Below are 72,089 nucleotides of genomic sequence, written 5' to 3'. Positions count from 1 at the left end.
TGCAAGGTCCTGGGTCATGGTAGAGGATCCCATCGATGGGGGCTTGTGATGCAAAGTCTGGCATCGAGGATGCCTTGCGCAGTCAGGACAATGTGTTGATTCTGTGAAGCTGTGAAACTGCGATGCAGAGTCCGTTGTCGTCGTTGAGGCTGCCATAGACGAAGGTTGCGAGAGCCTGCGCAGAGGATGTGTCCCATAGCAGTGATTCTGATGAGGCTTGCAATGAGATGCAGGTCTTTGCTACAAGGAAGCATGCGCAGAGAAGATGCTTTTGTTCTGCTGAAACCACAGAGGCTGGCTGAACGCCTTAGGCCCACTTTTATGGGTCTAGGTCTGGGGTGGAACCACTTGGCAGGGTAGATTCACAGATGGTAGAGTCCAGGTGCTGGGTCAGGATTATTGGAGCATTCTGTTCATGAGGGTCAAATCAGTAGGCCAGCCAGCTAGCACTTTAAGTCACTGTGGGGTCCTGGGTTAAACAGATTCAGGTCCAGTTCTTCTCACCCAGGCAAGAGGGCAGGAAGCAGCAGGGCAGCACAGCAGGGCAGCAGTTCCTTTAGAGCAGCAGTCCAGCAGAGTGGCAATCCTTTCGGTGGCACAGCAGTCCTTCCTGGCAGAGTATCCACAGGTCCAGAAGTGTACTGAAGTGTTGGTGTCTGAGGTCCAATAGTTATACCCAGTTGTGCCTTTGAAGTGGGGTGAAGCTTCTAAAGGTTTGCCCCGGCATCCTGCCTTCACTATCCTGGCTCCAGACTAACTACAGGGGGAATGCAGCCCTTTGTGGGGAGGCAGGACAGAGCCTATTCAAGTGCAAGTAGAGCTGCCTGTGATGGCCCATCCAGGCGCACCTAAGCTTCGTATTGTGTGTGGCTGTCTAGGAGGAATATACAAAGCCCAACTCAGTCACATGACCCAGAGACAGACATTAGGCACTAAATGCCTATGGCAGGAAAATGCCAACTAATTTAACTGTCTTTTACTATCAGGACATGTGAGACTTTAAAGCACATGTCCAACTTTTTAAATATACTGCCCCCTGCCCTCTGGGCTGTCCAGGGACAACCCTTGGGATGACTTGTATGCATTAAAAAGGAAGGTTCGGGCCTGGCAAATAGTTTATTTTGCCAGATCACTATGGGCAATTTAAAACTTCACACAAAGACTGCAATGGCAGACCTGAGACATGTTTAAAGGGTTACCTAAGTGGGTGGCACAATCAGTGCTGAAGGCCCACTAGTAGTATTTAATGTACAGGCTCAGGGCACAGGTAGTGCCACTTTACTATGGACTTCCAGTAAATTAAATATGCCAACTGGGTATAAGCCAGTTCTACCATCTCTTAAGGAGGGAGCACAAGCATTTGAACACTGGTTAGAAGTGGTAAATTGCATAGAGTACTAAGGCCCAAAACATTAATTTAGCAAAAATAGGAGGAGGAAGGCAAAAACTCTGAGAATTATTAACCCTGCCGAAAGGGCCAATTTCAGTCCAACAGAAGGGTTTGCTTCCAGTACAAAATACTATGCCTACAGTAACTTTAAAGTCTTCCTACTTTGTATGTGTGCTGTATAGTGCACCCATGGAATGCCCACTTGGCACTAAGTAAATCCACTGCTTTTAAGTGATTTTTCAAAGCAAACCAAGTTTTGCTCTCAAAAGAAAATTGCATTTAATTTGTTTCACTTTTGTAATGCAAATACGGTGCAAAATCTTAATAAATATACCCCTCAGAGTGTTAACATTCTGTATTCATGACAAATAGGAGGTACATCTGAACATCTAGTTGCTAGAAGCAGAGCTTCAGAATTCAAAGCATTTCCTACTTTGGAAACGGCAGTAAATTAAGTGTTTCGTTGTTCAAAAGAACTTATGGTTAGTTTACTATAAAGCTAAAATAGGACACATTTTCTTTAAATTCTTCAATATTTTCCTCATGTATTTCAGAAAAATGTCTAGCATTTTGAATAAAACCGGTACTCGCAATGCCAGCAGCAGTTTGTTGATTGATTCCCAAATGTTCTACTGTAGCTTCACCACAGAGTTCTAATAAACAACTAGTTTGCTAATATTCTGTATGAAGGTGAGGCCTCCTGAACACCACTGTGTTGGATTTGGAGCTCTTTAATCTAAACCCATTCCTGTGGAGCATGCTGAGATAAATGAGCTTTAACGTGTTAAGGTAGATATAGCACCAGAGGTTTGAAATAAACAAGGTGACATAGATTTTTTGTCACCTGAGGCCTAATATTTAAAAGGGTCCAAAACAGTTAAAGAGAGAGAGAGATCCCTACATCATTCCAGCATCTGTTTGCTCAAGCTATCCATTGTCTCTATCACTTAATGCCCCCTAATTTGAAAATAGTAGCATTTTGGTAGATACCAAAGTTTTTATAAAATCTTCTAGTTAAATGTATGTTTTTTAGAGATGCAGGAAACTAATTACAGACAGATCTTATATTTGAAATTAAAATATGTATGCTCTAATGGGTAGCAAGACCATTAAAAGGAGTTGCTATTTATTTTCTTTTTACTTTCTCCACTTCCTCTTGTCAGTAGTTGCTTCTCCATCCATGAATATGCACTGGTCCCAAATAATTGTTATTGTATGTAAGGATAAAACACAAAATAGAAATATATATTGCTCTGCATAACTTATAAAGAACTGCTTTCAAGATACGTAATTGAAAAAACATATTCAAAAATATGTAACGTAAAATATACAGAACACAGAAACTGCTATTTTAAAACACAGTAAAAACTGTGAACTACAGTCTTCAGATTCGGAACAATTTACAAAAAATAAAAGCAATGCATTTAGGGACTCATGTAAAGCTATCTTCTCCAGCAGCATAGCTCCCAGTGCAGGCACATTCTGTGAGTTTTGGTGGAAATTCACGTTCTATGCTACAACTCTGTGATGTTCACAGGCCGCTATCATTGGAAGAAGGCGTAGTGATATGTAGAGGGCAACTGCAATGAGGTTTGTCTCAGGCACTAGCTATGAATCTCCTGGGAAGATATTGATTGGCTAGTAGCTAATCAAAATGGAGCATTTTGGTAGTGTACAACTGTCTAATTTACAAAGTTTGGTAAATCCTATGAGTAAGCGGGCATGGAGTATATTTAATTAATAATGGTGTAACAAAAGATTTTTTATTTTATTTGTGAGGCACTGTAGGTCACAACTGGCATGATCAAATTGGCTGGTTAAGTTTACTGTGACTACCACTGGATTATTCCCTCAAGCATACCATGGGGAGGTTGGATGAGGAATAAGCATTCATTAGAGTGTTGGTCTCTCCATGATATCTGTCAATGTTCATCTGCTTAACTTGATTGTGTTGGATGTTTTGTTGATGATAAATGTTATTCCATTTCTTGACCAGGCCTTTTATATAGCAGTTTTACAGGCAACAGTTACTTTGCCTGTCTGATGATTTACCTCTCCTTTGTATTCAGGAATGCTGGAGTTATTTTTATTTTTTAAATCTAGTGAGACAACTTTTAAATAAGTGATAGTGTTAACTTCAGTTACATATGTGGAGACACCTTTGCCACGATCATTTTATCTAAAATTAACATGGATGTGATTTATAATTTTTTTCACATTTATTCAAGTGTTTAATTGCCATTCTGGATACAAATCATCAACACATCCTCTTTGTGAGACTTCCCTTTAACTATCACAAGCGTTACAAAGCAAGTAATGGAACGTGTTTTTCAACAAAAGCCTTATTCACTGTAAAACCATCTAAGCCATACGCATTGCCAGCTGTCGAACTTTTTTATGAAAAAAACAGTATGTCAGGTATAACTTCAATTTCTGAAACAGATGTATTCAAGCCATTTAACGTAGAAGGCTCAATAAATGCAAAAGCCTAAACAAAAGCATTTTTTTCTTTTTGTCTTGTCTGGGCCTCACCAATACTGTGAGCTTCATTGTTGTGTTCCCTTTATCTTATTTTTTTGTGCTGATATTTATGTAAACCTGTGATATTTGTATTTTAATATCTTCCTCTGTGTATGCATTACAATAGTCCTTGTTGATTTTATTTTGCATTTTTGACATCAACAACACTTCTGCTTGAAATATAAACATTTCACCATTTATAGTTGACCAAGTTTTTTTGTTGTGTTCAGTAATTTTACTATGGTTTTAGTTTCTGTGATTATAAGGGTCACAACTACAATATGGATAATTATCTAGATATTTCAGAATTGTAGGTGTCAGACCCCATTCAGGATGCCACGTTGCAGGCAGGGCTACTGGTCCACAACCATGTGGGATGAGGGCTTTTACCACTGCTATCCCAGTGTCCACCATACCATCGTTTTTCCCACTGGAGCAAGTAATCCCTTTCCGTACTTGACTCTAAGTAGTAGCTAGAGCGAGGAGTCACATGTTTCTCTGGGAGATTAGTGTGGGGGTTACCAAGGCTTAATAATCAATGCCGTCCACAAGAAGTGCAAAAAGATCAATGTCCAAACCAGGGCTTCTATTTTTAAGGAAAGGATAAGTACTTCATTACACAGAAATCATAGATTTTCACTTTACACTCAATAATGTACGAATACCCAATTCCCAGGTATGAGTCTGTGTGCTCTACGGTCTTCTGCCCTCTAGGACTCCACCTGTATTTAGTGTCTCCCCTCTTCCACTGCGTTCCCCTTTTCTAGGTTTAGAGATTGAAGTAGGTCTATGGGTGCAACTCATGCTCCCCCCCAACAGGTTTGTATTAGCACACAGGATCTCGGGCCGGGCCCAGGCCCATTCAGTCCCTCCCCAAGATTGTAGCTGCAGTGCTGGGCTACAATCGACCCTCCCATTTCAGTGGGATCTCACCAGTTCAAGGGTACTTCCAGGTGGCACGCAGCAGTCTTTTGTAGGGCTACACAGCCACCCACAGTGCAGCACGTTGCTCAAAGGGTCGTGTCAGGAGTAGAGATTTCTGTAGCAGGCCCTCTTCAGGGAAGCGGACTGCAGATTATGATTCACTCCAGCCCTTCAGTGTGGCTCTTGACTCGCGGTGCGGCTCACTCGATACTCCGATGAGTACTGGTTGCTTATTTTTTAGAGTGACAGCCACACACTGGCAGATGATGATTTGTATTGAGGCAATGACCATGAATCTTCACAAGACACTCCAAGATCACCTCTTGGGGCACTTAAACTCCAGGACTGGTCCCAACCCTACGGCACATTTGGCAGTGATGGCAGTCTTTAAGAATCGAACACTCCTGTCTTATTTCATATGCTATTAAACATGTTCTCACATTTTACCTTTGAAAAACAAAACAATGTTTAACAATGTAAGGGAATTGGTGTACACGATCTGGAATGGTTGCATGAATGTCTAAGGGCATAGTTTATGAACCATAATTTTCCATTGCAACCTGTCAAAAGCCTTAAGAGAAGCAGCAAAGTAGGAAAGATTTACAGTCACATATGTAGTTTATTTAGAGTGAAAGGGGGTTATGTAACTAGAGGAGGGATCTTCTTGTAAAAGTTCCAATCAATTCAATAATATACTTTCTTCAAGAGAATATCCACTATTTTTAAGCAAATAGCCTTATTATATTTTCTAAACCTAAGCATTCTATCCCTCTTGTTTTATTTTTAGCTATTTCATAAAAAAGAGAGCAGTCGATCCCAGAGGGAAAGGTCCCATCATATGTATTCTGCAGGATTCATCATATTTATTTTTATAACCAAAAAGTAAGATGGGGCGTGCTTAGCTTTGATTTTTATATATACCTTCAAATTCACTTCAATAAATAGTGATACACTTTAGAATAGAATCACAGTACAAATGAATATATTTTTTCTACAATGTATTGTTAAAAAATACTCACTGATGACACACAATTCACATTTACTATATCATTGTCCAACTGTCTGCATTCATTCATTCAACAGTTGGAAGATATATTAGGCCCAATTCTCAAAATTTGGATCACAATTTACTCTTGTACGTTTGGAGTACATTTTTACTATTTTTCAATTCACAAAGATCTTCAGGAGTACTTCACGAAGCTGAGACTTGCATAGTTAAACAAGTTTTTTGTGAATTTCCATTGTATTGATCGCAAATGTGCTCGCTATCTTTTTGCTTGGGAAAATGTTTTCCACGATGGTCAATCTCCATCCCCTGTGGGAGTTCTATACTTACTTCAAATGTGGAAGTGGCTTTACTCCTTCCCTTTAAAGGAGTGAGTCGCAGGCATTTTCATGGTCGGAATGGACTAAGAAAACGTTTGTGCATACAGAAAAACTCAAATTTGTTAATGTGCACAAACATATCAGGTAACACCTCTACAGAAAGTTGACTTCCTGCCAAAGAAGCAGACTTATTCTTACACTGCATTACACTGAAATAGTGTAAATTAAGCATGAGTAAATCGATTCACAAGCATAATTTGACATTTTATGAAAAAGACCATGAATTTTCCCATGTTGCTGTGATATGTATGTGATATGTATGTTTGTAAGGTACACTTATCGATGCAACAATCTCTGTGAATCTGGTCCATAAACTTTAATAATATAGTTAAAGTTGACTTTCACACACAGGTGTCCTAAGACAAAGAACAGAACTGATGTTTTTCACAGTGCGCAGTGTGAGAATTTCAGCCAGGGACACCACCTTCCCAGGCAAACAATTCTCCTATTCGTTATAAGACAGTAGGTCATGGTTGTTTATATCAACCTACAAAAATATTGTATCCATCACATCGCCCACTATTATATAATCAAATATACATTTAATATTCTTAATACCACATCTACTTACATTATACTTACCCTGTGATGTAGTGTATGTGTTATTTTTGTTATGCAATATGATGTATGTGATATAGTGAGCAGTAACTTACTGACTCTGTTAGCCATTCTGGCATCCTTTAGCAGACTAAGGGCCAGATGTACGGCGAGTGGCAAATTGCGTCACATTGCAACTTGCAATTTGCGACTCGCAATTTGCAACTCACAAAAGTCTCAGACACTGTTAGTGATTCCCAGTGGTGTCGCAAATTGCATTACTCATTAATATTCATGAGGCAAGCACAATTTGCGACCCTATTGGAAATGGCTAACACTTCCAGGGATGGTGGGCTGTTGGGGTCAGCAGACCACCATGTCTGTGACTGCTTTTTCAATAAAGCAGTTATTTTTTAAAATACAGTCCGTTTTCCTTAAAGGAAAACAGGATGCATCTAAAAAAGAAAAATGAAAATTTTTTGTTTAATTTTTTACGGGCAGGCAGTGGTCCACTGCCTGCTCTTAAAAAATATTTTCGCGAGTGATTTGCTGCTGCAAATGCGGTTGCAAAACAACAGTTCATGGCAACGAGACTCACTATTAGGAAGGGACGCCCCTTCCTAATAGCGAGAGTCGCAAACGCTATTTTGCGAGTCAGTAACTTGCAAAATAGAGTTTGTACATGGCAGGACCCTTTTTTGCGGTTGCAAACGGGCCGATCACCCGTTTGCAAGCTCAAAAAAGGGTCATACATCTGGCACTTAAGATTTCTGATGTGGTGGAGAGTAAAAAGCTTTGGATGTTGACACCAGAGGAATCTCAATCAATAAATAATAGGCCAAAAATTACTTAATGAAAGTCAGTGGAAGTTTTTCTTGTGTGCTTTGTTGTGGTCACATTTTCCAGGTCTACCATATTGTGCTTACGTGATTGATATCTTGGCACAAGGACATCGTTTCAGCTAAATGACTATTATACTTGTCATTTTCAATTTTTAATTAAGGAGGAATGGATTCCTCACATATAATGGATTTATATCAAGCTCTGTACAAGCCTGTAGTACCAAGAATCAGAGGCAACAATGAAGAGTTGCTGTTAGGTTCTAGCAGTGTAGAATTGTACATCAAGTCTGAGGCTCTTCACCTGGCACATTAGAAAAGCCAGGTAGATATTAAAGAGAATGGCTGGCCTGTTGCAGACTGGTGTCCATGTATTTCTTGTATGAGTGTCTCCCCCACCCATCCATTACTGAGAAGATTTTAAAGAATATGTAAATAAGTTTAATGGTTTCCTTAATAAAAATGATTGTAATGCAGAGGGCTGTACTTCATCATAGATGAACCTGGATATACGGTTATTTAAAAATCACACAGTTTATCTGTAAAGTGAGATAAGTCAGCGTCCAAAGGGTATGGGATTGAAAGGATAGATCAGTGCAATTAATTAGCACAAAAATGAAAATTTTGAAAGTATGAACAATACATACTGTGGGGTGAGGAATCTCTGTGGTATAACTTTTAAATACAGCCTTTTGCTTCAGAAACAAAAATTACACAGCACTCGGATGCTCTTGTATTGTTCAGTGAACAAAGTATTTAGTTTGAGAATTGTGAAAACATAGGGCCTGATTAAGAGTCTGGTGGTCAGACTCGCCAAGGGTGTGGCGGTGGTGTTTCCAGTCACCATTGCACCGGCTGTTCAACCATCCTACTAGGACTTTGGCGATTAGACCATCATTTTACTGCCACAACCACCAGGCAACTGCATTCCCTGGCAGGCATGCAGCGGTTTGCGGGCCACAATATGCTTGGTGATGCCCTGAGGGACCGCCAAGCATATTACGACTTTCCTCACCGCCAGCGGTGTCATGGAGGTTCCTTCTCTATATAACATGTGCATTCAGGGGGGGCACATGTTGTACCCCCCTGTAGTTTTGCCCTCTCAGTTCCTGCATGGGAAGGAATGCACAACATGGTGCATTCCTTCCTGTGCAGGAACGTGCAATGGCGGTCCAATGAAGCTGCTGTTTAAGGCTCACAAGACCACAAAATTACTTGTAATCTGGTGAGCGGGTGGTAGCGACTCTTGGAGGTGTGGGAGTGTGGCAGTGGCATGCCACCTGCTCCCACACCCCCAAAAGTCCTAAATAGGCCAATAGTGATAAAACAATCCCATGAAGGTAACAAGTTCCTCTTATTGCCTTTTTGCTTTTTTTTTTTTTTTTTATTTTTTTTTTTTTATTGAACAGGCTGGTGAGAAAAACGTACAATAATACATATGTTTGTTCACAAAGGGGGAGGAAAAAGAAGGTATAAGAAAGTATAAAAAAATAAAAAATAAAAAAAAAGTCCAGACAAATAAGCAAGATTAAACTCAGAGAAAGAGCAACACTATTCCATGAATTCACCCCAATTCTTTTCAAATTTCATCAAGGAGCGGGTCCCCCTAAGATTAGCTAATGAAGCCTCCATTGAGTAGATCTCGATTACTAATGTCCACCAATCCCACACCGATGGTGGATCAGGGCAGATCCAAGCTCTGGCAAGAGTTAGTTTAGCACAAGACATGAGGATTGAAGCCAGAGCATCCTGAGAGAGAGGGGTGGGATTGATATCTAATAAGACAAAGGAGGCAGAAAGTAAGGGGAGCTGGATTGACCTAATTTCAAGAACTTTACGGATGTCTGACCAGTAATCCTTAAGAGTGGGACAAGAGAACAACATATGTACCAAATCAACTGCGTGGGCCGAACATTTAGGGCATTTGGTATGGTCGTTCGTAGCGTTGTTGGGGGACCACCTGGAGATGATTTCTGGTGTATAATATAGCTTGCAAGTCGTTCTAAATTGCTGTAGCCTCAGGCTGGAAGAGTGAACACTGCTGTTAATATTAGATAGGGAACGTTCTATATCTTTCGAAGTGACATTTGTGTCTAAGACCCTGCTCCATTTGGCGGCTAATTTAGAGCAATCATTTTGTTTGAAGTTGGTTAGAAAGCTATAAGTATTACTTATTGCTGATTTAATTGTTGAGGAGTAGAAGTGGGTCCAGATATCGGAGTCTGTAGTCTCGGATATTCGTTTTTTGTTCACCAGGTAGTCGTGTATCTGTCTATGCTTATATCTCATAGATTCCGAGAGGCCATAAAGCAGTTTAAGTGTATTAAAGTCCAGAAAGCCTTGCGTGCCATATAGGTCCCCTAGGAGCCTAATGCCCCGTCTTGACCAGCTTTGAGCACTATGTTCATTGAAAATTTCCGGAAGACCCGGGTTCCCCCACAACAATAGTTTTGAGTGGTAAAAAGTAGTTTTACAAAAAATAAGTATGTTAGCCCATATCTTTGCAATGTCTCTTGCGGTCTTGAATTTTACTCTTTTAAAGTAGTTGGGGTCGTTCACTCGTAATAAGAACAGGTTAGCGTCTTGCTTTAGCATAAAGGAGGAAAAAAAGATGTTCCACCTTGGTTTAATAACGAACGAAAGCGGAAAACAAAAGCAGACCAAAAATATAATTTAAAATCGGGAAAATTAAGCCCTCCCACGTTTATGTTGTTTTTCAAAGAATTCAGTGACCTCCTCGCTTTTTTATAGCCCCATATAAAGCTACTAAATGCGCCGTCTAGTTGTTTAAAAAACAGGTTGTTTAGGGCCAACGGAATAGAGCGAAATAAGTACATGAATTTGGGTAATACCTTCATCTTGATTAAGTTGATTCTGCCGAATCAATAAATCAATAAATCTCCTAAATGAGGTTGATTTAAAGTGAGTGGACAAAAGAGCAGCCACTGTCATTGAAGTTTTATCAATGCCTCAGTGGGAAAAGCATATTCTAGGTGTTATTTGGCATGAAAACAGTCAATGCCCTAATAAAGATATAAGGTACTTATTTGGACTTGGGAGCTTTCATACATGGAATATAGTGTGCCGTATCTAGCTATACTGAACTAAGGAGATCCATACTTTAGCTAAAGCATTTTATAACCTTTTTAGCACCTCTGCCTCAGGAGTGCAATTATGGCCGTCTGCTTGGAAGCTTCATATGGAACTCACACAAAGGTCATGACTAGGGGAGGAGGATCATTTGGGAATATTGTTTGGATATTTGTAATTGAAAAATGTATTTCATACTTCGGTCTTTCCATGAGGTCTTGCCAAAACATTAGAATTCATGGTCTAGTGAGACATACTGAGATAGGGAGAAGATGTTGGGTTTCTGTAAGGGTGGTCTGGGCTAGTGTAATTGGTTCTGGGTAGAGTTAGAACAGGCAGATGAGTACATAAAAACTAGTGCTCTCCCCTCCCATCCCGGTGTTTGGAACACAAAGCACACAGGTTCACTGGGAGATGTTCAATGACACTAGGCACCGAAACTGCATCACTTGAAGGTAAAAGGGGGGTGACATGACTGTGAAGGGGTTATGGGTTGGGGCAGGATAACTCATCAATGATACTCTAACCTCCCATGTTGCTTTACCTACTTGCGCTTCTGAATTTTGCTGCAACATTTAAAAAACAAAAATGAACCACCCTGTCAGGTACCATTAAGGCTTAATTATAGACCTGGTGATGACTGGAAGGATTGACTGTACCCATGGCTTGAATTTATGTACCAAAATGTTTTCCTGAACTGCAAATGTTCTAGGGGCTTTGGGAATCTGGGTTTAGGACCCATGACACACAACACAACTTTGAAGGTCTTATGCGCTGTAAACATCCACTGTGTGAATCACTGTCTGCACCTCACTCAGATGTGGATGTCAAGCACCTGCCTGACACCTAACCTGACCGAAAATGAATTCCTCCTATTCACCATCATCAATCAGCAACAATGAGTTGAACCCTGACTGGATGACATTTACCTGGACAGATTCAATCCCAAACTAATGACCAACACTAAGTCACTCAGATTCACATTGACCTCATCCTCAAGGAACACATCACCATTACCAAAATGACTAGCTATCTACCTCTCTCTACAAAATAAATTGAAAATGTTCCCCCTGAAACTGACTTCAGAACTGCTGTTCTAGCCCTTGTATGCTCGCTCATGTACAACAACAGCGCCATTTTCTTTGGCCTTCCAGACTCCACTCTGGCTCCCCTTAAGGGCATCCACCACAACACAGTTCACCTCATCAAGGGCCCGAAGAAATATGAACAAATCACGACCAGCACTCCTGTGTATCAGGCTGCCAAGCTCATCATTTTTGGATGTTGCTGACACACTTGCAGCTAATAGACTAGAGATAAAGGAGCTCAAGAAAGAAAGTAACTAGACAACAGACATTTTCCATCTACATCCCAGAATCTAGAACAACGTCTTTGTAAGCATTAGAACTGTCCCTAACTCTTCTCAGTTTATCACAAAACTGAAGGGAGACACTACTTCAAAGATGTACATTATGTCTGCCTCATACAGAGGCTTTTTTCCTTTTCCATTGGGTGTATTTCATTTGCATTTTCATGGACTTCTCGTTTTTTTCAATCTGACTCCTGTTAATCCGGAAAAACGTTTTGCTCTGGGCACCACCACACAAGTAATCACTCACCTCTACAGAAATTGGCAGTCATTTCAGCATCAGAAGCAACCGAGGAAGGTTGTCATTCAACATGGTCTGCTATTTCTTTTATGCATTTGGAGGCTCCACCGGAGCAAATGTTGTTCTATTACACAACATGACAAATAAGTGATAGGATGACCAATCAACAGTTGCCAGCTTCACCAATCATCTCATCCCTCCACACCAATAATCTCAGCAATCTCCTCACCACACAAATTTAGCAAAGGTCAAGATCTGGACAAGAAGGATTGCACAATCCAGTCATTTAGAGCCACACCATTAATATTGCTGGGGGACCAAAGCAACCCAGCAACCAAGGGTTTAACGCCCTTTCTGACTGTCACCACAGACTTGTAAATTTGTTGTCTTACCTAATGTTTGAGGGTGGTTTTAAGCAATGTAGCCAGAAGCTTGATGCAATAGGTGCATTAAGATTTCATGCTTTGCAAAGAGTATCAGTGCATTTAATCACTGGCAAAGAAACTCTCAGATATTACTGGGCTAACCATACTCGGAATTGGAACAGAAGGCTATTGTCTTGGAGGAGATGTCTGCACTAGCCAAAAACTATTTCAGTATGCACAATTGAGACATTGGATTGTTCATGGTGAGATCAAACTGGAAAAAAGGAACCTTGCCTTAAAAGAAATCATTTGGATACATGTTAATTGACCACCAAATTTGACAAAAAAATCTTTGATGACTCCTGGAGTAACATGGTCTGAAACAGGGAGCGCCTCACTCTGTTACCAGCATACAGAAAACATATACTATCTTTTTTATGTATACAATGCAATAGCACTCAGTTTACTCTTGGATGATAACCTAAATGCCTAACCACTTGTTTGGGGGACTTTTAACAACCAGGAACCAAGCTGTGAGTATCCTGTTAGAATTCTGACATTCTGAAAGGATATTCTCAGCCTTACCAAGGAATGTAGCCGGAACCTTGTCTACGTGTTCTTAGTTGCATCATGTATCCCATATTTTACCCAATTGTTCCCTCCCTCCCCATCGCTTTGTACACCACCCTTATTACTGTAAAGCGCTCTGATACCCTCACGGGACTGGTTCGCGCTCTATAAAACTATAAAATAAATAAATAAGTAAATAAATCACATGGATCCATCTACCATGTGAAGCTAGGGTTGCTAGCTGACAATGACATACTATATATTCCAAATAGACTCCCATTGTACATTTAACCTCTTTGGGGTGCAGCGCTAGACTGGAGGAGTGCGCCAGTCTAAAAACGCCAAATTAATCACATACAAAACAGCGCTCACTCAGGAGATGTGTAAGATAAAGTGCTTTATTCCGTTACAAGCTGCTGATATCTTTTGGCCACAAAGGCCTTGATCATGTAATATATGTTTTACATAGTGGCGGGCACCACTGTATAAACATAGTTAGGACCATGGTTCCATGAACAATGGATTTTTTGGTCTCCAATAACTTTGTCATCGTTTGATAAATCTTCATTAAACTTTACAAAAAAAGGTTCATCCACCTCAGCTCTTTCCAGGAAAGTTTCTCGGTAATCTGTCAAGTGAGAGCCAAGAAAAAGGAGGGGTCCCAAAATGCATTTTCCCCAAACAAATTCCCATTGGAATTTTTAACAGTGGTACAGCCAAAATGGCTGAATGGAAATGCACTGCATTTGACAAAAAGATAGATCTTTACCCAGAAAAAGTGCTTTTTTTCTGATTTAGTATAAAAACGTTCAGTATTTTTTTAGATGTTTTTGGAAAGTCATCCTTTTTGCACTGGTCACCCCCATTTTTTGACTAATGCTGGTGGTTACTGACTCTGAAAGTGCCCTGGGCTCTTCTAACCAGGGTCAGTGCTCTGTCCTCTAAAGGTATATGGTAATTGGTATAATTCTAATTGGCAAAACAACCTACCTGTAAGTTCCTTATATATGGTATGGCATGTAGGTTTAGAGACTTCAGTGGACTTAATGCACTTAAGTGCACTGGCGTAGCTGGGGGGGGGGTGATTGGGGCGGATTGCCCCAGGCGGCACCAGTTTTGGGTGTGGCGGCCGCCCCCCTCCCCCATTCATACCTGCAGCCGTCACGGCCACAAGAATCGGCAGCACAACCCCCCCCGCTCTGAGATCAGGCCACTGCTAGTGGCAAATCCAGGGACCGCCATAGGCAGCCTAAGGTCTAGCTACACCACTGCTTAAGTGTGCACTGCTGTGGTGTCTGGTGTCAATTTAAAGCCAGGTCTGCCCTACAGTCCAGTTTTTAAATAAAACTCTGCCCAAATTCGACGTTGGAATTAAATGTACTTCCAAAGTACAAAACTATTACTTACAAGTCACCCCTAAGGTCTGGTATTGGTACCCTAAGTGTGGGGTGCATAGTTATAAAAAGCAGGGACAATATGAAAGATGTTTTATATGCCCTGGTGTTAAATCCGAAATCTAGGGTTCTTTAATATAAAATCCTTTATTGAGTGCAGCCCAGTACCACAGGACCCAACACTGGCAGGTCCGTTGGAAAGCTCTCTCATTGCATAAACTCGAGAACCTGTTTAGTAACAACAGAACAAGAACTGCATTTGAACATAAACATATATACACACAGTAATAGCATATGTAAATACAACACATCTCCTCCTTTAAATAAACAACAAAAAAACAACATCATAACCAAGAGAGTCAAATATAGTCATTGAGCTTTACAGGAGGACGACCAATCCTACCTTCCCTCTTAACTCTAGGTCCCACAGATTCAGTTCCAATTGACCCATCAGTATTAGACCCTGACACCTCATCTTCAATGTCACTACCTTTGCAGGCCACACTTGTAGGAACGCTCTGACACAAATCATCAGAAACATTAATAGTTGGCCTGTTCATTTTCAAGCACACTTTGATTTCTTTCCATCTGTCTCAATTCATCCCATTTTGTAATCTCACTTCTGTACTTGACCACTCTCCTCACATTCCATACTCTTCCGTCATGAGTGAAAAATAGTGTTCTTATTATTTCTCACAACTTTCAAAGGACAACCAAATTTGGAATCACCATTCACTTTAAAACCTGTTTTGAGAATTCTCACCTAATTTCCCACTTCAAACGTTGGTTCTCTTACCGCTAGATAAACAAGAAAAAAACAACATCGTAACCAAGAGAGTCAAATATAGTTATTGGGCCTTACAGGAGGTTGACCAATCCTACCTTCCCTCTTAACTCTAGATGCCACAGATTCAGTAACAATTAACCCATCAGTATTAGATCCTGACACTTGTAGGAACACTCTCACACAAATCATTGGAAACAATAATACTTGACCCCTTTATTCTAAGCACACTTTGATTTCTCTCCATCTGTGGAGTCCTGCTTCCACCTTACCCATGGAATGGGAGGTTTACCCTTGGTCTGGATAAATTAGGAAGGGGGGTCAAATTGCATTTTCACACTAATTTTCAGTCAATGAGCAAATTCCTTTTACAATAAATGCTAAATGCTTATCTTGGTCTCCCACGTGCTGCTCACTATAATAGCCAAAGCATATTCACAGTGCCAGTCATTCCTTTTCCTACTGCAATATAGCCTAAAGTCACCATGTTGACGCTACACACTCCTACGCTTCTGTGTGTTACGACAATTGTCTTCACAACGCCGACTGCACGCTCCCGCATTGTTGAATAGGAGTGGATTACATGCAGCGACGTGGAACTCAATTGGTTTCCTGCATATGATACACTGATGTGCACTGATGAGTGTCATGAGCTTGTGCGTATTTTGCCGATCTAACTCGGGTCCTCAAAGGCAAACCCTCAGGCCTACATGGGCAGCAGTGTAACCATTAAACATGATATGTTGGTAGGAGAAATCAGCTCCCAGGTCCCCAGACGGTAGCCCAGGAAGAGGGACTGAGGGGTCAAGAGGGCACGCTCAATAAGAAAAACACCAAGGAAAACAAAAACAAGCTCGATTGTGCAGGGCAACAGCGTCACTGCATTCTCACTGCATTGTTCTCCGCAGATTCGGAAGGCCTAGTGGGAAGCCAGGCGAGCGTGTTCAAAGCCCGGAATGCCAGAGGGGTGATCCCCAGCTCATCTCCTCAACAGCTGCTTGGGCAGCTCAACCGGGCATCGGCCGTGTCGAGATGGATCCGCAATCGGCAGAGAATTCAGTTTTGCATTGGACGTGCAGGAAAGAAGGACACACAGCGGGGAGGTAAGAAACAGAGCCCATGTCCAGAGGGTAGGTGACGCCCAAGGGGGAAACCACTGCCAATCTCCTCTACAGCTACCCGGGCAGCTCCACCGGGCAATGGCCATGTTTCTAGCACTCCGTTGTCGGAGGACCAAAAGGCTCCTCAGAAGTTGTTGAAGTTGTCAAGTAGATTCGATCAAAGGAATAGGAGAAATGGTGGACCACAGTCACTAGATCCTTAGGGGTGCAGAAGGTCCTGATTCCATTGGAAAGAGCCTAAAAGGCAATCTCTACCCGGGGAGCTCCCGGCCGGAGCTCCTCACCTGTTGGCCATCTTGGGACCACAGTCTGATGGGAGGAGATTTGCCTCATGGAGAAACTAGGGAGAGCTAGGGGCCGGGGAGATAAGCTGGACTTCAAAGGCAAGAGAACAGATGTCAAAGGACCCAGGCCAGCCCCCACTTCCTTGATCCCATGCCAGGTGAGAGTCCCTCTTATTAGTTTAGGAGAGGGGGTGGAAGGGGAATGCAGTCAAATGTTACCTTTGGGTTGGGTTACAAAGACACGCACACGGCGGAGAGATTTTCTCCATTTTGATTTTTGGAGAACAGCGCATTCTGGGTCAGAAATATGCCACACTTCGCAGAAAGTTGTCATGGCAGAGGGAGGTAATTTTACCCCTATTGGTTAGGGTGTCCCCCTCTCTTGCCAGCCCAGAATGGAGGATAAATATGGGAGAGCTGCAGAAGCTCCCCAGAATACTGCCTGGATCAACAGAAGAAGAAGGATTGCCCTGGTGAACCCTTGAACTGCACCACAAAAGGCTAGCACTCAGAAGGGTTGCACCTGCTGCACTTGCAAGCCTCAGTGAAAGAAAGGACTGTGCCTGTCTCAAAGGAAAAGGAGTGAACTCGCTGATCAGCAACAGGTACAACAGATCTGGAAGAAGTCATCTGCAAAACCAAAGTGAGGAATACCCCAGCTGACCAGGTGCAACTGTATTTTTCCCGGACTGTGCAGGTACATTGCGGGAAATTGAGCTCTAGCCACCAAATGGCAATCCAAAGTGTCTCAACCCTTGGCTGGTGCTACAGGACCCTTATTTTCCCTAAAGGAATAAACAAGAAGCAAGATCAATGTCGAGAGTCAAGCCGTCATTGCCCACTCACGAATCAGCCTGACCATGATGATTTGTCGTGCTGAAACCTCCAGAGCTCTTCACCGTTGTGGACAAAGCTCCAAGAAAAAGAGTAAGATGACTAAGTCCGAAGGTAAACCTTTGACCGGGACCTAGTATTCATGCTATCCGACCCATGCTTCATCCCGGTCGGCCTAAAGCGTGGGCTTTATTTATACCATGGTAGTTGTGTGTTGCCCCAAAGAGGGGCACCACTAACTATTTATAAATGTGTTGTGGTGGGCTACAGAGACTACCGCAGCTCCCAGAAATGTATTTAAAAAACTGTAAGTCTCCTGGGTCATTGAATGCATGACCCCAAAACAGCTTATCATTTTTAAAGCACTCCAAGCTAAAGCTGTTTGTACTTCAGCGGGAGTGTAGGTACTGCTTGAGTTTGGCCCTATGGCTGCATTTTTTGAACTGAAGATTGTTAAAGAAGACCCAAACACTTTTATGGTTATTGGGAATAAAAAGTCTTGATTTCAAACATTATGGTGAAAATTATTTCGGGGGGATTGCCATTTGTGTACTAATGAGGAAAGCATTGTATTAATATCATTGATAGATTATTGTAGTGACATTTTGACCAAGCCAATAGGTCTGCATTAAATATGTTGGTATGAGGACTGATCTCTTGATAAAGCAAATAGGCCTGCCTTTTAAATTTTGGTGTTGTGATCATTTGAGAAAGTCACTGGGTGTGACTTACTTAAAGTGACAACCCTTTCTATTGTTACTTTACACTTTAAAAAAAACCTCTGAAATTTAATTAAAAAAACAAAGGTTAAAGAGACGTTATAGTTGGGTGTATAAAAAAAAACATCACAAATTCGCTGAAGAAACTAAAGCTTAAATTGGCGTTTTAGTTAGATGAAAATGTCAGTTAAAATGTCCATTTTAAATTATAAAAACCACTGAAATACACCTGTTATAGTTAACTGAAGAAACTATGGGCCAGAAGTACGACCGTTTTTGCATGCGCAAACGGGTTTGCGAACCCGTTTGAGCATGCAAAAACAGCATGGGTTATGTACAAAGCCTATTTAGCGAGTCGCAATTTATTAGAATAGGTTTTGAGACCTGCTATTAGGAAGTGGCATTCCCTTCCTAATAGCAAGCGCAAGCGCCCATGTATGCATGTTTTGTGACCGCAATTGCGGTCGCAGAACACTGGCAAATTACCACCCTCTTCAAGAGAGTGGTAATGCACTCGCAAAAGGGAAAGGGTCACAAGACGACCCCTTCCCCCTTGCAAATGCAGGGGAAAATATTTTTTAAGGGCAGGCAGTGGTCACAGGGACCACTTCCTGCCCTTAAAAAATTAAACGAAAACGTTTCATTTTTCCTTTTTTAAATGCATCCCGTTTTCCTTTAAGGAAAACGGAATGCATTAAAGAACAAAAACTGCTTCATTTAAAAACAGTCCCAGACATGGTGGTCTGCTGAGCCCAGCAGGCCACCATACCTGGGAGGGCCTGCCATTTCCAATGGGGTTGCAAATTGCAAGAGGCTCATTAATATTCATGAGCCTCTCAATTTGCGACCCCATTGGAAATCGCAAACAGTGTGATACACTCTGTTGTACATCCAAAATAGCGGCTCGCACATTGCGAGTCGCAAAAAACTCGCAATTTGCGAAGCGCTATTTTAAGCGTCGTACATCTGGCTCTATATCTTGTGCCCTTGCCATGTCCGTGTATTCATCAATGATTTAATTTCAGAAGTCATAGTGATGTTATCAATGATGTCTTAGAAAATGTTATGAGTGATGTAATATGTGAGGACATCAGCAGTGCATGGCTAGGACGTTAGTTGGAATTACTTCAGTTAACTATAACTGGTAAATTTCAGTGGTTTTTAGAGTTTTACATGTAACATTTTAATTGACATTTTCACCTAACTGTAACATCACTTTAAACCTTTGTTTTTTCAGTGGAAGAAAATATATATATGTTGATTACATATCTATACACACACACACATACATGTATGACTCACACAGGATATATTTCCTATGTATACTTCTGAATGAATCAATAGTAATATCTTAGTTTTTTTAAATTTCTTTCAGTAACATATATTCACAACAAACAGGAGATCTCCTATATGTGTGGGTACCATGGAGACGTTAGATCTATGAGCATCCCCATTGTTAATCTTTTGCTTGGTCTATTCTGCAGATCAGAAATTCGTTTAGAGTGCTTGACTTCCTATATATACACAAAAGAGTATTTTTGGAATAGCACATTATTGTACAGGATATTTTATCAAGATACCTGTTTGTCTCCCAAGCAGCTGATCAGTCATTCATTACTGTTTGATAAACGCAATCAAAAGTCTTTCATCTTGATTCTTTTGCATCCTTGTTTTTTATTTTGCTTCCTAGACATCCTATAAAAATGCATTTATTCACAATTCTGTATTGTCATGCCATTACAAGATTTACCAATTAGGTTCTGATGATAACCTCTTGCTTTAAAGTGATTTGCCTGGCTCTCAGTTTGCTGTAAATAATTTTCATTTGTGGAGCATTTACCCCTCATCATGTTTTCTGCAAAGGATGATGCATTTTAGCTCTAAGATACATTTATGTCTCTTTTCAGCACACTTTAATGCGCGAACATTAATCGGCTGCACGCAAAGCTTAGAAAACTGATTACCTTCCTTTCAAGGTCCATTCCATTTTCAGTGTCAGATCATATTCAGTCCCAATTTTCATAAATTGTAATGTTTCAATGTTAAAGCCAGGGGGTGCTTGCATCTCGCCTGTATTTTTGATCAGTGTGCATCTACAGATTAACACTATACATTGCTGTAAGAGGGTAAATATTGCCTGTTGTAGATTTTTATCTTGGATTTGAATGTTAAGCATGAAGCATGGGTATAAAAGACCACGGGCCATATGTAGGTAAAACGTGTTTTGCGATTCTCTAATTGCAATTTTTAGGGAATCGCAATTAGAGAATTGCAAAACGGAATGTAGGTAGGATTAGCAAAATATTTTGCGATTCCCACCTATTCCTTATTTGCAAATCCCAAATTGAGAATCGCAAATAAGGAATACCTTGCCATTCATTCCTATGGGCTAGAAGGCCCATAGGAATGAATAGGAAGACATTCTCAATTTGCGATTCTCAATTAGAGAATCGCAAATTGAGAATGCAATTTCAAGGTTGCAAGGGTGTCAATAGGACACCCTTTTGCACCCCTGAAATAAACATGTGTGCACATGTGGCGCACATACATACGCTAAGGGCATGTATGTGCGCCACATGGCACTTTGAAAAATGCTAAAAAGTGCTTTTTTCAAGGAAATCGTGAATTACCACCAACCTGAGGTTGGTGGTAATATGCGATTCCTTAAGCCAAAATTGCACAACTTGGGTGCTTCCTACATTGCATTTAAGGAATCGCAATTTGGGATTCCTTAAATGCATTAGGAAAATAAGGAATCGCAAATTTTGCGATTCCTTATTTTGCGTGTGGGTTTTTGTGTGCTACATAGCACACTGCCCAAATTGCGATCGCAAACGGCGAAATTCGGCAAATTTCAGCATTTGCGATCGCAATTTGGCTTCCTACATATGGCCCCACATCATGTAGTTTGCTGCACATCATTGCACTGAGTTTGTGCGACTTTCTGCCTCTCTATGAGTGAGGGTAGACTGGGCATACAGGACTCAGGCCAAATCCTTTGTTGGCTGTATGACAGTAGGATATTTTCAGGGCTTTCTTGGCTAAGTACTTTCAGTCTTAAAAGCAGCCCTGAAGCACTGGAAAATTGCATTATAAGCACTTACATGCTTTGATTCTGCAGCGAAACAGATGCCCCTAGGTACAATGCTAAATTATAATGCACAGGACTATTTCATGTCTTTCTAATTAGAACCACCTTCAGAATGCACAAAGTATAGTTTTTAAAAATAATTTTAAAAAAATAGTTACAGTAACATCTGCTCTTTTGCTCCTTATTCTAAAATATTTATTGGGGGAGAATACAGCTTCAAACCATCTCGGGGAACATCACTTGCTAGCTACACTTACTCTCTCACTGTAATATATATCCCATATCCCAGCTCTTGTTTTCTTGTTTTTAATTGATTTTTAGGTCTGTTAACAACCTGTGTGGCGGTACAGACCCATTCAGGCAATCTCAACATCTCCAAATGAGACCTGAGCTTTACCTCCTTCCAGATTGGGTGCTCCAGGTCATTGCAAAACAGACACTCTACAGGAATGGAAGGCTCGCAGCTACTATTAGGTAACCTGAGACCCCCCTCACTCAAATGGGACCAGAGACACCAGTAGATGACTGTCTCATTTGTCTGCAATTATGACTTGGTGGAATGCATTAAGGAGGACCTGCTCTGAGGTCACTAGCTGACACCTTACTGTAGTTATGCTGGCCCCTGTGTCCTTCACAGTCTCCACCAGATGCCCATTGATGGTGATCCTGTACTTAGAAGTATCTGCAGGTATATAGGCTTTTGACACCATCTTCATATCCCCCAGGAACACTAAGGTCACCTCTGTCTGCTCTCCAAATCTAACTGTGGCCACCTTCTCCCCAAGCACTACACTCAACAAGTCAGGTGTTGGCCCACTATTGCAGAGCTGTGTCCTCCTGGGATATTTGGTGTTTCCCTTGGAGTGCCCATATTGGTAATTCACAGTACATTGATGGACAAACTTCCCTGTCTGTTTATCAAAAAATCCCTTCTTCTTTGGTTCAGATTGGGACTGTTTATAACTGTTCTCTTGGTTATTATGGTGTGGGTCTTTTGAGAACTCCTTACTTTTACATTTTTCTCCCCCCTCTTTCTTCTGGTGGGACCTCTGACCACCCTTTGGGCGTCCCCCGCAGAGTCCTTTTTGGTCACTCTAGTGCTGACCCAGAGGTTTTCTCCTCAGCAAGCTTCCTACGGTCTGTCAGCCGTGTAAAGAAATATTGAGCATGTGCTTCCAGAGGTTCAAGTTGTACAGTCCATTGTAATCATAACATTTTCTGACCCTCACCCAGCCATTCAGGGCTAGACTAGTCCAGGAAATCCACCCACGACTAATTGGGGAGTTTGTGGCTATCCCTGAACCTCTGGTGATACTTTTCAGAGGTCAGCCCAAATTTGGCTAGAAGGACGGCCTTTATGAGGGTGTACCTACTTTGGTCCTCTCCATCTAGTGTCAGAAGAGTGTCACTCCTCACTGGAAGCATATGTTTCCACAGACCACCCACACCCAAGTGCTGCTCTGGTAATTTGTGTTTTCTCAGGGTCACCAAATAATCTGAAAACCATTTATCAATGTCATCCCCCACCACATATATAGGTACCATGCCTTTGGGGATACAGACCTTCTTGTCTCCTTCAGACACAGAGGGTATGCTGCCACCAATGTTGGAGGAATCTGCCTGCTTGGCTTTCAGTTCCAGCTCCTTAAGGTTCCTCTCATGGGCCAGTTTGTTTTCCAGAGCCAACTTCCTCTCCTCTATTTTGAGTTGGGTCATCTGTACCCTGAACTCCCTCTCTGCCTGCCTGTCCTCCAGCTTCTCTGGTGACAGAGTATTTGAGAGGCACTGCTTCTTGCTCATGAAGGGAGTTCTAAGTCAGGAGTTGGCTCATCCTCCTCTACTGAAGGCTGTGTTTCAGGGATGATGTCCAGGTTTTGATTCTGTTCATACATATCATCCTCATTATCCTGCTCCTCTGTGGCTGTCATTAACTGGTGTACCTGTGTCAAGGCCATCAGAGCTTTCTGCAGCTCCAACGTTTTTTTTTCTTCTCTATTTGTAGTCCCCTTTCCTTGCAGAACTGTTTAAATCAGTTAGGATTAGCTTTCCAGGTTGGCCAGCTCCCACTCCATTCCTGCAGGCATGGTTTCAGACAGTCCAGTAGCAGTAAAACTGAGGGTAGAATTGCTTGGAGAAAACAAAAATAGGCCAATCAGGGAGAATTTAATACCTCTAAAACAAGAATGTAATACCTCTAAATGGTCTTAAATTATTTATATGGGGTGGTAGTGCAACGCAAAATTAGTGTATGCCACTGCACAAACACAAGTCCAGATCCTTACTGCTGAACACAAGAGTAAGAACTGGTGTTACTGGTGGGGGGGGGGAACCCTACTCAAGCAGCAACCACAATTCTTGTCATGGTAAAGTCACAAGCAACCCTAAATTAACCTGTGCTCAACCCTTGGGTAGTTCGGCACAGACCAGCCAGACTTAATTCAGGGGCAGTGTGTAAAATATTTGTTCAACACTTCAAACAGTAACACACTAAAAACACACCATAAAAGGATCTCACACCAGATTAAAAACATAGAGTAATTTCTAATAAATAAAACAAGACTAAAATGACAAACATCCAATTACTAGAACCGTAGTTATGTAGGTTTTATTATTTCAGATAAGAGCGCCAAAAAAAGCGCCAACTGTGGGTATCTGGTCACCGGATGAGGACAAAGTAACAAGTTCATGCCGACTACGATGGAGTGCGGGATGGCTCCAAGGACCCAGTTAGGCCCACTGAACAAAGTATATTAGGTTTTGGTTGCGGAGCGTAGCAAGGTTTCACAGCAAAGATGCGTGGCGCAGCGAGGCGATGCGTCGGTTCCTAGGTGCTTCGGAGCTTCAATGAGCAGTCCTGCATCGTTGTTGTGGATCCCATCACTGAGAGCTTGCAATGCGAAGACCGGTGTTGGGCTGTATCGCGCAGTTGAGGCGATGCATCAGTTCAGAGGATCTGCGAGGCTGGGATGCAAGAACCTGCGTTGTTGTTGAGACTACGGTTGATAAAGGATTCGAGGGCCTGCATGGGGAAAACTTCGCACAGGTGGTAGCTCTGATGCAGGTGTGGGTTTCATTTGCACCTATAGACCTCTTGCAACAGAGGCGATGTATCAGTTCTGTTCAGGTTTGCACCGCAATACAGAGGAAATGCATCGGTTCTGCTGGTTCCACAGATGGTCTGATAAAGTACCTTCAGGTCCACTTCCAAAGGTCCAGGACTGGGGGGCACCCTTTGGTATGGCAGGACTCACAGATGGCAGAGTCCAGATGCTGAGTTCATGGCTTTTGGAGGCTTCTGTCCCTGCTGCTCTAGACAGGAGGCCAGCCAGCTAGCCCTTGGAGTCACTTTAGGGTCCTGGGTTCAAGAGATGCAGGTCCAGTCTGCCTCACCCAGGCAAGAGGTGTCAGGATCTCACCTGATCTTTCTGCAGGAGCAAGAGGAGGAAGCAAAGGTAAGTTCCAACTTTCCCAGAAAACAAGAGAGCCCAACACTCTCAAATCTACTCCTGTCCAACGGAGAAGAGGGGAAGGGACAGATAAACAAACACAGATTCAGATGACGGCTGCTTCGTACATACCATCACTACTCCAGGCGCCTTAAAAGTCATATACCTAGAATATTAACAAATTAATATACTAACACATCCTAACGTATCAAAAAACAATCCAATATTGCCTATGATTTTTGCAATATGTGCCTGACTATTCCCCTCTCTCATCTATGCTGTGTAGAGAGTAATATTTGGTGGAACCTTTTATGAACAGGAATTGAGACTTCAGGAATGTACCCTAGGAATATAAAAACAGTCAAATTGTGCTTTACAAGATATTTTAGGTATAGATCATCAGCCTACCTCCTATTCATCAGTCCCCTACGTCTTGGTATATAGTTATAAAAGGTAAGCAGTATATTATACAGACACCCATGCAATAACCATTAAGAAGTAACTGGAACAACAAATAATATTAGTAAGTGCATTACATCATGCTTACCAACCTAGTTAAATGCCATGGTTTTCTAAGGTATAAAGTAATTAAGGTCCCACCTAAATCTGTGTCCTTCATTTTTCATTTGCCTGTTAATAATGTTCTCTTTTTTATACATGTAATTATAATGTCTCTTATTTTTCTTTTCTTTTGCAGATATATTCCAAAAGCAACTTGGTTGGCAGAAAATAGTTGATTGCCTCTGGATTCACCAAAGGTACACAACATAAGTATTTAAAACTGCAGCATGCGTCACGTTACCGAAAGATTGGTATCTCACTCCTCGTAATTCTATCTATGCTGGTTATGTGGACTGTTATGCTCTGGATGAATGCCTCCGCTGACTGCGCCACCAAAAGCCCGGAAAGCCGAACATGCCAGGATTCTGACTCGATGCCAAACAGGGTGAGGACGTTGAACAAAGTGCTGCTGAGGAGAATGGGGGGCTAGTGAGGACGTCAAGACGGAGGGAAAACGCAACGCTCAGGTGAGTTTGCAGCAGGATGTTGCAGCCAACGGAAACTAGAATGACAAGCAATATGCCTGTGGCGTAACATGTAGCTTTATAGGCTTTGTGCTCTACCTCCATCATGCAAAAAGAACTATTGATGGACAGAATGCAGAACAATGTCATACATTCACCCCAGTACAGAGATCTGGGCCTAAATCCATCGTTTTTTTGCTTGCCATGCCATTCCAGTTTAGACCCAGCCATATGCAAATCAGTCTTGACCCTGTGCCCAATGAGAACAAATGCAAAAACAACAGTTGATGGACAGAATGCAGAACAATGTCATACATTCACCCCGGTACAGAGATCTGGACCTAAATCCATTGTTTTTATTGCTCACTATGCCGTTCCAGTTTGGACCCAGCCATATGCAAATCAGTCTTGACCCTGTGCCCAATGGGAACAGTCCAGCCCGAACTGCCAAGCCAGATCCTCCCTGGACTGGAAACAAGCATCCTAGGACCGGTTTTGGGGTTTCACCCCTCTTCAGCCAGGATAGCTTGATTCCAGTGGCATGCAGAGCACGGGACTCACGTCTGAACATACCCGTCTCACTCGGCGTGACAAATGCAAAAAGAACTATTGATGGACAGAATGCAGAACAATGTCATACATTCACCCCGGTACAGAGATCTGGGCCTAAATCGATCGGTTTTTTGCTCACCATGCCATTCCAGTTTGGACCCAGCCATTTGCAAATCAGTCTTGACCCTGTGCCCAATGGGAACAGTCCAGCCCGAAGTGCCAAGCCAGGTCCTCCCTGGACTGAAAACAAGCATCCTAGGACCGGTTTCGGGGTTTCACCCCTCTTCAGCCAGGATAGCTTTATTACAGTGACATGGAGAGCACGGGACTCACGTCTGAGCATACCCGTCTCACTCGGGGTGACAAATGCAAAAAGAACTATTGATGGACAGAATGCAGAACAATGTCATACATTCACCCCAGTACAGAGATCTGGGCCTAAATCCATTATTTTTTTGCTCGCCATGCCATTCCAGTTTGGACCCAGCCATATGCAAATCAGTGTTGACCCTGTGCCCAATGGGAACAGTCCAGCCCGAACTGCCAAGCCAGGTCCTCCCTGGACTGGAAACAAGCATCCTAGGACCGGTTTCGGGGTTTCACCCCTCTTCAGCCAGGATAGCTTTGATTCCAGTGGCATGGAGAGCATGGGACTCACGTCTGAGCATACCCGTCTCACTCAGGGTGACAAATGCAAAAAGAACTATTGATGGACAGAATGCAGAACAATGTCATACATTCACCCCAGTATAGAGATCTGGGCCTAAATCCATTGTTTTTTTGCTCGCCATGCCATTCCAGTTTGGATCCAGCCATATGCAAATCAGTCTTGACCCTGTGCCCAATGGGAACAGTCCAGCCCGAACTGCCAAGCCAGGTCCTCCCTGGACTGGAATCAAGCATCCTAGGACCGGTTTCGGGGTTTCACCCCTCTTCAGCCAGGATAGTTTATTGTTCTCTCAAAGAGTCCTGAACTTGGCTAATTTTTAGAGAGAAGCTATCCATGGGGGAAAGAGTCATATAAGTCTCTGAGGGGATATATCTGTATCTACAAATCCCTCACCAGAGTCCACTTTTAATTAGGGTCTCTCATGGACATAAAAGGAAAATGCTGACGCCTTTCCAATCCCTATTAAACTTTAGAGATTATCATCAAGGCTGAACCACGGAATAATCTGATTATTAGGAACAGAGGGGGTGAAACCGTTCTGCCTTCCCGTGTGTCTGTTTAGCGCGACCTTCGTGCTTCTAGCTGTGAACCTTCTGAACAAGACTGTGTCCCAGTTTATGTTTTCCTTGCCAAGTCTGTGTATACTGTTGGTTGGAACTAGGTGAGTCATGAAGAACCCGTGTTCGTTGTTAAAATTGATGATTCATTTTCAAAAGCTTGTGATGTCGAAATTCAGCTGCTGGTTTAAATTGCAATTTAAAGCCCAACTTACCATGAAAGATGATTTTTCGTTACAATTCCAAAAACACCAAACATGAACTGCTTACCTGCTCCCATTTGGAAATACAGCTTATTAAATATAATAAGGTAACTCCAAATTCATCTTTAGGAGAGGTAAGCCTTGTAGTAGTCAAAAATGAATTTAAGTGTTGTTCACTACCAGGACATGTAAAACCTAAAAGTAATCGGCCAACTTTTTAAATGTATTACCCCATGCCCTTTGGGCTGTCCAGGGCCTACCCTAGGGGTGACATATGTATTAAAAAGGAAGGTTTGGGCCTGGTAATAGGTTCATTTTGGCATGTTGAAATTACATTTTAAAAATGAACACTCAGGCTGCAGTGGCAGGCTTGAGACATGTTTGAAAGGGCTTCTTGTGGGGTGGCATCCCCAGTGATTCAGGCCCCCTAGCAGCATTTAATGTGCAGGCCCTGTGTACATGTAGTACCACTTTACAAGGGGCTTATAAGTAAATGAAATATGCAATTAGGTATGAGCCAATGTTGTCATGTTTTAAGGAGTGAGCATATGCACTTTAGCACCTGTGCTAAAGTGCACAGAGTCATAAGATCAGCAAACAAAATGGAGGATGGAGGCAAAAGGATTGGAGGAAGACTTCCCTAAGGTTGACAATTCTAGCAGTTTTACTATAAACTTGAACAATACACTATTACTACTACAACTACTACTACTACTACTAATACTACCACACCCACTTCAGTCTTAACCACATTGGAGTAAATTGTTGGACTCTAACTGGATCTCACTTATGAATCCCACTTCTACGTAACTAGAATGTGAAAGTGTTGGGCTCTGTAAAGACCTTTGTTACTATTCCATCTCCAACCTTAGCCACTGTGGTGATAGAGTTTGACTGTGGAGGAGTAAGATTGTACTTTTCTTACTCCATCCATAGGTATGTTGAGCAAGGGTTGGACCTTGGTGGGGTCAGCTTTAATATTCATGCTACAGTCCAAAATACAAATGAAAAGTGTTGGATACCGAATGACCAGATTTACTATCTCCACGCCAACTTTAACCACAGACTGGAAACGTTGACTTCAAAAGGATCAGATTTATTAGTCCCAATCCAACCTTAGCTAAGTTGGAGAAAGTGGTTGGAACTATGCAGGAGTCAGACTTACTATTCCAACTCAAACATTACTTAATTAGGGAACTGTTAGACTCTGGAGGGATCTGATTTACTATTTCCACTCTAACCTAAACCACATTGGGGAAAGTATAGGACTCTAAAGGGGTCAGGTTTGCTATTCTCACTCCACCTTTAGATATGTTGGAGAATGTGTTGGACTCTAGAGGGATAAGATTTATTATTTCCACTTCAATTATAACCAGATTAAGGACCGTTTTTGAATCCAAAGAGGTCAGAATTACTATTACCACTCCAGCCTTAATTACACTAAGGAAAGTGTTGGACTTTTAAGGGGTCAGAATTACTATTTCAAATCTAACCTTAACCACTTTGATGAAGCTGTTGGATTTTTAAGGGGTCAGAAGTACCTTGGCCACTCCTCAATTAGCTATATTGGAGACAGTGATAGACTGTGGAGGGATTTACTATTCCCACTTTACCTTTACCACTTTGTGGAAGTGTTGGACTCTAAAGGGGTATAATTTATAGTATTTCCACTCCAACATTAACTACTTTTGTGAATGTGTTGGACACTGAAAGCATGAAGTTTACAGTCATGGCTGCTCCCAGAAGCAGTATTGGGGCGGGGAGGGGGAGAAAGGGGCGGAGGAAAAAAGAAAGATCACTTACCTGCCAGCCGGCTGCCTCCTCTCTTCCATCCTCTCCATCCTCTTCCTGGCTTCTTTTCGAACAGGAAGCAGGATAGGGTCCCCTAAGCAAATCAAAATGCTGCAATGCAGCATTATGATTGTTCTGTGCGCCGTGGTTTGGCGCTCAGATGGGAAATGTGAGCCTGGGCATGTTCTCCACCCAGGCTGTAATGCAGCCCGGGTGGAGAACACTCAAAGTGCCCATGAATGTTTGGCAAACCTCAAGAGGCCCGACCAAACATTCATGTGCACTTAGGAGGGTGTCACCACTCCTCCACCCTGTGCAGCCTAGCCCCGCCCCACAAAACTGCCCCAGCACAGAAAAATTAAATTATAGTAAAATTGCGTTATTATAATTTTCTTTTTTCTTTTTTGCCATGCTGAAAAAGGCAGTGGGGCGACGCTCCTCTGCCTTAGCGGAGGAGCCGCCCCTGGAAGTTTACTATTCCTACTTCAACCTAACCTACATTGGGGTTAATGTTTGACTCTGAAGGGGCCAGATTTACTTTTCCCACTACAGCTTTAGCTAATTTGGAGAAAGTGTTGGAGTACGGAGGAGTCAGATTTATTATTCTCATTTCCACCTTAGTTGCATTGGGGAACATGTTTTCTCTGGAGCTGCCTAATTTACTATATCTACATCAACTATTACACCCCCAAGCATAACAACATTTTAAAATATTAAACAAACAGTATATCATTTTTACATTGAATTGAACATGAATTTTAAATATTGTACTTTGATATCAAACAATATTATTATTAATACTGTAAACATAAATATTCCCTTTTAAAAATGAGACTTAAATACTTTTAAAATATATTGATCACATAATTAACATAAAAACAAACAATTAAGAACTAGAAAACAATAACAAATTGCAAACATATTTACTTTAAAACAATTCCCTTCCTAATCCTTATTCAAAGCCAATAACGTATCCATACAATGTTACAAAAGACGTGTATAATAATTCAGCTATTATACAAATTAGTTATTTAAAATATTGCTTAACAGAAAACATACACAAAAATATTATTTATAAGTAATCAGTTAACTAATAAATATATTATTTATTTAAACAATTAACAATATTCAATAACACATCAAAAACGTATACATTTAAAAATACTTGCCACCCAATTCCTCTATAAATCCTCCAACCCAGCTACAAAATAATGTAAAATGAATTGTATCAATTTATAAAAGTACTATAATATAATTTTTTTAAAGGATTTAGTAATTAATTATTGAACACATTGCATAACAATAATATATATATATATTTCTCCAAAACCTCTCTACAACGGAAAGGTATGACCCGCACTCCTTACGGTGAATAAAAGATTTTATTTCGATGCTGGCGTTTCCTAATATATTTCGGTCACATTGACCTTCTTCAGAGGGGGGGCCAAGGCATCACGAGGCTGAACAACACACCCAAATTACAATTGCTGCTTTTTACAGTGTTTGCCCCCTGGTGGGTGCCTCGATAGGCAGGAATCAAGCATGCTGGGTCATGTAGTGCACTGACAGTCTCACAATTATTACCCTTAAGTGGGCGATGCCTTCTGTATTCCGGTTACTGTAATCCCCACGCAGTCAAATTTTCATACTGCTGGGATCCAAGCCAAAGTCCAATCCTTGGTGGCTGCCAACCGCCCTTGTGCTTCCGCCAACCAAAGAACAGGGTCCGATTTTAAGAACTAGAAAACAATAACAAATTGCAAACATTTACTAAAAAACAATTCCCTTCCTAATCCTTATTCAAAGCCAATAACGTATCCATACAATGTTACAAAAGACATGTATATGATAATTCAGCTATTATACAAATTAGTTATAAACCAATCCAATTTTAAATATTGCTTGATAGAAAACATACACAAAATATTATTTATAAGTAATCAGTTAACTAATAAATATATTATTTATTTAACCCCTTGAGTGCCCCGCCCTTTCCACGCCCTGTGCCGGGCGTTTCATTAGCGGGCGGGGCTCATGACGAGATAGTCTCGTCATGGGCACAGCGCAACCGCGGCCCATGACGAGACCATCTCGTCATGGGCACTCAAGAGGTTAAGCAATTAACAATATTCAATAACACATCAAAAACATATACATTTAAAAATACTTGCCACCCAACCCAGCTACCCATCCAACCCAGCTACAAAATAATGTAAAATGAATTGTATCAATTAATAAAAGTACTATAATATATTTTTTTAAAGGATTAAGTAATTAATTATTGAACACATTGCATAACAATAATCTAAGCAATGAGCAATTAAGATGCAATATATATATATATACATATACGTCTCACCATGTGTATCTCGTACACAAAGGCACTCCTCCCCAAAAACGACACAGCATATCCAAAGTTCCTTCACACGATTTTAATGTGCTTCAAGCCAAAAGTTTTACCCAACGCGTTTCGACGAACATATCGTCTTGGTCACGGGTAAGTATCTGTTTGATTTCAACAGTTAAATACATTAACACAAAAGAAAAAGAAAAAAGGCATCGGCACTGTGCGCAAGTCTGGCGTGCAATAACATAAAAAGGGGACTACAGTTTGTATCTGTGTCTGGTTGAGACTTTGGCGGCCATCTTTGAATGGTAAAATACTTGTGATGTTACCTTTGAAATTCAATCTCAATAAAGTTATACAATTAACAAAAAACACTACCGAGAACAAAAATTGTTAATTCACATTTCTGCAAACATATCAGTGTGAGCAATGTACCAATAATAAACAGGTTTGCTTAATCCTCTATTTTCTTTTTATATCTCATTCACACACTATAAATTCATTGAACCTTGTTCTCAAATTACCTTAACATCGTATTATAGGTCTAGACCCTGTTTGTGCACCGCCGCATTTGTGTCCCGGAGGACTGAGGAAGTGGACAGTTTATTAATCTGATTTCCGGTAGACCGCGGTACTTGGAGAAATTTGAAACGGACTGCTGGGTGAATACCGCTGTCTTGGGAACTTAGCACGACGAATCTCGTGAACTACTGGGACAGGTCCCGCTGGAACTACCGGAGGTGCCGTGAACTTGGTACAACACACCCAAGCCCCCAGTAAGTTACTTATGATTTTTGATTGAGAAGTTATTTTGGATTTCGGTTTCCCCTTGCTAAAGTTTGTCTGTTTTCAAATATTCGATTGGATGTCATCTCCAGCTTAGTGGTACCGCTGCGTTCCCTGCTCCATCTCTGTATGTATGATACATTGAGAACAGCGGCTGGTAGTCTTTCCAAATAATGCGTAAATAATTGAAGAGTGCTTTCTGCAGAATGGTAGCGGAAGAACAGGCTTAAGCCATTTTTGCATTGTTACAAGCCATAACGAGTGTAATGGATCAAGATACAGATTCAAGGAGGAGACTCAGAGCAAAGACTATGTTTGTTAAAACGGCTGCACAATCACAAGCCGGTGAACTGGCAGCAGCGCCCCTGTCCTTACAGCATAAATACCAAAAATTGGAGAAATTAATAAGAAAAGAAATCTCAAAATGGTGGGAGGCAATCACACTGGAGAAGTACCAAGAAGAGAAAAGAGTCCCAAGAGGACTTCGAATCTTGATTGCGCCATCGTACGAAGACCCGGATTCTGAACTTGCTGAGGAATGGGCAGAAAACCTGATGGACTGTTCTAATCGCATGCTTTCTATTTTAATTAAGTATGCTTGGAAGGAGAGAGCTTTGTTGCTCAAAACAATTTCAGAATTAAAAGAAGAAATACAAAAAGAGGATACGACTGAGAACTTTACCACCAAGTTGGAGGAAATTAACAAAAGAACAGAGAAATATGAGGAGGAGATCATCGCAAAGAAAGAAAGGAAATTTTTGCGTGACAAGATTGATTATCAATCAGGCAGAATATTCACGTTTAGTCATAAGTATGACCACATGAATCGCAAAGGACTTCAAGGAAGTATAGACACTATTCCAACAGGAGGTGAAGTTGAAAGTGATGTGGTGGAAAGTGATGTGTCGGATGAGGGCACCCCACAACCAACGACCATCCCGAGTAAATCGGCAAATTTTTGGGAGGAGTTTCGTCTAATGAATTTGACGTCAAATCAACAAAATTGGCAAATCGACAGAGGCCGAGGAAGGGGACGAGGACGAGGCTTCACAGGACGCGGCAGAGGAAGAGGCAAAACTTCGCCATCCACAAGCAAACCAGGAGGGGTGGATGGCGGAAAAGCAACGATAACCCCAATGGGAGTGGAAACACGGGGACAAAAAAGACGAGGAAAATGAATGACTGCAGGAATGTGGTAAATCTTTCCCTACGATTACTGAACGCTGCTGAACTGGAGGTTTTACAATATGGTCTTTCCTTCTGCCCTTCCTCTAACTTTTCCTACTCCCAAGAGAGAATTGATTTATTTTATTTTACTCGCAAATTACGTTTACACAAATGGCATAAATTGAAAGTTAAAAATGTTGTAGCTCACAGCACACATCCTACATGTTTGCCGGTTATTGAAACCATTAATGAAGTTAACACTCTAATTGCTCTGAAAGAATTGGATTATGAGAATGTTGAAGTAGGAGCGATTAGTGCACAATCATTGGGCTACAAAACTGATCTTAACTGTCCAAACCATTTTAAACCAAAATCTGTTTTTAATCCAACATTGCCGCCCTGTGGCATTGATATCTTTGAAACCTTGGTAATCAATGACCTCAAGAATCTGGCAAAAAAGAAGAAATGGTTGGGGGACAATCTAACTAAGGATCATAGACTAGCAATTAAGTCCTTACAATCAGACAGAAGTATTGTGATACGCCAGTCAGATAAGGGCGGGAACGTTGTTATTCTGAATTTGCATGAGTATATACAAGAAGGGTTGAGACAGGTGAATGATCATGATTGCTACGAGCAAGTATCAATCAGTGCCATAGATGAATCCAATGTCACATTTCACAACATGCTTAAAGAATGGCATTCGAAGGGAATCCTAGAATGGGATGAATATTCTTTTCTTCTGAACCTTAATCCCAAAATACCCATTCTTTATTTATTACCTAAATTACATAAAAATCCTATCTCCCCTCCTGGGAGACCCATTGTCTCTTCAATAGGTTGTCTAACAGAGAACACTTCCAAATATATTGATTTTTTCTTGCGTCCATATGTTCAGACTATGCCATCATACTTACAAGACAGCAAAGACTTCCTAAACAAAATCAAAGAGGTCAGATGGGAGGACAGCTTCCTGCTAATGTCCTTGGATGTTTGCAGTCTATACACCTCTATCCTACATGTTGATGGTGTAGAGGCGTGCAAACAATTCTTGGATACCAGATCTGTGTCATTTTTGGAACATAATGAGATGGTTTTAAATATGATGAAATTTTGTCTGGAGAATAATTTTTTTATCTTTAATGATAAATTTTACAGACAAAAACAAGGGACAGCCATGGGCACCTGTTTTGCTCCCAGCTTTGCTAATCTTTTTATGGGCTGCTGGGAGCAGCAGGTGTCCAGAACGAATGAGTTATACCGCAGCCATGTGAAAATATGGCTGCGGTATATTGATGATTTATTTATCATCTGGGATGGCTCTCATGAACTAGCTGAGAATTGTATTGCCAGTCTGAATAAGAATACTAAGAATCTGAAGTTGGAGGGAACAATCAGCAGCCAGAAAATCCAATTTTTGGACTTGGAAATTGAAGCTGTAAATAATAAGCTATGTTCACGACTGTATCGTAAGATCACTGCAGGCAATACCTTATTACACGCAGAAAGTAACCATCCTAAAAATCTGATTCGCAGCATTCGGTATGGGGAATTCCTCCGGGCTCGGAGGAATTGCAGTACGGATGCTGATTTAAAAAATGAAAGCGACTGCATGACAAAAAGATTTGTTGAGAGAGGCTATAAATTAAATGTGATTCTAGATGCCCTCTCAAAGGCAGATCAGTTCACACAATCTGAACTATTGAAACCAAAGAATAAAGTGCAGGTGAATGATGTTCAGGCTGTGAGATTCATCTCGACCTTTAACTCTAGCTCTCATGATGTAAGAAGATGTCTAAATAGACATTGGGGGATTTTGAAAACTGAACCTACATTAGAGGATATCATAGGAGATGCCGCAATTGTCACCTACAGAAAAGCTAATTCTCTAAAAGACAAACTATGTAGTAATGAGGTACCTGGTAAAAGAGGATCTTATATGGACATTCAAGGTTTTTTTACATGCATGTCGTGTAAGGCATGCAAACCCAGTACCAATGTTAAAACAGTGTATTTTCCAGTTTCTGACAGCAATAGACGCATTGAGAAACACTTGACATGCTTGTCAGATTATTGTGTCTATGTGTTGACATGCCCTTGTCCCAAGAAATATGTGGGCAGCACTATGTTTGCTGCTAAGAAACGCATCTTGGAGCATATGAGGGCAATCCAAAACAAGGATAAATTGTCCCCCATTGCCAGGCACTTTGAGGAGTTCCACAAAAGTAACCGCAATCTTTTAAGATTTTTTGTCTTAGACCGAATCTTGCCCTCTATGAGAGGTGGCGATAGAATTCGCAAATTACGTCAACTGGAGTCTAGGTACATTATGGAACTCGATACTAAGATCCCAGCAGGTTTAAATTCGGAAGAAGAATTGTCTTGGCATTTGGGTGACTGAGCTTTACATAATTTGGTTATAAAATTGAAAGCTTTTTCAGAACTGGGATGAATGTCTTGATTGCCATTTTTCCATCTTGAAACTTTATTGGTTTATGTAAGACTTTGCTGCTTTACATTCGAAATAATCAGGTCTCTATTTCTGATTTCTAAGCGTATGTTCTTAACCTCATGTATTATCTCTTGTTAGGCTGCCAGTGATTTAGCTCTGATGCTTTCTTCCAATTAATCTGTATTAATCCTTTTTAGTTAGATAGCATCGGCGCTATAATTTTGATATAAGAGGACTAGTCTGATTGAATTTTGTCTTGTTTGCTATCTCCACTTACAATATTCAGGTGATCCCAGACGTAGAATAAAGGATGAAAGAGGCAACGATCAAGATTGAAAGTGACAAAAAGAAGCATAATCACAAGAGTCAGAACAAGCAACATAGAATTAATTGCTGGCCCACTTGGGCTTGAATATGTTTACAGATATAGCTATATTTAAGTTGATTTATTTTAGGACAGTTCTTAGACTCTTGTTAATTAAATTGAGAAGAAGTAGTCAAGTTGACTGTGTAAACTGGTACTATAATCATATTATGCATTGTAGAAAAACGATTATTACATGGATATTCTCCATTCAGATATCGGGTCAGTCCAACCACTTGGATAAGGATACTCCTTTATTTAAGTTTTGTGGAATATTCACCCACTTGGGTAGGATGTGGAGATGGTGCGAACTCTTAGGCTTTAGACCTATAATACGATGTTAAGGTAATTTGAGAACAAGGTTCAATGAATTTATAGTGTGTGAATGAGATATAAAAAGAAAATAGAGGATTAAGCAAACCTGTTTATTATTGGTACATTGCTCACACTGATATGTTTGCAGAAATGTGAATTAACAATTTTTGTTCTCGGTAGTGTTTTTTGTTAATTGTATAACTTTATTGAGATTGAATTTCAAAGGTAACATCACAAGTATTTTACCATTCAAAGATGGCCGCCAAAGTCTCAACCAGACACAGATACAAACTGTAGTCCCCTTTTTATGTTATTGCACGCCAGACTTGCGCACAGTGCCGATGCCTTTTTTCTTTTTCTTTTGTGTTAATGTATTTAACTGTTGAAATCAAACAGATACTTACCCGTGACCAAGACGATATGTTCGTCGAAACGCGTTGGGTAAAACTTTTGGCTTGAAGCACATTAAAATCGTGTGAAGGAACTTTGGATATGCTGTGTCGTTTTTGGGGAGGAGTGCCTTTGTGTACGAGATACACATGGTGAGACGTTTATAATAACAGGATTTCCTCGGACCCTGTTTGTGCACCGCCGCATTTGTGTCCCGGAGGACTGAGGAAGTGGACAGTTTATTAATCTGATTTCCGGTAGACCGCGGTACTTGGAGAAATTTGAAACGGACTGCTGGGTGAATACCGCTGTCTTGGGAACTTAGCACGACGAATCTCGTGAACTACTGGGACAGGTCCCGCTGGAACTACCGGAGGTGCCGTGAACTTGGTACAACACACCCAAGCCCCCAGTAAGTTACTTATGATTTTCGATTGAGAAGTTATTTTGGATTTCGGTTTCCCCTTGCTAAAGTTTGTCTGTTTTCAAATATTCGATTGGATGTCATCTCCAGCTTAGTGGTACCGCTGCGTTCCCTGCTCCATCTCTGTATGTATGATACATTGAGAACAGCGGGGCTCCCCATTTAACAGCATCCGACTACCGGCTGGTAGTCTTTCCAAATAACGCGTAAATAATTGAAGAGTGCTTTCTGCAGAATGGTAGCGGAAGAACAGGCTTAAGCCATTTTTGCATTGTTACAAGCCATAACGAGTGTAATGGATCAAGATACAGATTCAAGGAGGAGACTCAGAGCAAAGACTATGTTTGTTAAAACGGCTGCACAATCACAAGCCGGTGAACTGGCAGCAGCGCCCCTGTCCTTACAGCATAAATACCAAAAATTGGAGAAATTAATAAGAAAAGAAATCTCAAAATGGTGGGAGGCAATCACACTTGAGAAGTACCAAGAAGAGAAAAGAGTCCCAAGAGGACTTCGAATCTTGATTGCGCCATCGTACGAAGACCCGGATTCTGAACTTGCTGAGGAATGGGCAGAAAACCTGATGGACTGTTCTAATCGCATGCTTTCTATTTTAATTAAGTATGCTTGGAAGGAGAGAGCTTTGTTGCTCAAAACAATTTCAGAATTAAAAGAAGAAATACAAAAAGAGGATACGACTGAGAACTTTACCACCAAGTTGGAGGAAATTAACAAAAGAACAGAGAAATATGAGGAGGAGATCATCGCAAAGAAAGAAAGGAAATTTTTGCGTGACAAGATTGATTATCAATCAGGCAGAATATTCACGTTTAGTCATAAGTATGACCACATGAATCGCAAAGGACTTCAAGGAAGTATAGACACTATTCCAACAGGAGGTGAAGTTGAAAGTGATGTGGTGGAAAGTGATGTGTCGGATGAGGGCACCCCACAACCAACGACCATCCCGAGTAAATCGGCAAATTTTTGGGAGGAGTTTCGTCTAATGAATTTGACGTCAAATCAACAAAATTGGCAAATCGACAGAGGCCGAGGAAGGGGACGAGGACGAGGCTTCACAGGACGCGGCAGAGGAAGAGGCAAAACTTCGCCATCCACAAGCAAACCAGGAGGGGTGGATGGCGGAAAAGCAACGATAACCCCAATGGGAGTGGAAACACGGGGACAAAAAAGACGAGGAAAATGAATGACTGCAGGAATGTGGTAAATCTTTCCCTACGATTACTGAACGCTGCTGAACTGGAGGTTTTACAATATGGTCTTTCCTTCTGCCCTTCCTCTAACTTTTCCTACTCCCAAGAGAGAATTGATTTATTTTATTTTACTCGCAAATTACGTTTACACAAATGGCATAAATTGAAAGTTAAGAATGTTGTAGCTCACAGCACACATCCTACATGTTTGCCGGTTATTGAAACCATTAATGAAGTTAACACTCTAATTGCTCTGAAAGAATTGGATTATGAGAATGTTGAAGTAGGAGCGATTAGTGCACAATCATTGGGCTACAAAACTGATCTTAACTGTCCAAACCATTTTAAACCAAAATCTGTTTTTAATCCAACATTGCCGCCCTGTGGCATTGATATCTTTGAAACCTTGGTAATCAATGACCTCAAGAATCTGGCAAAAAAGAAGAAATGGTTGGGGGACAATCTAACTAAGGATCATAGACTAGCAATTAAGTCCTTACAATCAGACAGAAGTATTGTGATACGCCAGTCAGATAAGGGCGGGAACGTTGTTATTCTGAATTTGCATGAGTATATACAAGAAGGGTTGAGACAGGTGAATGATCATGATTGCTACGAGCAAGTATCAATCAGTGCCATAGATGAATCCAATGTCACATTTCACAACATGCTTAAAGAATGGCATTCGAAGGGAATCCTAGAATGGGATGAATATTCTTTTCTTCTGAACCGTAATCCCAAAATACCCATTCTTTATTTATTACCTAAATTACATAAAAATCCTATCTCCCCTCCTGGGAGACCCATTGTCTCTTCAATAGGTTGTCTAACAGAGAACACTTCCAAATATATTGATTTTTTCTTGCGTCCATATGTTCAGACTATGCCATCATACTTACAAGACAGCAAAGACTTCCTAAACAAAATCAAAGAGGTCAGATGGGAGGACAGCTTCCTGCTAATGTCCTTGGATGTTTGCAGTCTATACACCTCTATCCTACATGTTGATGGTGTAGAGGCGTGCAAACAATTCTTGGATACCAGATCTGTGTCATTTTTGGAACATAATGAGATGGTTTTAAATATGATGAAATTTTGTCTGGAGAATAATTTTTTTATCTTTAATGATAAATTTTACAGACAAAAACAAGGGACAGCCATGGGCACCTGTTTTGCTCCCAGCTTTGCTAATCTTTTTATGGGCTGCTGGGAGCAGCAGGTGTCCAGAACGAATGAGTTATACCGCAGCCATGTGAAAATATGGCTGCGGTATATTGATGATTTATTTATCATCTGGGATGGCTCTCATGAACTAGCTGAGAATTTTATTGCCAGTCTGAATAAGAATACTAAGAATCTGAAGTTGGAGGGAATAATCAGCAGCCAGAAAATCCAATTTTTTGGCTTGGAAATTGAAGCTGTAAATAATAAGCTATGTTCACGACTGTATCGTAAGATCACTGCAGGCAATACCTTATTACACGCAGAAAGTAACCATCCTAAAAATCTGATTCGCAGCATTCCGTATGGGGAATTCCTCCGGGCTCGGAGGAATTGCAGTACGGATGCTGATTTAAAAAATGAAAGCGACTGCATGACAAAAAGATTTGTTGAGAGAGGCTATAAATTAAATGTGATTCTAGATGCCCTCTCAAAGGCAGATCAGTTCACACAATCTGAACTATTGAAACCAAAGAATAAAGTGCAGGTGAATGATGTTCAGGCTGTGAGATTCATCTCGACCTTTAACTCTAGCTCTCATGATGTAAGAAGATGTCTAAATAGACATTGGGGGATTTTGAAAACTGAACCTACATTAGAGGATATCATAGGAGATGCCACAATTGTCACCTACAGAAAAGCTAATTCTCTAAAAGACAAACTATGTAGTAATGAGGTACCTGGTAAAAGAGGATCTTATATGGACATTCAAGGTTTTTTTACATGCATGTCGTGTAAGGCATGCAAAACCAGTACCAATGTTAAAACAGTGTATTTTCCAGTTTCTGACAGCAATAGACGCATTGAGAAACACTTGACATGCTTGTCAGATTATTGTGTCTATGTGTTGACATGCCCTTGTCCCAAGAAATATGTGGGCAGCACTATGTTTGCTGCTAAGAAACGCATCTTGGAGCATATGAGGGCAATCCAAAACAAGGATAAATTGTCCCCCATTGCCAGGCACTTTGAGGAGTTCCACAAAAGTAACCGCAATCTTTTAAGATTTTTTGTCTTAGACCGAATCTTGCCCTCTATGAGAGGTGGCGATAGAATTCGCAAATTACGTCAACTGGAGTCTAGGTACATTATGGAACTCGATACTAAGATCCCAGCAGGTTTAAATTCGGAAGAAGAATTGTCTTGGCATTTGGGTGACTGAGCTTTACATAATTTGGTTATAAAATTGAAAGCTTTTTCAGAACTGGGATGAATGTCTTGATTGCCATTATTCCCCCTTGAAACTTTATTGGTTTATGTAAGACTTTGCTGCTTTACATTCGAAATAATCAGGTCTCTATTTCTGATTTCTAAGCGTATGTTCTTAACCTCATGTATTATCTCTTGTTAGGCTGCCAGTGATTTAGCTCTGATGCTTTCTTCCAATTAATCTGTATTAATCCTTTTTAGTTAGATAGCATCGGCGCTATAATTTTGATATAAGAGGACTAGTCTGATTGAATTTTGTCTTGTTTGCTATCTCCACTTACAATATTCAGGTGATCCCAGACGTAGAATAAAGGATGAAAGAGGCAACGATCAAGATTGAAAGTGACAAAAAGAAGCATAATCACAAGAGTCAGAACAAGCAACATAGAATTAATTGCTGGCCCACTTGGGCTTGAATATGTTTACAGATATAGCTATATTTAAGTTGATTTATTTTAGGACAGTTCTTAGACTCTTGTTAATTAAATTGAGAAGAAGTAGTCAAGTTGACTGTGTAAACTGGTACTATAATCATATTATGCATTGTAGAAAAACAATTATTACATGGATATTCTCCATTCAGATATCGGGTCAGTCCAACCACTTGGATAAGGATACTCCTTTATTTAAGTTTTGTGGAATATTCACCCACTTGGGTAGGATGTGGAGATGGTGCGAACTCTTAGGCTTTAGACCTATAATACGATGTTAAGGTAATTTGAGAACAAGGTTCAATGAATTTATAGTGTGTGAATGAGATATAAAAAGAAAATAGAGGATTAAGCAAACCTGTTTATTATTGGTACATTGCTCACACTGATATGTTTGCAGAAATGTGAATTAACAATTTTTGTTCTCGGTAGTGTTTTTTGTTAATTGTATAACTTTATTGAGATTGAATTTCAAAGGTAACATCACAAGTATTTTACCATTCAAAGATGGCCACCAAAGTCTCAACCAGACACAGATACAAACTGTAGTCCCCTTTTTATGTTATTGCACGCCAGACTTGCGCACAGTGCCGATGCCTTTTTTCTTTTTCTTTTGTGTTAATGTATTTAACTGTTGAAATCAAACAGATACTTACCCGTGACCAAGACGATATGTTCGTCGAAACGCGTTGGGTAAAACTTTTGGCTTGAAGCACATTAAAATCGTGTGAAGGAACTTTGGATATGCTGTGTCGTTTTTGGGGAGGAGTGCCTTTGTGTACGAGATACACATGGTGAGACGTTTATAATAACAGGATTTCCTCGGACCCTGTTTGTGCACCGCCGCATTTGTGTCCCGGAGGACTGAGGAAGTGGACAGTTTATTAATCTGATTTCCGGTAGACCGCGGTACTTGGAGAAATTTGAAACGGACTGCTGGGTGAATACCGCTGTCTTGGGAACTTAGCACGACGAATCTCGTGAACTACTGGGACAGGTCCCGCTGGAACTACCGGAGGTGCCGTGAACTTGGTACAACACACCCAAGCCCCCAGTAAGTTACTTATGATTTTCGAATGAGAAGTTATTTTGGATTTCGGTTTCCCCTTGCTAAAGTTTGTCTGTTTTCAAATATTCGATTGGATGTCATCTCCAGCTTAGTGGTACCGCTGCGTTCCCTGCTCCATCTCTGTATGTATGATACATTGAGAACAGCGGGGCTCCCCATTTAACAGCATCCGACTACCGGCTGGTAGTCTTTCCAAATAACGCGTAAATAATTGAAGAGTGCTTTCTGCAGAATGGTAGCGGAAGAACATGCTTAAGCCATTTTTGCATTGTTACAAGCCATAACGAGTGTAATGGATCAAGATACAGATTCAAGGAGGAGACTCAGAGCAAAGACTATGTTTGTTAAAACGGCTGCACAATCACAAGCCGGTGAACTGGCAGCAGCGCCCCTGTCCTTACAGCATAAATACCAAAAATTGGAGAAATTAATAAGAAAAGAAATCTCAAAATGGTGGGAGGCAATCACACTGGAGAAGTACCAAGAAGAGAAAAGAGTCCCAAGAGGACTTCGAATCTTGATTGCGCCATCGTACGAAGACCCGGATTCTGAACTTGCTGAGGAATGGGCAGAAAACCTGATGGACTGTTCTAATCGCATGCTTTCTATTTTAATTAAGTATGCTTGGAAGGAGAGAGCTTTGTTGCTCAAAACAATTTCCGAATTAAAAGAAGAAATACAAAAAGAGGATACGACTGAGAACTTTACCACCAAGTTGGAGGAAATTAACAAAAGAACAGAGAAATATGAGGAGGAGATCATCGCAAAGAAAGAAAGGAAATTTTTGCGTGACAAGATTGATTATCAATCAGGCAGAATATTCACGTTTAGTCATAAGTATGACCACATGATTCGCAAAGGACTTCAAGGAAGTATAGACACTATTCCAACAGGAGGTGAAGTTGAAAGTGATGTGGTGGAAAGTGATGTGTCGGATGAGGGCACCCCACAACCAACGACCATCCCGAGTAAATCGGCAAATTTTTGGGAGGAGTTTCGTCTAATGAATTTGACGTCAAATCAACAAAATTGGCAAATCGACAGAGGCCGAGGAAGGGGACGAGGACGAGGCTTCACAGGACGCGGCAGAGGAAGAGGCAAAACTTCGCCATCCACAAGCAAACCAGGAGGGGTGGATGGCGGAAAAGCAACGATAACCCCAATGGGAGTGGAAACACGGGGACAAAAAAGACGAGGAAAATGAATGACTGCAGGAATGTGGTAAATCTTTCCCTACGATTACTGAACGCTGCTGAACTGGAGGTTTTACAATATGGTCTTTCCTTCTGCCCTTCCTCTAACTTTTCCTACTCCCAAGAGAGAATTGATTTATTTTATTTTACTCGCAAATTACGTTTACACAAATGGCATAAATTGAAAGTTAAAAATGTTGTAGCTCACAGCACACATCCTACATGTTTGCCGGTTATTGAAACCATTAATGAAGTTAACACTCTAATTGCTCTGAAAGAATTGGATTATGAGAATGTTGAAGTAGGAGCGATTAGTGCACAATCATTGGGCTACAAAACTGATCTTAACTGTCCAAACCATTTTAAACCAAAATCTGTTTTTAATCCAACATTGCCGCCCTGTGGCATTGATATCTTTGAAACCTTGGTAATCAATGACCTCAAGAATCTGGCAAAAAAGAAGAAATGGTTGGGGGACAATCTAACTAAGGATCATAGACTAGCAATTAAGTCCTTACAATCAGACACTATGTAGTAATGAGGTACCTGGTAAAAGAGGATCTTATATGGACATTCAAGGTTTTTTTACATGCATGTCGTGTAAGGCATGCAAAACCAGTACCAATGTTAAAACAGTGTATTTTCCAGTTTCTGACAGCAATAGACGCATTGAGAAACACTTGACATGCTTGTCAGATTATTGTGTCTATGTGTTGACATGCCCTTGTCCCAAGAAATATGTGGGCAGCACTATGTTTGCTGCTAAGAAACGCATCTTGGAGCATATGAGGGCAATCCAAAACAAGGATAAATTGTCCCCCATTGCCAGGCCCTTTGAGGAGTTCCACAAAAGTAACCGCAATCTTTTAAGATTTTTTGTCTTAGACCGAATCTTGCCCTCTATGAGAGGTGGCGATAGAATTCGCAAATTACGTCAACTGGAGTCTAGGTACATTATGGAACTCGATACTAAGATCCCAGCAGGTTTAAATTCGGAAGAAGAATTGTCTTGGCATTTGGGTGACTGAGCTTTACATAATTTGGTTATAAAATTGAAAGCTTTTTCAGAACTGGGATGAATGTCTTGATTGCCATTATTCCCCCTTGAAACTTTATTGGTTTATGTAAGACTTTGCTGCTTTACATTCGAAATAATCAGGTCTCTATTTCTGATTTCTAAGCGTATGTTCTTAACCTCATGTATTATCTCTTGTTAGGCTGCCAGTGATTTAGCTCTGATGCTTTCTTCCAATTAATCTGTATTAATCCTTTTTAGTTAGATAGCATCGGCGCTATAATTTTGATATAAGAGGACTAGTCTGATTGAATTTTGTCTTGTTTGCTATCTCCACTTACAATATTCAGGTGATCCCAGACGTAGAATAAAGGATGAAAGAGGCAACGATCAAGATTGAAAGTGACAAAAAGAAGCATAATCACAAGAGTCAGAACAAGCAACATAGAATTAATTGCTGGCCCACTTGGGCTTGAATATGTTTACAGATATAGCTATATTTAAGTTGATTTATTTTAGGACAGTTCTTAGACTCTTGTTAATTAAATTGAGAAGAAGTAGTCAAGTTGACTGTGTAAACTGGTACTATAATCATACTATGCATTGTAGAAAAACGATTATTACATGGATATTCTCCATTCAGATATCGGGTCAGTCCAACCACTTGGATAAGGATACTCCTTTATTTAAGTTTTGTGGAATATTCAGCCACTTGGGTAGGATGTGGAGATGGTGCGAACTCTTAGGCTTTAGACCTATAATACGATGTTAAGGTAATTTGAGAACAAGGTTCAATGAATTTATAGTGTGTGAATGAGATATAAAAAGAAAATAGAGGATTAAGCAAACCTGTTTATTATTGGTACATTGCTCACACTGATATGTTTGCAGAAATGTGAATTAACAATTTTTGTTCTCGGTAGTGTTTTTTGTTAATTGTATAACTTTATTGAGATTGAATTTCAAAGGTAACATCACAAGTATTTTACCATTCAAAGATGGCCGCCAAAGTCTCAACCAGACACAGATACAAACTGTAGTCCCCTTTTTATGTTATTGCACGCCAGACTTGCGCACAGTGCCGATGCCTTTTTTCTTTTTCTTTTGTGTTAATGTATTTAACTGTTGAAATCAAACAGATACTTACCCGTGACCAAGATGATATGTTCGTCGAAACGCGTTGGGTAAAACTTTTGGCTTGAAGCACATTAAAATCGTGTGAAGGAACTTTGGATATGCTGTGTCGTTTTTGGGGAGGAGTGCCTTTGTGTACGAGATACACATGGTGAGACGTTTATAATAACAGGATTTCCTCGGACCCTGTTTGTGCACCTCCGCATTTGTGTCCCGGAGGACTGAGGAAGTGGACAGTTTATATATGCATATACATATACATATACATATATATATACATATATATCACGCACAATAATCTTCTTCAAAGAAGGTCTCGCACTCAGGACAAAACCAAAGGTTTATTCACCAAGGTAACGCGTTTCGACAGACAAACTGTCTTGATCACACAAAGTAATACACATTTCTAATGAATCTATATAGGTGCAGATACAAAAGAAGGACTAATGTTTGTCAAATGATAGTGGCAAACACGGCGGCCATTTCTAAATGTCAGACATGTATATCTCTCTGACATAAATCAACTCTCCTTGTGTTATGATGTAGCTTCTCTATTATTATGATAGACACAATTGCAAGATTCATATGTTATTTCATGTATAACCTCATATTGGCACATAAACATGTTCAAAACATATCGTATATCGTCTGCAGTCTAAACACGTGATACGCACATGAGAGCAATGTGAATACAGTGCTGCCAGCACTTGATAAGGTTATTGAAGCTATACAAAAGCAATAGTGCCTCCGAATCATTGGCGCATGACGTGAACATTGAACATGGATATGTTCTGTATTGCTCTAGAGAACAACCAATACTAATGTATTTAAGGATCATAATATCTCAAAACATATTTAAGCAATAGTGCTATAATGATAATGATATATATCCAATAATATTGCGTGCTGCATCCCGGAACAAACTTTCTAGCGGCATAGTGCCCCTGTAATAGACTGTATGTATCATTCAAGTATAAATGTACAGTTCAAGAACTTATGTGCCTGTCATCTTAAAAACTTGCTGTGTCTTGACAACACACTATATAGGAGAGATTAGTACACTGTTTGTTCAGCCGACAACAATACATTTATCAAGCATCCTATTACCAGATTCATGAAAAAACAGAAAGAAAGTGAAATATACAATATAACAATTTTAGAAAAAATAGAAGGATAATCTTATCTGGGGATGGACCCATAAGACGGGGAAGAAAAGGGTAGGGTGGCCAGAACGGATGAGACAGTCCGCAACTGGGGTAATCCTTCCTTTCTTCCTGTATGAAAAAATATTAATAAGAAAAATAAAGAAAATTGTTAAAATCTAATGGCAAAAACTATTACAGCATAGTTTGTACCTGTAATAAAATTAATACATCAGTAAGAATACAAGCAGTTACGACAGGTTATCATCTATCCCAGGCTTAATCACAACGTAAATGAGTACTTAGTTCTTCATCTAGGTTGTGACCCTTCGGGTACTTAGTTTCGAGTTCAATTATCCACCTGGATTCTCTTTTGTGTAACAATAAAGTTCTGTTACCCCCTCTGGGGCCGATATGAACTTTTCCAATACAAAGTAGCTAAGTAGCGAGCTATTGGACAGATGGAACAGCTCAAAGTGTCTGGTAATGGGATAATGAATATCGTTTTTGTTTATGGCTCGCATATGTTCTAGCACTCTTTTTTTGGCCATAAACGTAGTACTGCCCACATACCACATTTGACAAGGACATACCAAGACATATACACAGTATGTGGAACTACATGTTAAGAATTGATTGATATTCTTAGGAGAGCTATGACCGGGAATTAGCACGGTTTTTTTCATACAGCTGTTCCGGCAGGCTTTACAATGCCCACAAGGATAAAAACCTTTAAGATTATGTTCACTTGTAGGTTTGCTGGATGTTATATCATTATGTATTAGGATGTCTCTGATGTTACGACCTTTTCTATAAGTTATTTTAGGTCTACGCTCCAAAGTTTGGTCAATATATTCCATTTGTCAGCCAGTATTTTGCGTATCTGATTGGAGTTTCCATTATAGGTAAGAATAATTCTACCTGTTTCCTGAGAGTTATTGTTTTTTTCAGTACTTGATTGCACCTGGGGATCCAATATTTGGATACATATATATATATACATGAACGTTGCTCCTTCCGGACAGCGGGCACCCGTGGAAGGTGGTGCTCACGCCAGCGGAGCACGCTGGCAATATAAATCCACAAAAGTAGTCACAAATTTGTGCGCTCTCAGGGTCAAAAAACACAATCCAAGTTAGTTAGCAGCTGGGTTTATTCCACCACAATGCGTTTCAACTGCATCCGCAGCCTTGATCATGTGTACTTTGTGCACAAATATCAAACGTCTTTTAACACCAGACGCGAGATCACCAACATAAACAGTGCACAATGCATGGTACATTTGGCAGCCATATTGGACAGGTGATATAGTCTAGCCGTGGTAATAGCAAAGCTTACACTAATCCGACTATAGAAACATAAATGTATGGAAATTCCAAATGATATCGCGATCAAATGGCAGCACAAAACAATCCAAAACGAGTGTATGAATAAGACATATTCGACTGCTATATCACCAACATAAACAGTGGACAATGCATGGTACATTTGGCAGTCATATTGGAAAGGTGATATAGTCTGGCCGTGGTAATGGTAAGGCTATACAACCTACTATAGGAAACATAAATGTGTTGAAAATTCCAAATGGTATCACGATCAAAATGTAGGATAAAACATTTCATAACAAATGTTTATATAAGACCTGCTTGACTGCTATATCACAAAAATATACATTAAACGTATGTCTGGTCTACGATACGTGGAAATGGTGAGCACGTTCTGCTCTGGTGAAATGCCTAATTTGCAAAGTGCTATAAGACTATCACAAGAAATCTATTCCTTTCTAAGGTGTATGGCTAGTTCCTCATCCTGGTTCAGACCCCATGGCGCCCTTGTCTGAAGATCCACAATGTATTTGGGTTCTCTCTGCCTGAGTCTAAGAACCCTGTTCCCTCCTCTGTGATCCACCTGGATCTGTTCAAGTATAAAATACTTCAACAATGCGGAGTCAGAGAAATGTTTGACCTGATAGTGGCGCGCCACTGGCAATTTAGGGTCTTTGTTAGTGATGGCCCGTTTGTGTTCTAAGATTCTTTTCTTAGCCATCAGTGTAGTGCTCCCTATATAATGGAGCTTGCAGGGGCACTCAATGACATAGATCACAAAGGTGGTACTGCATGTCAAGAACTGGGTTATGGTCTTTTTGCCAGTACCATGAGTAAACTCCTTGCGGAAACATGATGTAACAGGCCTTGTATTCCCACTTCCGATTTCGGGGTGATGTCACTATGTACCAACACATCACGTATGTTTCTGCCTCGTCTGAATGTAATGTTTCAGAGAAGGTGTGACCTATAATGTTGTCATTCTTCAGGGTGTCCCAGTTGCGTATTAATATGTGCTTGATGTTATCGGAATCAGAATTGTAGGTCATAATGACTCTCATGTTAGTTTCCACTGACTCTTCCTCGCTGGGTCGCTTATCTGCTAGCGTGTCCTTTCTGCTCACGCCCTCTGCTCTGTCCATGGCTTTTTTAAGTACCCATGTGGGATAGCCCGTGGCCTTGAATCTCTCAATCATGTTTGTACTCTCTGCTCTGTACGCCTCAATGCTACTACAGTTCCTCCTTGCCCTCAGCTATTCACCGTAAGGAATACTCTACTTCAATGATTCAGTGTGACTGCTGAGGGCATGAAGGATACTGTTTCCTGCTGTACTTTTGCGAAATAAGGAAGTGTGTATCGTGTTCTCTTTGATCTCTACTCTGATGTCTAGGTACTCAACATTATTGTCACTGATGTTGTCTGTGAGCTGTATGTTACGATCGTTCCTGTTAAGCTCATCTATGAACTCACTGGCTTCAGTCTGAGTGCCCTTCCATATAATGAACAAGTCATCAATATACCTGAGCCGCAGAACAACCTTACTCAGGTTCTTGATGACTATGTTGCCAGAGAAGATCGCCTCTTCCCAGAGGCCCATGAATAGGTTGGCAAAACTGGGAGCGAAGCAATATCCCATCTCTGTACCTGTCGTCTGTTTATACAGAATGCCATCAAACAAAAATATGTTATTCGTGAGACAGTATTCTGTCATGTCTGTGATCATGCGGCTATGCTCCCAGTACTGAAGGTGTCTGTTCTTCAAAAAATTAGAGCAGGCTGCTAGACCTTGCTGGTGGTCTATGATGGTGTAGAGTGAGTGTACATCTAACGTGATTAAAAGGAAATCACTTTCCCATTTAACCAATTCCAGTCTGTCCAGGAAGTCCTTCGTGACTCTGATGTAGCTGGGGAGCCTGAGGACAAAGTCCCTGAGGAAGTGATCAATGTATTTGGATATATGTTCACTGACACTTCCTCTCAACGAAACAATAGGACGACCGGGAGGTGTAATGGAGTCTTTATACACCTTCGGTAGATGGTAAAGAACCGGTATCTTGGGGTTATCCTTTTTAAGATAGCAGTACTCCTCCCACTCTAGAATACCCTTGTCTCTCCACATGGGCAATTTATCCCATAAGGTGATGATACTAGTGTTGTACATTTCCTTGATAATCACAGTATAGTATGTAGTGTCTCCTAGTTGGCGTAAGGCTTCCGTAATGTATTGATCCCTATCCAGGATGACAACATTGCCTCCTTTATCAGCGGGGTGAATGACAATTTCCCTTTCTTCAGCCAAGGATCTCAAAACTTGTCTTTGTTTGTATGTCAAATTGTTGTTATATTTTTCTCTATTGCCAGATTTGTGTCTGTAATCAGTCAGAACCCTGGTGACGTTCTCATGAAAGGTGTCTATACTGTCATGCGGTATTGATGGGAGAAAAGTAGAACAGGGTCTGAAGTCTGTAGAGGCTGCTGAATCACCAGTGATCCCTAGTTCATCTAAGATCTGTTGTTCGTTGAGCATTGGGGTGTCTGTATCCCTATCTTGATGTAAATCTAACATGGTGGTCAGTGTATCAATATCCCCTATGTGTAAGCTAGTAGGTTGGCTGACCTGTCCACTTACGTCTGCATTGGCCATTGACCTTTGTCGTCTCAACATATGCCATTTTTAGATATGTCAGATTCACTCTCACTGGCAGTTGATACCTCAGATATAGCACCTTCTTTGCTGTTAGTTGTAGTTACTTCAATGGGATTGCTAACATCCTCGTATAGGTGGTCATATTTCCTACTGAACGTCAGTATTCTGCCTCATTCACAGTCACCATAGTCCCAAAATGCAAACTCCCCATCCATTTTCCATAGATTTGTTTAAGAAGCACTACCGCAAAATCTGCTGAACCAAATTACAAAAAATTTGGCAAGAAGCTAGATCTTAGTTCGCAGATTGTGCTTTTTGTGGATTGGTGTAAATCCGTTCAGTAGTTTTTGAGAAATTAAGGGTAAAAAATATTTATATATCTAGACGCTTGGGTCCGAGGAACTCCCGCAAGAGTCTCATAGGAGCACCAATTAAAAAATAAAGGCATTCTGATTGGTTCAAGGAGCTTTTTTGACTTTGGGCCAATTTGCTTCCTCGGGAGCCAGACTCTCGGGGAGTGAGTGCTTTGATTTGCTGCAAGCAACATGATAAAAATGTTGCTGAAGCTATTACAGGCCTCGGGGACTTAGTCCCTTGCCCTGAAGTTTAAAAAATAAATTATTTAATTAAGGGGAAGGGTAGGGATAACCTTCTTCCTAGGCCCTGTGGGTGGGACCCAGAGGGACCCTCCGGGACCAAACTAAAAATAAATCAGCAATTTTTTGCTGCAATCCCTAGGGAAAAAAAATGAAAATGGCGGCTGCCATTTAAAAAAAATATATATCTATATATGGACTCAGGAAGGGAACCTACTCATGCCCCCACTCCCTGAGCCCGATTTGGGCCCTGGGGACCACATCCCCTGGAGTTGGGTAGGTCAATTTAAGGGAAAGGGTGTGTATCCCACCTGCCCAAGCCTAGTCATCCCTGGTTGCCCCATTCCCTGTGGCGAAATCATAAAAAATGGAAGGGGGCAGTCTGATCCCACTCTTGAGCCTGAATCGTCCCCTGAAACTGACTCCCTAGTGGCCGGCTCATTTACTTAGTCCTGGGGAGCCCATCCCGTAACACATTAGTTTCCCTGCCTGCACTAACATGTGCAGGGAAATATGTGTTTGCTGCCACCTGGCGCAAGCATTTTAAAACCTCCTGCTAAATGGGAGCAATCATGTCTTCGCTGCCTGCAGTAGTGGGAGTAGGAAAGGTAAGTCTGCTCCCAGCTGGTGGCATAATTAAACATGCTTCCCCCCAGCTGGAAGAAGACTTCTGTTTTGTTTTCCTGCCCTAAGGAGTGCAGACAGGAAAACACAACAGATATTACTCCCGCCTGGAGGAAGCTTACAAAAACAGATGCTCCACCCGGGGAGGGGGAGTAATACTGGCTCCTACAGCATGAAGAGGACTGGCTGAGGCCATGGGGGCCCTGGGACTTCCTAATATAATTCAGTCCTGGTGGATGGGGTTCCTGGAGTCTAACAATGCTTGGTGCGGCCACACAGCCACCCTCCCCTTATTTGTTGACATTTGATCTAGGGGATCGGGACTCCGGGGTCACAAAGGCTAGGGAAGCTGGGCCATGCACCCCCTCCCCTTTAATTAAAATATGGTTCCTGGGATTGCTTCCCTGGGGCACATTTGTGCTTGGGGGCAGGCCCCATGCCCCCTCCCCAAATAGTAAGGTATTTGGCACCAGGGATGGAGTCCCTAGAGACTCTTAAGGCTTGGGGAGGGAAGGCACATTCCCCCTCCCTTATAATGCAAATATGGCACTGGGATGGGGTTCTTAGTGTCTCTTAAGGTCCAAGGAGGGGGACCATGCATCCTCATCTCCTATAATTAGAATACAGCCCCAGGGGATGGGGTCGTCAGATACCATTTGGACTTGGAGAGGGGGCCACGGGCCCCCTTCTTTAATCTGTAAGCATTTGACCTAGTGGGATGTGTTAGCCGGGACCTCCAAAGGCTCTGGGAGGAGGGCCATACACACTCCTCCTCTAAAATTGAAGTATGACTCCATGGGATGGGGTCTCTTGGCATGGCCCCCTCCCCTTTTCTACAATTTAGCCCGGGATGTGGTCCCGGAGCCTGATATTGCACAGGGAGGGAGGCTACCTCCCCTTAGAATTTAGCCCCGGGGGATGGGGTGGCAGGGTCCTATTAAGGCTTGGAAAGGGAGGCCACATTGCCTCGTTGCCTTAATAATATAATTCAACCCTAGTAGATAGGGCTCCAGGGGCCTAATAATGCTTGGGGAGGGGGCCATACAGCCACCCTCACCTTTTTTATGTGATGGGGACCCCGGGGCCACAAAGGCTTGACAAGGAGGGCCACACACCCGTCCTGTTTAATTAAAATATGGGTCCCGTGATGGGGTCCCTTGGGCCCATTTGAGCTGGGGAAGGGGCCACATGCCCGCTCCCCAAATTGTAAGGATGAAGTGATGAAGCCCTCATGGCCTCTTAAGGCTCGAGGAGGGAAGGCGCATGTCCCCTCTTCTATAATTATAAATATGGCTCTGGGGTCGGGTTCCCAGGGCCTTTTAAGCTTCAGGGAGGGAGACCATGCATCCTCCTCTCCTATAATTAAAATATGGCCTCTGGAAATGGGCCCCTTGGAGCCCATTTGGGCTTGGGGTGAAGGCCATGTGGCCCCTCCCCTAACGTAAAAGCATTTGACCCCGGGGATGGATTAGCTGGGGACTTTGTATTGGGAGGAGGGCCACTCACCCCCTCCTCTATAATTAAAGCATGGCCCAAGAGGATGGGTTCTCCAGGGTCCATTCAGCCTGGGGGAGGTGGCCCACACAACCCCTTTCCTAATTTCAATGTATTTGGCCCCATTGGTTGGTTTCCCCGGGGCCTCTTAAGGCTTGGGGGAGGGGAACCCCCTCCCCTAATAATATACTTTTAGGCCCTGGGAGATGGGGTCCCTAGGGCAAATATTGGCTTGGGGAGAGGGGCATTGTGCATTCCCTCCCTTTTTTAAAAACAAAGGGCCCAAACTCCCCGGGGCCAATAATGGCTTTGTAGAGGGATGTTGTTCGATCCCCCCTCTACCCCAAAGTGGGTTGGCTGCTAGCAGCGCTTGGTCACAGGCCCTGTGGCCAACCCCACGCAGTGCGCAGCCAAAGCCAGTGTGTGGTGTGGGGTTGCTTAATTGCGAGGGGTTGACCGCAGGGCCTGACCTCAGGCCATGCCCTCCAATCAACCCCCAGCAAAGGGGTTGCCTTTACGGATGGTAATATAATATTACTTTACATTAAACAACCCTAGAAATTCACAGAAAAAACAATGGTTGAAGTGACATTAAAGTTAGGAATTGTAATTAAATCTCAATTAACATTAAAGAAAAGTTATATTCACGGGAAAAAAACATTAAAGTGACATTATAGCTAGGTGTGATAATAGAATCTGATTTAGATTTTTTTAAACTTTAGAAATTCACTGAAAAAATGCAAAGGTTAAAGTGATGCTATAGTTAAGTGAAAATTTAAGTGCCAACGCACTATTTTGAATTAAAAAAAACAGAATTTCAGCAGTTATGGTTAGCAGAGCTAAATATAACCTGCACCCCCACCATGCAAAACTTATGAGTAATCCTGGGCAGGAAACTTTGCTCCGCTGGTGGAGCTTGAGGATTTTTGCATACTCCATGTTCCGTGGAGAATGCGAAGTTGCAAAACTTCCAACTCCACAGTGGAGCGGAGTTCAGTCCCGGACCCTCCCGCCTCCACCCCCACCTCAATAAATATTTTTAAAAATTAAAATGAAAATTAAGGTAAATAAAACACACGTACCTCTATTGCAGTGTCTCCAGGCTGCCCTCCTCCTTGCCGTGGTCCTGCAGAATCCCCTACATTAGACGGCAGCCCGGAGATGCCGCGATAAATGTAAGTGTGTTTTATTTACCTTCATTTTTATTTTTATTACATAAATATTTATTGAGGGGGGCTGGAGGCGGTGTGTTTTTTCCCAACTCTGTGGAGCTCCACGTAGAGCAACTCCACCTGCTCCACCCGGGCTAACTTATGAGCTCAAGTATTACATCTCTCATGCCATGTTCTATGACATCATTTATGACATCACTGATAACTTCATTGATGACATCACTGATGACCTCATCCAATTAGTGTATTTGTTTGTTTTATACTTTACATTGTGGCAGGTAAGTATCATTCTACTTCTGTACCTCATCTTGTTTAGCTTCTTTTGTGCTAATGGGTGTGTTAACAAAATGTTTGTTCTCCTATTTAGTCATAGGTGTGTTTGTGTAGAGCTATTGTGCTACATACAAAAGTGTGTGTACAGGACTAACACTATGTCCACATGATAGCTGATGAGCTGTGTCCAGTGTGTTGGACACTACTAGTTTGGTTTTGCTAACATGTTTGCAATAGGGCAAACATTCTATGTAGGAGAGGCCAAGTATTGTAAACATTGTTGAGTATTTTGAAAGAATTGTCTCAGCATGTCAATTTCTGCAAAGAAGAGACAACTGTGTGCTCCAGATAATTACCATGTAGGTCTGCTTGATTAGCAACCAAAGGTCATCTGTTTATAAACTTTTCAGCAGAGTATGAAGGCTATAGGTAGTATGACCTTCAGCACCTTTATGCCTTGGGTGTTGAGTGGTTTCTCTTTGGAGAGGTTTTGTATAGAGTGAAAACTATTATTAGTAGATTCTTTTTAATAATTCGTCATGAAATTCTCATGAGAGTTTGTCTGTCTGCAAATAGTGTGGTGTAGGGTAGAGTCTCTGCATAGCATAAACACTATTTTCAGTAACCACTTTTCTACTTATGTCAGCTTCATATCTCAGGAGAGATTTGCTACCAGTGAAGGGGCTGATACAGGCTAAAGGCTGTCCATAGTAGTGCGTTAGCTACATAATAGGGCTTAAGTGTCTGGAGAAAGTTGGTTTTCTCTGAATGGTAGTATACAGATTGAACATTGTATGCAGTAGGGATTACCCATCTATGTGTGGTTGATTGTCAACATGAGCTTAGCTTCACACGAAGTGTACAGTATAGGGGTCAATGTTGCATATAACAAAAGCTTGTTCCACCTAAGGAGGCTGTATGTATGAGGACATTAATGATGCTTCATATCATTCTGAGATATTTTGTATGATATATAAGGAAGAAAAGGCACTCGCGGGCATGCATGGCATCACCAAATCTGCTTAATTGTTTTGGCGTGAATGCCTTTCTCAATGGCTTCAATTAGTGAATCACTGGGTGCATGAGTGCCTGTATGGATGATTCAGTAGGTGTGTATGTATATGTGAGGTATTCGGTGTCTCAGTGAATGTATGGGTGAGTGACTGGTTATGTGATTGTCTGTATCAGTCAGTCAGTTGGGATGTAAGTGGCTGTATGGGTAGGAGAGTGGGTAGGTGAGTGGGTACGTGAGTGGCTGTATGGCAGATTGATTGACTGAGTACCTGTATGAGTGTCTGACTGTGTGGGTGTGAGGGTGTGTGTGGCTTCCTGTATAGATGAGTGAGTGGCTGAGTCACTTGCTGTATGGGTTAGTGAGTGCATGTGTGAGAGGCTGTATGGGTGTCTGAGTGTATGTATGGCTGTGTCTGAGAGTGTGTTGATGTGTCAGTGGTATATGAGTGAGTAACTACATATGTGAAAGGCAGTATAGTTGAGTGTTGGTGTACATGAGTGACTGTATGGGTGTGTGAGTGATTATAAGAGTGGCTGTATGAGCAAGTGTGCGTTTGTGTTAGTGACTGTATGGGTGAGTGAGAATGTGTTAGTATCTGTATGAGTAAGTGAATGGGTGTGTGTAAAACTGTATAAGTGAGTAAGTGGCTATGTGATTGACACTATGAGTGAGTGAGTAGGTGTGTGAGTAGCTCTATGGGTGACTGACAGTGTGTAATACATTAAGGATTGTTTTGAAGAGCTGGGACGGCCAGACCTTTTTACAAACCCTGATTCTATTTCATTGAAGGATGTGGAATTTGTAAAGTATACCTTCACTACCCTAAAAAGGTTTGGTAGAGATGCTATAGAAATTGGAAAATCAAGTATACGCAAACACATGGTGCTCAAAACATCACCATCCATTGAGCCATATCTTTTGTGGCCACTTTCTTCTCATGAACGGTTTTTATTGGTCAGGTTTCATTTAGATTATTTTCATTTGTTGCTTGCTGCCCCAAAAGGGAGCTGCAGAGGTCAGGTGTTAGCATCCTGTGGCTGCGACGGAGTGTCTCCTCAGGATTTGCTACACTTTATGTTTTTTTGTAAATTTTATGAAGTACCTCGCAGATATTTTTTAAGACCTCTTTTTAAAAAGTTGAATTTTATCCAGGTCCGCCCAGCTCTTTTTTATTTACAATTGTTGAAACCAGAGTGTGTATCTTTTATAGTAGGCTTTCTGAAATCTTCATTGAGATCTAGGATCTGTATGGAGAGCTAGTAAATCTTTAGTGTTGGTAGGCACCCTTCATTGTGTACTTTTTCGGCTTGATTAATTTTTTTGTACAAACTGTACATATTGCTGCCTTTTCTATAGGATTAATTCCCCTTGTTTTTATTGTCATCTATTGTATTGTATGGAATTGTGTAACTTTTATGGTTTTAACTCTAAAGCCGAATAAAGTATAGTTTGATTTGATTTGAATTGACTGACAGTGTGTGAGTGGTGTATGGTTACATGAGTGGGTATGTCAGTGGCTGCATTAGTGAGTGAGTGGGTGTATGAGTGGCTGTATGTTTGAGTGAGTGGATGTGGGTTTAGACCTATGAATCAGTGAGTGGGTGTGTAAGTACTGGTATGGGAGTCATTGGGTTTGAGAATGGTAGTATGGAGGTTGGAGTGGGTGTATGAAAGGTTATATTGGGATGTGAGTGGGTGAGTCAGAGATTCAGTGGATGATATCATCAGTGATGTCATTTGAGATGTCTTCAGTGATGTCATCAGTGATGTCACTGACCATGTCATGAGTGATGTAATATGTGAGGTTATAAGCAGTACATTGCGGGGGTGCAAGTTATAGTTAGTTCAGCTTGTTTTGTGTGAGTGAAACCTAAGCCTAACTATAATGTCTCTGTGACCTTTGGTTTTTTTCAGTGAATTTCTAAGGGTTTTTAAAATCCATTTCCTAACTAAAACGTACCTAACTAAAACGTACCTAATTCCTAACTACAACATCCCTGTAACCTTTTGTTTTTTCAGTGAATTTTTATGTTTTTTAAATATTAGTTGTGTTTGCAGAGTGGAGCAGAAAGGGGGCTAGGCCTCTGACCAGCTCTCAGGAATCCCGCTGTGTAGGATATACAAGAGGTACCAGGAGGGCTTCTTCGGCCCCAAGGTCCATCAGGAGTAAAGTGGACTTCATCCCCCAACCAGTAGTACACTACGAGCCACGTTTGCAGGGTGGTGGAGAAAGGGGGCATGGCCTTCGAAGACCTCTTAGCAATCCTGCTGTGTGGAACTTACTATAGATAACAAGAGGGGCAGTTGCCACCCAAAGACATCCTTAGGGGCCAACTACCCCTCCTGTTACCTCCAGTAAGTCCCATACAGTGGGACTGCTGAGACCTCGTAGGAGGCAACATCCCCTTTCTCCACCACTCTGCAAACGTGCCTCCTGGAGCACTACTAGTTGGCGATAAAGTCACCTTGGCCCTTGTGTGTCCTTGGGGGCCAACTAGCCCTCCTGTTACCCTAAGTAAGACCCACATAGCTGGATTGCTGAGAGGTCATCACAGCTGCGGCCCCTTTCCCCACCACTCTGCAAATGCTGCTCCTGGCTCACTGCTGCTTGTGGGAAGAAGTCCACTTTAGTCCTGAGGCACTCAGGAGGCAAGGGAACTTCACCCCCTCTCAGCAGTATGACAAGAGGCATGTTTACAGACTGGTGGAGAAAGGGGGCATGGCCTCTAACCACCTCTCAACAATCCCACTGTGTGGCACTTACTGAGGTAACAGGAGGTCTTGTTGGCCCCTAAGGACCCTTAGCAGTCAAGGAGGCACGTTTGCAGATTGGTGGAAAAAGGGTGCAGAGTTGCGGGGCTTTTTTTTATTTTTTGTTTTTTTTTAAAGGGAAGGGTCTGTGTAGCCCCCCTTCACTAGGCCGATCCACTGGGGCCAGGCATTTTAAGAATATGGACAGGGCTGCGTGGCCTGCTACGCTGGGCCAATTTTGGCCCCAGAGACCCCATCCCCCAGAGCCCGACCCTGTTTTAATATAATTTTTTTTTTTAAGGTAGTGGGAATGCATGCCCCCCTCCTGGGCTGATTTCAGCTCCGGGCCCCCATCCCCTGTGAACCAGCCTGTAGTGTTAGTGCCCTGGCCTCACCCAGGGCACCCACATTTTAAGCGTTGGGGACCGCTGGGGAAGCGTGAAAGCCTCTGCGGTCCCTGCAGGCTCCCTGCTTCCTGTGGGAGCCGGCATTGCTTTGAGACCCAGGGAGCTGCTGAACATGCAGCTCCCTGGATCTCAAAGCAATTTGTCTGTTTCCCTGCTCACTTGCTCGCTATTTACCGCATAACTATCTACGTATCCTGACTGTCTCAGTGTGCAAAAAATCCCTGCACACAAAACTAAATGGAAAAATATATACATTTGTTCCCTAATGGGCTTTCTCTGTATGCCTAATAATATGCCAGCAACTTGGTATGTAGCCTTGGATGTGCTTATTCAGAGTGTGCTGATGTAAATATCAAGTATTTGCTGACTGGCTGTCTTATCCTACTTAATTTGCCTTGTGACATAATATCTTCCTACGTGGGCTTGCACATGTTATTATAATATGACAAATTGACAAATTTCCTAATTAATGTGTGCCAGTCACTTATTCGTCAAAATCAAAATGTATCAATGTAAGATTGAGATGAGTATAAAGAATGAGTATAAAGAATGACCATAAATAGTTGTTGCTACTGGATATGCTGGTCATCAAATGTGGACAGTTCTTCGTCCCTATTGAGGCCTAGGGGTATCTTAGTTTGGAGGTCTATGATGTCAAGTGATTCTAGCCTCAATTGTAAAACCCTGTCACCTCCTCTTTCTCCCGGAGGTATCCAACTGAGACAAAACAATCTTAATAGACTCCTATCACTATTGTGGCACTGCTCAAATGATGTGCCACTGGATAAGATGAGTCCTTGTTGGATATTGTCTCATGTGTTCTAGTATAAGCTTTTTTGTAGGGTGTACTGTGCTCCCTATGTACTGCTTGCTACAAGGGCATAACTAGCAGTACACGGTGTAGTTTGTGTTACAATTCATCATATGCTTGATCTTTTTAGGAGATCTGCGTTCTGGTATTTGATGTGTAAATACTTTGGAGCTGTGTTTGCAGGCTTTGCACTTAGTGTGTTTGAAGAAACCTGGTATCTTGCTCATATAGGGTCCCTTAGTCATGTTGGTAAAGTGACTTTGTACCAGCAGGTCCTCAAATGATATGCTTCACTTATATGTTGCCAGTGGATAGTCTGGTAGATCATGGACCAGTATCATATCAGCTTGCAGGAGTTGACAATTTTTTCAAAGTATTTAATACATTTTTGATGTGTTTTCCAAGAAGTCTGTAATTAGCCTCAGTTTGGAGCCTCCTTTTACCCGTTGTTTCTTCTTTAAATAGATCTTCCCTCTTTGTGTTGAGTACCCTTTCTTTCGGTCTTTTCAGAACTTTCTTTGGGTACCCATGGACTTCATATCTCCTAATGACCTCTCTAGGAACTTGATTAATTTTGATTTTTCTTGTGATGTCTATCTTGGTTAGGAGGAGCTCCCCATAGGGGATGCTCCACTTTAGTTTTTTGACAGAATTCATGTACTGTCTGTCAGTCATGGCAGCTGCGGGTCGGTGATGAGCATATATAAAGGTCTAATTCTTGTTGGAAGGTGGAAGTGCAACAAACGGCGGACAACTTTAAAATCACTGTGGTTGCAGTAATTGGGGTTGCCCAGTCGAAGAAGTAAGCCAAAAAAGCCATTGGCCTCATGGTGTTTGGTGTTCTGCTGTTCGTGTGGGATTCCACTGGTGTGGTGTGGCTGACTCTCTGATCAAGCAGAGTATTAGACTGAATGTATATATATGTATTACCTACTGGCGGTTGCCAGTAGGTTGTTATAGTTAGGACCTAGTTTCCATAGGATAAGCATTTTTTGACTTGGCTATAACCTTGGCATTGTTTGACCAATCTTTAGGACATTTTCCCCAAAACGTGTCAAGGTAGGTTCTGGTTGTCTTGGCCCACAATCCATACTCTAATCCATACTCTAATCATTTTGAAGTGAAGGAGCAATAGTAGTCAGGAGAAGGCTGGAGCTGAATGAGGTAGTTTTCCAAAGGAAAAGCAGTCAAAATTGAGGGTTTTGAAATAAAAATATATAGATATATTTCACTGGATGATGTCAGCATGAAAGTGAATAAAATTAGGTAGTTCTTAGATGTCTTAAGAAGAAGTCTTAATATTGGCTGTTGTTTAAATATATATATATATAATACAGACATGGATATGCTTTTGAATCTGTGGAGTAAACCACACCTGCTGTATCTCATTTGGAAGTAGCATGTTCCTTCTTGAATATGCTGTGAACTTGTTACCTACTGGTTCCATTGGGTTGCTAGGTACACTGAGCTAAGAGTGCATTGGGAGGAAGGGTGTTAAAGACACAGAACATTTTTTTTAAATCTTGAGGAGTAATGACACTATTTAAGTAATGACAAGCTTTAATTTCCAACTCGGGACTATGCAATAAACTGTTTTGTAGTATTTAAATTCTAATAAAATGAAGCCAGCTATAGGTTTGACCTCCTGGCTTTTTTGCGATTTCTCCGTGATCATCGCAAATACATTGAGAAAACGAGCCGACAGTAACCTCGTTTTGAAAGAGAGGGAAAGGCTTAACAGATGCTAACCATTCCCAAATAGAGCTAGAGTAGTCTAAAATGAAAGACATGATTTAATTTGCCGCCTTTCTCGTGCTCATAGACTGGAAAGTTGAAGCGGTTGTCTCTCGCCCTCCCACAGTTAGTGGTGCATACTCCAGATTTCAACCTAGATAGAGATGCAAACCTAATCTAGACCATTCCACCCAACCCAACAGGCTTGTCAAATACCTTTCGACCACGGATATCCTCTCCCTTCTCTCTCTTTATGATCCTGCCCACCACGTCCCACCTCCAGTTAGGATTCAAACCATTATCACCCAACCGCAAAGGATACCATATACCAAACCCAGACTCATCAATAAATCTAACCTCAAACTTGTCCCCATCTCACACTCTTCCGCTACCATTACCAAAACCAACCTAAAATGCTCACTACTCAACTGCAGATCAGCAGTGAAACACTTGGCCGACATACAGGACGTATTACTCAACTTGGACCTGGATCTACTAATTCCTACTGAAACTTGGCTAAATGATTCCTCTTCTACTATACTAGACATCTTGGTTCCACCCAGTTACTCTATCATCCGTCAAGATCGCGCTATCTGTCTTGGGGGCGGTATTGCTTATATTTATCGATCAAACCTCTCTGTCAAACAATCACTTTCCTCTCCAACATCTGGCTGTGAATATATGATGATCAATATCTCTACCAAAGACAACTCCACCTGCACTCTGCACACTTTCTACCATCCCCCTGGTGATAATCCTACCTTCATTGAACAAATCATGGAGATCATCTCCACCAACCTTACCCCATACAACAACCAGATTTTCCTAGGTGACTTCAACATTCACTGGAATGACACTAAGGATCCACTAGTGAATTGCTTTAAGGCTTTCCTCTAGGACCTCAACCTGACCCAAGTCTGTAATTGTCCTACTCATATAAAAGGGGCCCTCTTAGACTTAATCATAGCCAAGGGAAATACCATACTATTGGATTCTATTTCACCCTGCGACTGGACCGATCATCACTGCATCAACTTCTCCATTGTTGTAAAGTCAATCATCCACAAAGGCCAGCCTGTGAAAGCTAAACAATGGATCATAAAAACACCCTCAATCTCAATCCAGACATGATATCTGCCACCAGCCTTAACCTCTTGTCTCCTCCCACTGATATGGTTGATGCTCAAGACCTCACTAAGCACTACCTCAGCTCTATGTCTAACATCATGGACTCCATTGCCCCCAAATGACTAAAGAGAGTACCGATAAGTAAAAACAACACCTGGTTCAACTGTAGCCTTAATGAGGAACTCCGTGCCCTTAGACTTGCAGAAAGAGTGTGGAGACAGATCCCATCTCTTTCAAACCTTAAACTGTTGCATAAAAAAAGAAGGAACTACAATAGGTGCATCAGAAGTGCCAAATCATCATTTTTCCGTCAGCAACTGGACACAGCATTCAACCGTCCCACAAAACTCTTTGAACTAGTGAAACAACAAACTAATGCGAAGCGTAAATCCTCCACATCTGACACTACAACCCTACCTAATTGTCAAACATTTCCATCCTTTTTTTCTGATAAAACTAAGTCAATTGACAATGAGCTCCGTATTGCTGTGAATTGTTTACTGCCTGAAACCCAGTCACAGAGCACCTCCACCTCGCAGGAAATTTGTCCTAGCAACCCTCTCTTTAAACCTAAAAATAATGCCTTGTGGTCCATCTTTCAGACATTTGAAGACACTGACATCTCAAAACTACTGTCTCCCACTAAACTTTCCAACCACTTCAATGACCCTCTCCCCTCCAAATTCCTCAAGGAAACTTCAGACCTCCAGATACCCCTATAGACCAGAATTATCACTACCTCTCTTACGCAAGGCACCATGCCGGACTGTCTAAAAAGTGGACAAGTCACACCTATACTAAAAAAGCCAGACACAAACCTCTATGATCCCAATGATTTTATCCCCATTTCGAGCATCCCAACCTTAGCCAAGCTCCAGGAAAAATGTGTTCATCAACAACTCTGCAATCACATTGACCAGCACCAACTCCTCGACCACTGCCAATCTGGTTTCAGACCAGGTCACAGTACAGAAACCGCCATGGTCCACATTGCCGACGATGCTTTACGCTTTCTCAATCATAATGAATCCTGTCTTTTAATCCTTCTTGACCTATCATCAACGTTTGACACAGTCAAACATGAAACCCTCCTGAACCTTTTAGAACTTAGGATGGGTCTCTCTGGTACTGTCTTAAAATGGTTCTGCTCATTCCTACAAAACAGATCTCAACAAGTCCTAATCAATCTTGACTTATCCGATCAGACACCGGTCACTATCGGCGTTCCCCAAGGGTCTTCACTTTCGCCCACCCTGTTTAATCCTTACATGGAACCCCTGACAGAAATCCTCAAACACTCCAACATCTCCTACCATATGTACGCTAATGATACGCAATTGTACATGAAGATTACCTCTCCTAACGACGTCAACTCTCTCAATACCATCTTGAACAAAACTCAACACTGGTTAACACTTAACCACCTCAAACTTAACGCCCTCAAAACTGAATTCCAATTAATCCCGCCTCCCGACCCCACCTCTAACATCAAATACTGGCTCCCACTACTCACCGCCTTGAACTGTACCCCATATATTGTTGATTCAGCAAAATCCCTAGGAATAACACTAGACAACAACCTCTCCATGATGAATCACATCAGCTCCACAACCAGAGGGGTCAATTTCCATCTCGACATCTTAAGAAAACGAAAGCCTTTCCTGCCCAATGCAGATCTCAAGATGGCGGTTCAGGCTCTTGTGATCTCCAAACTTGACTATGGGAATGCTACCCTTGTTGGCCTACCGAAAATAAAACTAGCACCATTGAGGGCCACCCTCCATGCTGCTGCACGGCTCATTACAAGAGTAAAGAAAAATTATCACATCACCCCAGCCCTCCACTCTCTGAACTGGCTACCTTAAGAATCTAGGATCCACATAAAAATAGCATGCATGACATACAAAGCCATCCACCAAAACACTCCTAACTACCTGGCTCAGAAACTGGTGCTATCCGGAAATAATAGAGCTTCTCATAGTACATGCTCCCTACTGCTGAAACCCCCAAAATTTCACAAAAATAAAACCGATGAGAGATCTTTCTCTGGAATTGCCCCAAGATGTTTGGAACTCTCTTCCCCAGAGATCAGGACCATCCCTTCATTCGTTCTTTTCAAAAACGAAGTAAAAATGAGACTACTGAATAATCTCCTTCCTATCTGAGGCAACTATCCATGCCAATTTGATTTCTTTGCTGGTGTTTTCACTATGTCTCTTTGTTTTATCTTTTTATGCTGTATATTCTATAATTTGCTGCTTGTATATTTAATGCTATTTATTAGGTTGTACAGCGCTCTGACACCAACATTTTGGTCATGTTCGTGCTTTATAAAACTTTATAAATAAATACAAAAAAATTACAGTTGCTTTCTATGAGACTGGTGTACCATTCTTGTGCTTAGTCCTTATAGATCTGAACAGTGTCAAAACTACCCAGAAAGAGCTAAAAGAACAACATAATCTACAAGCTTGAATCACTGGTCTATATATATTTTTTTCGTTATATTAAACATTTACCTTAGAAATGAAGATGTATATGGGAGATTAATTCAAAAGAGTATCACAGTGATGTGAAAAAATATTTCAGATGAACTTTATCTGACAGAGGGTATGTGTTTAAGATGTTAGTACTGTTGAAAATTACCATGAACAATGCCTTTAACAATCACAATGATTTTAATGTCTAAGCATGATGTACAGAATAGATACATCTATATTGTTTGCATTCTGGGAGTTGTGGTAGTTTTAGTCAAATTATTAAACAGTAGTCCTGTAGTCATGAATAAAACATAAGAAAATGTGCTGTGCCTGTAAATAAATTATAAAGTACTTATACTTGTTAGGTATGTATTAGGAAGTGTTTTCAATGTGGTTTTTAACTTATATGATCGGTTGGCATATGTTTAGATATGTTTTTTCTGGTTGCAGATAGTTATATGTGCGATAAAACTGTCATGTTTACTTAAAGATGCAGAGAACTATGGGGCACATGCATCAAACCAAGAAATAGTGAATCCTAAATAGCGAAATTTAAAGAATCGCTATTTAGAAACGGCTATCTCCAATGCATGACCGTTTTAGCGATTACCGAATCGCAAAAAATTGCAATCATAAATAGTTATAACACAATTGCGACGTGCAAATAGAGAAATACCTAATTGCGCGCTTGCTAATAGCGATTTCGCAATTTGCAAAATCGCTATTAGCAAAATCGCAAATAGCGCGTCGCATTTGATGCATGCTGATGACATCACAACCAGGAAGTCATCCAGCCCATGCTTCATTCAGTGCCCAGAGAGACTGAGAGGAGGAGGCTGAGTGCAGGAGCAGAGCAGGACAACCAACGTCTTTGCTTGCAGACCTGTCTATTGTTAAATAATGGATCCATCAGCATCAGGGGAGAGTGCATCAACCAGGAAATGCAAGCTGAAGTTCAGTGAGAGAGAAATTGAAAACCTCATAGAGGAGGTTGTTAAGAGCCATGACAAGCTATTTGGAAAACTGTCTCTCAAGGTCCCGGAGGCAGAGAAAAGGAAAATATGGCTCAGATCCAGAATAAAGTGAATGCAGTGGGGGTCACCCACCACACAATAGATGACCTGAAAAAGAGGTGGTACGACCTGCACAGCCGTGTCAAGGAGAGGATTGCTGACAGGCTGAAGGAGGCCAAGAAGACTGGAGGGGGACCAGCAACACTGCCTGGGAATTCACCCCTGGAGGACCTGGTTGAGTCCACACTCCAGCCTGAAGCTGTGGTGGGAGTGAACCAGTTGGATACATCCGGAGCGGTCAGTACTTCACAAGGTAAGATGCATGCAAGTGTCCATTTCAAGAGACATATCAAAATGTGCACATCACTCAGTTCAGCTCAAGTGTACAGAAACGAACTCCAGTCCACATTTTCCTCCCTCACCCAAATTCATTATGGGAGTTACAGACAGGTTAGTGAAACATGTGAACACTGTGTGATAGTCACTAATTTAATGAGACCCAAAGTATGCTTAATGTGACATGACATTACCCTTACAAAAAATTTACATTGCACTGTTTAACATCACAGATGCAGCTGAAGAAGAGTCCGAGGAACATGAATGCGGAGACACAGAGGAAAGTCTGGCTGAAGCTGACGTTGAAACACCTGTGGTCCCACAAATCACAGCCCGTGTCCCCACTATACGCAGGGCCACAGTTCCACCACTGCAGAACATGGATACTGAGGATGAGCCTGAACCAGTTCCAGAGACAAGCCAGCCTTGAGTTACCCCCACAACGATACCCCAAGCACAGGTCCGGCACAGCACAATCCAAAGCCGGAGGCGCAGGTCAAGGGCATGCTTCACACTGCAGGAGGACCACAATCCAAATGTCTGGGGTGGGTTGGAGGGCCAGATGCTGAGGGTGCAGAGCCTGCAGGCAAAACTTATGAGGTCAATGCAGGCACAACTTAGCAAAATGGCAAACAACATTGCAGTCATGAGCGATTGCATGAGAGAACTCACAACAGCTGTGGTGGAAGGCAACAGGCAGTCCAATGCGGCCATGCAGGACCTGACCAGGGTGATGCAGGAGGGCCAGGTGACACAGAGAAGAAGTCATCGCCAGTTAATGCAGTGCTTACAAGGCTATACTAAATCGAACAATCGCCTGAGCACCAACACTGCACTGCTGTCCTGTCGGTCCGTGGCCATGCAGATAGAGATGACCCATTGTTTTGGGGATGTGGCCAAGGCACTGGGCTAGGTAACTAATGCCGTGGAACAAATCCGGGCTGCCACTGCTAGGAGTAGCAATGCGATGGGGGAAAGAGTGGAGTGAGGTGGCGTCCAGCCTCAGTAGCCTCTCAGTGGCAGTCCCCACTTGCAGGAGGCGTACCACTCGGAGCACAACACCCTCCGGAGCCTCCATGAGGGATGGAGATGATGCCGGTGAAAGGCATTTGGGGGTGCATGGTAGGAAGATGTAGACTGGCTTGGCCAGAACAATTCAACCATGGTGATGTAACCATTGACATTACCATACTAGTGACTGAGATTCAAGTCCGATAATTATGTTTTTTTTTTTTCCTGCGTGCAATCACTGTGCTACTTGGCACCTGATATGTGTGCTTCAACACAACAACATAATGTAATGATAGTAAATACAGTACAGTTCAAACATGTTGTGTCATGTCTCATCATTACTCACCTCAGAAATAATGTTGTGTAATTTCTGCACATCTTTTTCGCCTTTCTGCTGAGCTTGCCCCATGTGCTGGTCATAGTTGTGGCCCTGTTGGCTTTCCTCCTCAGGCTCACTGTCGGTCAGTTCAATGGGTATGCCTCTCCTCGTAGCAATATTGTGCAACATGGCACATGCAGCCACAATTATGCAACAGGTCTCGGGCCGGTACTGCAATGCTTCGCCAGTCTTGTGGAGGAAGCAAAAGCGACTTTTTATCAGCCAAAGGAGCGTTTGATGACTTTCGTGTGGCGATGTGCGCTGCATTATACCTCTGCTCATTTGGGGTGGCTGGGTTGAGGTATGGTGTCAATATGTAGTTTCGCACAGCATATGCGCTGTCACCTACAGGGTAGTGAGCAAAGGGTTAGTGACAGTTATGCATTGCCATTTGGCCATTGTGTGAGAGGAATCATTATATATGTTTACCAAGCAGATGTCCTTCGCCAAAATCACCCCTGAGGAGACGAGTGTGTATGCCACTGTGTCGAAATATATAGAAGTCATGTGTGCTTCCAGGGTATTGAGTGAATGATAGGATTTACGGTTCCTAAAATTGTATTCATTTACCGCTGGTGGACAAATGACAACATGCATGCAATCTATGCAACCGTTTACATGTGGAAACCAGGATACCTGATAGAAGTCCAATTTGATCTTATTCAATTCCTGTGGGGTTGTACGGAAAGTAATGTGGTTGTGGATCCTTGTCATCATGGCGTTCAGGAAAGAATTAAAGAAACGTGAAAGGGAGCTTTGTGACACCCCTTCAGCTACTGCTACTACCTCCTGGAAACTGCCTGATGCAAGTAGGTGTAGGCAACATAGGACCTGCACATGAGTGGGGATGGCATGGGTCCTACAAGTGTGGCACTGCATTAGGGGTTCCAATTTTACAATTAGATCAAGGATTATGGCACCATTCAGCCTGTACTTGTTGTAGATTTCTTCATCTGTTTGTCCCAACAATGTGATGCGCACTCTTAAAATGCGCTCCTGTATTCTCCTTCTTCGCTGGGCTGCTGCATGGAGTCTCATCCTCCTCGTAAACAGGTAGAGCGCTGCCATTGTGAAAGATTCAGAGGCCTCCTGGGTCAGTTTAAGTAGGTTTTCTAATGAGTTGCACCTGTATGGCTTTATTACTCATGGTAACCACCTGATTGTGATCCTCCTTAAATTGCACTTACAAAATTGTGATTTTCGTGGAAATCGCTATTTGCGATTTTTCATGCATGTGTTTGCGAGGCCTTAATGCGAGTCACTATTTGGAATTCGAAATTAAAGATTTCTCATATAAGGAATCACTGAATATGTGTCCGCATTTTTTGCGATTCCTTATTTTAGCAAATTACATGGAGTTTCGCAAATTTGGGTTCATGCATTGGGTGTAGCTAAATTGCGCTCACAAACAGGCTTTTTTAGCAATTCACTAATTTTGCAAGCGCAATTTAGCTTGATGCATGTGCCTGTATATACTTTTGGAAAGATGGCCTGAAGGTGTATATCGTTTATGAAATCAAATATATGTTTACATGGTGATCTATGTTCTTCAAACTGTTGAAAATGTCATGTATATAGTGAGGTTGGTTAATTTCTTTCAACATGCACTTTATAAAATTGGGGAGGGGTAATAGTGAAGTATGTATTTTGAGAGTGTGTGCTAGCTTCACTTGACATGTAACTTTTCTTTGGGAAATTCTGAATATACATTTTAAAGGCACAATAAATATTTGCGAAATGTTGTAGGTATGCTGTTAGGAAAAGGTTTTGAGCTGTCAAACGGTGAGAATTCGTATTTTCAGTTTTAGAAACTTATTGATGCACGTGGGCACTGAGTAACAGAGCAATATATACTCATTGAGAGCCATGTCTGCAATTATATGTCAAGTGTGATATCTAGACTTATTAAATCACCCAGGTACTACACATGCACTCTTCCAATCACACAGACATGAATTATGTACTCATTGAACTACGCAGGCAAAACCCATGCGTTCATCCAATCACCCAGATAGTAGCAATATAGCTATGTGTATACACAGGCACTTAATATGCAGAAATGGAACCACTGATGTAGTTCCTTTATACTCTGGGAATTATGAAGGCACTGCCTATATTCCAAGGGAATTACATAGACACTATCTATGCACTCATCCAATCATCCAGGAAGTATTGTTGTACTCAACCAAATACACATGTATTTACAAGTTTCAGTGAAGAAATTGTACTCTTTTAGGACCATCTGGTGAATTGTATATGTAACCTGTTACACACTGTTTGCGTGTACTCGGAAGATTTAGTGGGCTATATGCTGTGATGCACATTAATGTGCAGATTTTTATATGGAGAGTTTCACAAAATTTAAATCTGACACATCTAAGTAGAAAAATATTGAAACACTAAATGTACCGATGACACAGTTGTAGAGAGGCACAGAAATAGGTCTTATGTTGTGTTTTTGGATTTACAGTATTGAGACACTGTATATACTTTTACACTTTGGTTGAGTACATAACAGATAGAGTGGTCTTTTAGAGTGTATAAGTGAGAACTGAGACTTATGGTGCAGCTGTGTTGTAGGAGTAGGTGTTATAATAGAAAAAAGGTAAGTAATAAAATTTTTTGGGGGGATAACCAATTTTATTAATTCAGAACTTATAAGCAAATCAGCATAGACACGGAGGATAATAAGTCTGTTACATCTGTAAAAACAAAAGCATCCCATATGAACACCCCAAAAATACAAAGCAATAAAATGGTTTAGCCATTCACTCAATATCGCCCACAGCGCCCAGCCATTTACCCCACACCTTGTAATATTTCTTAGGGCATCCATGTGCCACGTATAAGGCCTTTTCTTGGGTCGCGAACCAGTCCACTTCCCTGCGCCACCTCCCTAGGGTCAGAGGGTCGGGGCATTTCCATGCAGCCGCTATGTCACGCTTGGCTACGATCATGGCAGTGTTAAAAAATAACTTAGCATTTCTGGACCCGTCCAACCCATCCGTGATCCCTAATAGTGTATGTCATGGATCATGGGGAACCTCCCATCCTAGAACTTTCTGTGAGTTCTTCCTCAATGGCCCCCCAAAAACCGTCCAATTTAGGACAGGACCGGACCATATGAAAGAAATCTTCCGCGGTCAGGCAACACCTAGAGCATGTCGCGTCGGGCGCAGGCCCGCGCAGTGGAGGCGCAGTGGAGGGAGATAGGCAGCGTGTAGAAAATATAGCTGGATTAGCCTAAGTTTAGCGGAGGCGGTGATTTTCTTTGGTGACATAAGGGCATCTCGCCAGTTCACCTCACCCACTCCACC

This window comes from Triturus cristatus, chromosome 11, assembly GCF_964204655.1.
Source record: "Triturus cristatus chromosome 11, aTriCri1.1, whole genome shotgun sequence".
Taxonomy (NCBI): domain Eukaryota; kingdom Metazoa; phylum Chordata; class Amphibia; order Caudata; family Salamandridae; genus Triturus; species Triturus cristatus.
Note: the sequence above shows the minus strand (reverse complement) of the source record.